At 47.8% G+C, this 71,474-nt stretch overlaps 1 protein-coding gene across 4 annotated transcripts; it reads right to left on the bottom strand.

The window, feature by feature from the left end:
- Window positions 1-20,454: 20,454 nt before the first annotated feature.
- Window positions 20,455-57,082, bottom strand: Rgs10 (regulator of G protein signaling 10). Of its 4 annotated transcripts, none has more exons than XM_027929943.2 (5): window positions 56,959-57,079; window positions 44,304-44,422; window positions 43,133-43,219; window positions 33,142-33,285; window positions 20,455-21,000 (listed from the first exon to the last, which is right to left on the bottom strand). In XM_027929943.2, exons 1-5 carry the CDS (start codon window positions 57,005-57,007, stop codon window positions 20,854-20,856), a joined length of 546 nt encoding a protein of 181 aa, XP_027785744.1. In that variant the 5' UTR covers window positions 57,008-57,079; the 3' UTR covers window positions 20,455-20,853. The 4 variants fall into 4 exon arrangements, with proteins under 4 accessions (XP_027785744.1, XP_027785745.1, XP_027785743.2 ...); XM_027929944.2 differs by lacking the exon at window positions 56,959-57,079 and adding an exon at window positions 51,261-51,284; XM_027929942.2 differs by lacking the exon at window positions 20,455-21,000 and adding an exon at window positions 23,878-24,073 and having other exon boundaries at window positions 56,959-57,082.
- Window positions 57,083-71,474: the final 14,392 nt, after the last annotated feature.

The raw sequence follows: 71,474 nt of genomic DNA, 5'->3' as shown, positions 1-71,474 counted from the left end.
AACCTTGAGGGACACCCTTGGTGTGACCCCAGATTTGGAGAGGTTCAGAGAGCCAGGCAGGCAAAACAGGGCCTGGAAGGCAGAGGCCCCACGTCCTGGAGAGAAGACAGGGCCACTGAAGAAAAACGTCATCTGTGGCCAGATCTGCTTCCCTCTGGGAAGCTCCAGGGGGTGTTTTGTGGTGAGAAAGTATCTCGACTGGAGGCGCCCTGAGCTCCGCTCTGCCCCCTCCCTGGGGAGGGTGAGGGGTGGGCAGGGGGGTCTCTTCGACTCTCCTGGTGTTGGCAGTGTTCACCCTCCAAACTGCCCCTGCCCTCAGGGACGTTCTGGCTCAACTGCCTCCTGAGACTCCCTCGCACCTCCTTAGACCATCTTGGAGGAATGTGGTCCAGAGGGGCTCCTGGGACCAACGGAGCCCAGCATCTCTCTCCCCTGTCCCTTTCCGGGCTCCCTTGCCTTCCTCCCTCCCTGTTGTGCTGACTGGCTCTCTGTCTGCGGCTCTGGCTCTCCTCCACTTCTGGTGCTTGGGGGGTCTCTGTGGGCACAGCTCCCTCTCCTGCCTGCCCTGCAGCCGTCTCTCTTGCCTCAGGGTTCCTCTCTCTGAAAAGACATCCATCCATCTTGTGCCAAACCCAACCCTCAGGGTCCCCAGGAAGGTAGAGTTTTGGGACCCAGAGGCCAGGCCACCAAAAGCCACCCAGGGAGGCAGTCATGGGCTCCCATGGAGTCCACGAATCTCTTGTCTCAAGAAGACAGAGCTGGCTCAACAGGAACCCAGCCAGCAGGATCACGGTCCTCCAGCCCACCTTGGTTTGGAGTCAACTACACTTGGCATGTGTGGGGCTCGAGTGGCATGATGTGGCTGAAATGCCTGGGGCCATGAGGACAGGTTTCTTCCACGTCCCCGGAGACCGTCCTCCTCTGCAAAAACACATCCGCACCTGGGACGTCCACTGAGCCTCGGAGCAAAGGGTGGTCCTAAACAGGACATGATGCCCCACCCAGGCTGGGGACACCGCTTGGCTGATTCAGCTGGCAGGGTTGAGATGTGTCGTTGGTCTCTGTACCACCCTCGGCATCCAGATGCCTGGTGGTCTCCAGGTTCCCAGCTGCCGGGCCCCTGGTTAGTGGAAGCAGGTTGCCATCAGGAGCTCCCAGCCAACTTTCTCCCTGCTCAGCCCCTTGTTCTAGAGCTGTCTCCATGCCAGTCCCACACAGGAGCCCAAACCAGCAACCAGAAAAATACCAAGGGAGAAAGTAGAGGGCTCAGTGGATTTTTATGCAAGGTTCTTGGGGGTTCTGAGAGGTCTTTTTGTGTGGCCTGGTCTTGGCCTATGACAAGGACCAAGTATCTTTAACTTCCCTGAGTTACTGGTCCAGCTGCAAAGCCCTTGGCAGTGGCCCAGGGCTCACTGAAACTTCCCAAAACAACAAGAGAGCCTGAGGTTGGGAAGAATAGTTCAGAGACTTTGTTCATTGAAAATGATTCTGTTATTGCAAAAGTTGCACAAGTATTCACTGGGGCAGATGGGAAATCTAAACACAGTGCCCCAAGCAAGGGCAAGGCTCTGTTGGCAATCCCTGGCTCTGGCTGTGGGCAGTGTTTTTAGCTGGTCTTGGAGTTGGGCACTGGAGCCATTTCCAGAGGACTTGGGGGCAGGGGGCAGTGGTATCACATCTCTTTTGCAGCATAACTGGAGGAAATTCTAAAAGGCTTAGAAGGGATGGATTTTTTAAAAAAAGAATAATCTTTACATTCTTTGAAAAAATAACTTACTTGGGCCTTATCTCTCTCCTTCTAAATCTGTTGTAAATAAGCCTTCCTCTGCTCCCCCACCACCACTCTTCACATATCCAATTCCCAGGCCTGAGTTCACAAATCCTGGATTTTTCCCACTGCCCAGCAAGGGATCTGTTTCTGGTTTCTTTGGATGGACCCTCCTGGTCTTATAAATCAATCTCTCTCTCTCTCTCTCTCTCTCTCTCTCTCTCTCTCTCTCACACACACACACACACACACACACACACAGTAAACCATCAGAGTCCAGGGACTGAGGCCAGGAATTCAGGGATTGCCACTCACTTGTCCAGACTGTGATGGTCTCCAGACACTTTGGAGATCCCCTCTGCTGAATGCTCAGTGGTCTACTGATAACTGTTGAACAACAGGCTCTCGGGGGAGGAGGCTGAAAAGCCCTGATCTGTACCATGGGCCCATTTCTGTGGTGTAACTATTCCTATCATGGCTGATCTCACACTACTGTGGAGCCAGGAAGAGATGCACACAATTGGCTCCGACAAGACTGTCATGCTGGATCCCACAAACCCCATGAGAGCATTATGGGATGGATGCGAATGACCTCTTGGACCACAAGTGCCCTCCCCCAGTCCCCTTTTCCCTCAATTCCTGTTCCACCTTCTGCCCTCCCCTTCCTCTGAGCAGTTCAGAAAAAACAGGGTCAACAATCCCCATCAATCCACTAACAATGCGGCCAGCCAGAATAACAGAACTAGAAACCAAACCAAATGAACTTATTGTTTTTTTCCAGATATGTAAAAAGCAAATATATACTTGTTATTGAAAGTGAGGGAGGAATGGGCGGTGACCTTGGAAGGAACAGACCCCATTAAAGTGGCCAGGGTGGGGTTGGCTTGAGGGGCCCTGCTGTGGAAGGTCATGTCCTGTGATTGTGGAACCTGTGGTTGATGGGGTTGGGATGGACTTGGGAAAAGAGGGACGCAGATTTGGGTTGGTGGGGCAGCGTAAAGCCCTGGGAAATCTCAGAGGGAAAATGTGGCCATTGTATTGGGGGGGTGCTTGAGGAAGGGACCCCATCCATGTACTCCCTGGGGGTCTCTGAGTACAGAGGTGATGCCAGAAGCATGTTTATTGCAGAGAGTCAACTCTATCCACTTGGCAGAGAGAGAAACATGACCATTTAGTGGACGGCGATCCATACACCACCCCCCACAGGGAGCCTGTTTCCCCTGAGTGGGTGTAAGCTGGAGATGACAGTCCCGTTGGCTGGTCTCACTGCCCATTTGGTGAAAACAGCTCACCACTGCTTGTAATTCTGTGTTTACGCATACATAGTTTCCCCCAGCCAGCCCCTCACAGAGGCCAGCTGTTGGGCTAGGCATTGATAGTAAGACCCAGAAATCTGTCGCCACAGTGGAGGGAAACTGGCCATGTTTTTCTTCAACATAGTTATTTCCTAGGGTGTTTCCAAGGGAAATTTTGATGAAGCAAGACATTTGCCTGATGCGAGGCTTTGGCCTGTCAGCCCCTTGTGGAGAGAACGCCTCTGGGCCTCTTGACCAGGAGCGGTCGGAGCAGGGAAGGGGAGGGGGAGCTATGAAACTGGGGGTCTCAAGACCTCCAGGTCTTGAGAGCAAAGGCCAGTCCTCACTGACCCCAAGTCACCACCAGGCTGACCTCACCTTGTCCATTAGGAGGATGGACGACTCCCGGCAGCACAGCTTCCTGATGCTGCGTGGCTGCATCTTGGGCATTTCCAGAGGTGGGCACCCCAATTCTGCCCCGTCCCCTGGAGGCTTTAGCCTTCTCCCTGCTTTATGGCCTTAAGCCTCTAATGAAATACAAAGTAGAAGATTCCCCTGAGGAAAGCCAGGCCTGGAACTAGACGTCCACTGTTTCCCCAACACGGGAGTGGGAAGAAATAACAGAGGCCCAGGCTCCCTTTCCCCAGTTTCTCCCTATTTTAATGTCTCACAGAACTCTAGACAACATCACCTCGGGGGCACTGACACTGAGGCTGCGACACGGAGCACATCCATCCACATCACCCGACAGGATCCCTCCTGTTGCTGCTCTAGGGCCACTCCCAGGGCTCTCCTGCCCCCTGCAACCCCCAGCAGCCACCAGTTTGTTCTATATCTCCAAACTTTTGTCATTTCAAGACAACATGGAAAGGATGTGGAGGAAAAGGAACACTTTTACACTGTCGGTGGGATTGTAAATTGGTACAACCACTATGGAAATCAGTATGGAGGCTCCTCAAAAGACCAGGCATGGAACCACCATGGGCCCAGCTGTCCCACTCCTGGGTGTTTACTCTGAAGAATTAAAGCCATCTTACTGCAGCGACACCAGCTCTCTCCGTGTCTGTAGCCAGCACAATTCACAAAAGCCAAACAATGGCACTAGCCCAGGCGTCCAGTGGATGAATGGATGAAGCAAATGTATAGATAGACAATGGAGTTTTATCCAGCCTCGAAGAAAAATGAAATTATATCATTTGCAGGAAAATGGATGAAACCAGCGATCATTATGTAAAGCAAAAGAAGTCGAACTCAGAAGGTCAGGGTTGTTACGTTTTCTTTTTTATGTAGAAACTAGAGAAGAAAAGCGAAAAGGGATGGGTCTCATGAAAATCAAACAGTAGTCAGTAGAAGAAAGGCGCCATGGGCTGGGAGTCCTGGGGAGTGATAGTGACCAAATTATATTGTTATTGCTACATTGTGTGCATTTACAGATAGGTAACAACGAATCCCATCATTATGTGCCACTATAATGCACCAATAAAAAATGTGGGAAAAAAGAATGTTCTATAGATGGACTATAAATGTCCTATAAATAGACTGATTCAGCCCATGTTCTTTTTTTTTCACTCAGTATAATTCCCTGGGGATTTTATCAGGTTATGATGTGTATCAATAATCCACCCCTTTTCATTGTCGAGTATGGTATGGAAGGACCAAAGGTTGTTCCACCGTTCACCCAGGGAGGGACATCTGGGAGGCGCCAGGTTTTTTGGCTACAACTGTTAAAGCTTCTGTGAACATTTGTGTGTCAAGTTTAATGTGAACATAATTCTTCATCTTTGGGGGAATAAATATCGGAAGGACAATTACCAATTTGTAGAGCAGTTATATGTTTTTTAAAGAATTTGAGAAAGTGTTTTCCAGAGTGGCTCAGCCATTTTGCTTGAGTGACCTGATTTTCCCAGACCCTCACCAGCATTTGACATTGGTGCCATTTTCCATTGTAGACATTCTGGTAGGTGCGTATCGCTATGGTTTTAACTTGCATTTGCCTAACATTAATGAGGTGGAACATCTTTTCATGGGCTTGTTTTTCATCTGTGTATTCTCTTTGATGAAATATTTGTGCATGACTTTTGCCTTTTTTCTAAGTGGGTCGTTTGGGGATTTTTGGTTTTGGTCGCTGTGGTGCTGAGGTCTTGCAAATGCGCAACAGTGCCCTACCACTGAGCAACATCCCCAGCCCCAGGATTAGTTGGGTTTTTTTGGTCTCTTTTGTTAATTTTTTTGTAGTTATAGATGGACAGAATGCCTTCATTTTATTAGTTTATTTTTATGTGGTGCTAAGGATCGAACCCAGCGCCTCACACATGCTAGGCAAGCGCTCTGCCACTGAGCTACAGCCCCAGCCCAGGATTCATTGTTTTTTCACTGTTAAATTTTAAGAGTGCTTTATACATTTCAGATATCACTCCTTAATACTGTATTTTTTTTTTGTGGTGATTAGTTGGAACCTTAGTTCTTCAGCTTTCCTTACAAATTTAGTACACACTGGTCCTGCTTAGCAGAGGACAGGGTACATCTCTGGAGCACAGTGAATTTGCCGGATTACTCCAGCTCGGAGCCTTGGCAAGGCCGTTTGTTGATTGCCCCTAGTTCTCTTCAGATCTCCTGAGTGTCCTGCCACGGAAGCTACAAATCTTCTAGTCCATCCCACACACTGGAGATGGCCGGGAGCTTTGGTAGTGACCCGGCTTCCACGCCTCCCTCCAGGGCAGCAGGTCCAGTCTACTCCTGAGCCATTTCAAGGTGCCCTAAGCCAAATTTGCCCTTGAGTCTTTGTGTTCCTTGTCACACAGGTTCTGCCCTTAGATCTTTGCCATCCATTATGGATCCAAAGTGTCCTACAGGACACAAAATAAACAGCAGAAAGGACAGCCACTGGGAGCGCACAGCTTAACATATATCCACAGCTCATCAGGGACAAGTGAGCATGCAGGCTGCAGACTCCACGGCATCAGCCCAGGATGCTCAATGCTCCTGGAAAAAACTTCAGAAAAAAACTCTGTTCAACCAATCAGTGCAGCAGAGGAAGCCTTGGATGGGTGAGCACAGAGCTGCAATCTACATAGCCCTGAGGTTCAGTGGGAGGGTTGCAGGACTGGACCTCAGAGCCCCAAGCAGGATATAGGTCTTTATTGGGGTGAAAGGACAGCAGGTCCTCTGACATCTGCCCTCAACTTCTGAACTGGAGGAATAAAGAGCTCAGCCCATCCAGAGTTCTGTCATGCTTAAAGTAAGCTTTGCAGAGCTAGTAGCACCTTGGAATCTATTTTTTTTTTCTTTTCCTACATTATAGGGGGAGAAATTGGTCTAGCAAAATGGACCACACCATAACAGTGAAAGGGTTCACGACTTCTTAAGAAACCCTCTGACTTCTATAGCCTGAACTTGAGCAAAACTGGAAAATCAGAAAATCCTTTCCTATTGCAGCTCTTAAAATCTTGCAAAGGATGCCTGATCTATCCCCTATCCTGATTCCATGCAGAAAGCTGGGGCATGAAGTGGCTCTTTACTGAGTTTTCTATGAGTGTGTCTCATAAAATACATTTAAACTCCCCCTTCCTGCCACCCTCACTGGCTCTGGCCCACAGATGGGCTTCTTGTTAGCAGGCGTGATGTACAAGCCAGGCCCTCTTTTAGATGAGCTGCCAGCTCAGTTTGCTTGCTTTTCTTTTTCATCTAAACCCCAAATACCTCAGAACCAGCACCTGCAATTTTTCCTAACATATCCTTTGAACTTGCGGCAACTTAAACCAGAGAAGGATTCATTTCTTAGTTGCAATTTAGGCCGCCCTCTGCCACGCTGTTTCCAAGAAACAACCCTGGGCTTCTCTTCCTACCCACCTCCTAACAACCAGAAGGAAAAAAAAAGAAAAGAAAAGGAAGAACGTCAAAAGCAGCGCCCTTCCTTGGCTTGGAGCAAGCACTGGAGAGAATAAAGCCCCTGGCTCCAGGGCTCCCGGGCCCTCCTCCCTCGCCTCTGAGCTCAGAACACCATGCACAGCGGCCGTGCCGAGGCAGGCAGACGGGTACATCCAGACGGGACAGATGTAATTATCAGCATCATCCCTTTGTGTGTGCAGAATAGACAGCAGGATGCCACCACCCACATGATGCTTTGGCAAATGTGCCGTCACTCATTTCCACAAACAATTCAATGGGTCTTTGAAAAGTGCCTACGATGAGCAAAGAAAAGCATGGAAAAACACAGAGGGACGATTCAGCCTGAGCTCCAGAGTTACTGAGAGTTGCTCTGAGGACAGTGAAGCTGGACCCAGCTGATCACTTTTCAAGCCCCAGTTCAGGGGGAGAGCCTGGTGCTCCGGGGCAGGCAGCAGGCACTGTGGGAAGTGTTCCAGGTGAGATCGAAAAAAGCAAGGGCAAACTCTTCCTCATGTAGCAGGCCTGCTGCCTCTGGGCCTCACCTTCCTGTCTGCTGAGTGGGCACTGGATACCTGTGTGCCTGTCTCTGGACTTGTCTGTGTGTAGGAGATACCTTGGAAGATTACCTAGAGGGTGGGGCTCTTGCTGAGGAGCCTCAGGAGCTGCAGCCACAGGGCAGCACCATTTCTGGGACAAATGAGGTGAACACGAAGCCTCTAGCTGCTTCCCACAACGTGAGCATCGACCCCTCCACTGGCCTGTCCTCAGGAAGTCCTCGAGTTAATAAGTGAACCTGGTAAAACCCAGACTCCGCGTGGTCCAGTCTCAGCAGGTAGCAGGTGAAGCAGCACCATTCAGTGCTGTTCTTCTGTTTCCCCTGAAACCGTGCAGGAGAGCCAAATGCCAAGATCGGGGAACTTGTTTTGCCTCCCCATTTCTCTGTACCCCATCCTGAATCTCTCACCCAGCACCTCCCTCTATTTCTCTCCACCTTCTTCTCCCACTTCCTGGATTGTGGGTCTTAACCCAATCTCTCTGGGCGACACACAATCCCCATAGTGTGTGGGTGGTGGCCCAGCTGTCAATAGAGGGGTCCTTCAAAGGCAGCTGGTAACAGGAAGCTCCTGTGTGAATATTTACGTCCCTTGAGATTGTTTTGTGTCGTGGTGTCCTCAAAGCTGTCTGGAGTTCCCACTCAAAACCTTGCACTAGCACTGAAATGAATCATGACTTTGGGGATATTTTTCTTTCCCAAATCTCTATCTAAGCTCATTTCCAGCCCCTCTGCCCCCTGGTGAAAATGAAAATTTGAGTTTCTTTCTTTTCTCTTTGGAGGCCTTTCTTGAGAGGCCTCTCCCACAACGTAAGCCGCCTATCAGAGTTGGACAGGCTTCTGGGTTTTCTGGGTTTTGCTCATCCCATCCCATGGGAGGCCAGAGTCCCCATGACACATTCCAGCTCCTGGCCCAGTCCTGCCCCAATGCCTCCAGGGAGCAGGGACCGCCCTCCTGCCACGCCAGGTTGGCTTCTTCCTGAGCATCACCTCCCTGAAGGGTACTTGCCACCTCCATCCTTGCTCCCATCCTCCCCAGCCACACCAACCAAGGAGATGACGCAACAGTGTCTACACAGTGCCTGGTAAGTGCCCAAAACGTTTGGGTGGGTAGGAGATTTAAGGAAAACTCTTTTAAACTCGATTTGCCAGAATTCCCAGCGCTTCTCTGTAGATCTGAGGTGAAGTTATTTTCGAGAAGGGCATTGGAAAGGGACTGCCATCTAACAAAAGCAACAGGCAGGCCACCCTGGGGCTGCGGTCAGGGGCCGGGCTCAGGGCCCAGCTCTGCCACCCATGTCCCCCTGGTGGTGCTGAACACCTCCTGGGCCTGAGACTCTACTCCTCCATCTAAGATGGGCTGCCCTGCAGGCCTCACAGGCTGTTTTTGGGTTCAGTGGAAATATGTATGTGTGATCTGGAAAAATCTTTATAGTCGTACAGGCCATACTTACCAGGCAATAAAGAAGCCATAGAGAGGCCCCAACATTTCAACTTAGAATTTTAAAATTCATCAAGGAAATATTGGTGAATTATTTTTGAAGAAAGGGCCCCAAATTCCTCTTACCTACTGAGATTTGGAGAAAATGGCCTCAGTGGGTATGGGGTAAGGGTGGGGAACACCAGGTGGGGTCTGTCCCTGTATCTGGAAAACTGTAACAACGCTGTTAGATCCACCCTGACTCCATGTCAAGCCTGATACACATTATTAATGTCCCTCTGCTCAGCTGGGCACAGTCCCATGGGAAGCCTAAGGCAGGAGGATGGCAAGTTCAAGTTCAGCTCAGCAACTTAGAGAGACCCTGTCTCAAACTAAAAAATAAAAGGGGCTGGAGATGTAGCTCAGTGGTAGAGCCCCTCTGGGTTCCATCCCCAGTACCACAAAAAAAAAAAAAAAAAAAATCCCTGTCTGCTCAGCTGCTAGAAGGCAGGGGTGGGTTGTTCAACTCTGGGTCCAGCCCACCTCGGAGTTGAGTGACTGTCATGTCTGAAATCCCTGTTGACTGGGTCAACACCAGGTTTTCTTCACTGAGGCTGTCCTTTGCTGTCTTTGCCATTTTGTCCCCTGAGAACAAACTCTCTGTCCAAGGTGACCTAAGAGAATTTGTCCTAATGCATATGGGGACACGGAGAGTGAGATTTATTTAAAGTTCATTGATGTTTCCCTGAAATTCCCATGACCCCTTATTTTCCTGCAAGATTTCTATGGGGTATGTTTGACAGAAAGGAACCAGGGGCCGAGCAAGGGGGCTTCTGACCAAGAAAGGGGCACCGAGCACTGGATTGGGAGTCCAAAGTCCTGGTGCCCATCTGTCAGCTGCAGCAGCAGCCTGTGGGTGTCTCCACCTGCTTCCCCTGGACAAGGAGGGCTGGCTAAGGCTCGCTGCCCTTAAAGTCCACAGTCACCTGCACAGTTGTTAAGTGGTCTGGAAAGTCCCAGAGGTGACCTGGAGGCTGCCAACCTATGAAATCCGACGTCTGTGGACAAAACAGAGCAAAGATGGCAACAGGAATCGGGGGGACAGAGAACTTCAGGCGCCTGAGTCAAGCCAGGAACCAGGTCTTCCCAGCTGGCAATACTGTGTGTTGTCACATATTGTCACCAGGAGAAGCAGGCACTGTCCCCTTGACTCCGCTGGAAGGGAGTAAGGAATTTTGGTTATTTGAAATTGAAATAGAAATGCTCTTCTTTTTATTTTTTTTTTTAATTTGTGCATGTTATTCTTTTCAAATGGTTCCTAATGCTTTTTAAGTTAGAAACACACACTTATTAAATTTTATTGGACCTGACTTTTTTTTAAATGAAACGGTTCATGTTTGTTTATTTAATCTAAGAACACTGTGAAAAAACGACTGAGATACTAAGGGCAGAGTGAATGAAGAAAATTGCTTTTGGACTAAGGGAGAGGTCAGTGTAAGAAATATTATTTCCTTCTCAGAAGTGAGGGGACATACAAGTTAAAGGACAACAAGAAAAAGTAATAAAACAAATGCAGAGCACAGGGCAGTTTATAGTCTACTTGGGCCTGGTCTCTTTGAAAAATCAGGGTCATTAAATATTTTTTTTAAATTGGAGAACCCGGGCTAGGGTTGTGCCTCGGTGGCAGCGGGCCTGCCTAGCATGTATGAGGCGCTGGATTCGATTCTCAGCACCACATATCAATAAATAAAATAAACGTCCATTGACAACTAAAAAAATATATAAAAAAGAAAATTGGAGAACTGGGATGAGGTTGTGGCTCAGCTAGCACATGCGAGGCCCTGGGTTCGATCCTCAGCACCACATAAAAATAAGTAAAATAAAGGTCTTGTGTCCAACTAAACTAAAAATATAAATATTTTTTTAAAAAATTGGAGAACTGATCTAAATCGAGACATTACAATGCCAGCTCCTTGATTAAATCCTGGTTTGGAAAAAAAAAAAAAAAAAGGACATTTAAAAAATTCTACTTTCTGGGTGCTATGGCACACACCTATAATCCCAGGAGCTCAGGAGGCTGAGGCAGGAAGATGGCAAGTTCAAAGCCAGCCTCAGAAATTCAGTGAGGCCCTAAGTAACTCAGTGAGACCCTGCCTCTTAAAAATATATATATATTTGGGGGAAGTTTGAATGTGGAACAGGTATCAGAAGGTACTGGGAACTTTTGTTCATTTCATTAGGTGTGATCAATATTCTTGTTTTAGGTAAAGCAGCATGCCTGATTTTCTTTAAAATAGTTTGGCAAAAAAAAAAATAGGAACAGCTGGAGGAAACATGGCAGAGTATTCATGATTATGAAGAATAGGCGATGACTTTATTGTAATCATATTTTCACTTTTCTGAAAGTTTTGTCCTAATGAAGTTTTTTAAAAGTAATGTGTTTCTGGAAATTTGTCAGCAGTAAGAGGTAGGAATGTGAAGATGGGGACAAATCCACTGGACGTCCTCCCAGCTTTGCCTCAGAATCATACCAGGGGAACTGATGGAACTGGGCGGCTGAAGGCTTCGTGAAGTAACCTATTTCCCTACTGGAAAAAAAAAATCAAGAGAACCCCCAAGAGCTCCATGAATGAAGGAGAGGCCACTTTGTTCTCACTCCACATGGCTGGCAGGACTTGGGACAGGGCGTTGACATTCTCTACCCGCTGAGAACAGACACTAGAGATGGATGGCAGGATGGCCGTGAGGGTCCTGGGAGCCCTGACACCCCAGCCCCAGCATGCCACCGACCCCTGGCCCCAGGACTCACACCAAGTGTTCTCCTGGGCTGACTTCTCAAGAAGGTGCCTACAATTATCTGAATGTTTGTGTCCCCCAAGCCCCCAAATCATTGGTTGAAACTAGACACCAATGCAAACGAAGTAAGAGGTGGGACCTTGAGGAGGGAATTAGGTCATGAGGCTGATGTCCTCATACAGAGGTTAGTGCCCTTATGAAAGAGACCCCAGGGAGCTGCCTGGACCCTTCCACCATGTGATGCAGACACAGCTAGAAGATGTCTGTCTATGAAGAAGTAGACCTCACGGGACATGGAGTCTGCCAGGGCCTTCATTATGAACTTCCCAGCCTCCAGAACTCTGAGAAATGCATTTCCAATGTTTATAAACCCCCTGGTCTAAGGTATTTTGTTATAGCTGCCCAAACGCACTAAGACAACACCCCTTAAAAATTGTACCCAAGATGCTGGAAGTATTCCAAGTTGATCTGGTTGGAGTTATGTGTGGATAGTCATTGAATGGCCCACTTGAGATTCATCTACTGAAATGAGCGTTAGTTATGCCTGTTGTTTTAAAAATGTTTTCTACACACGCGCGCGCGCGCACACACATGCATTCCAGCAAATTAGGGAAGAAAGAGTGAAATTTTAGCTTTTTATCTTGGAAATTTCTAAAATAATTACTATATTTCAGAACAAACACTCAACTAAAAGATCAAGATTTGAACATGTGCTTTTAAAATCAAGCAATGGGCAAGAGAGATGTTTAACGTCTCAACCATTTTAAACTTTTAAGCTTCTGTGTATCCGACCAATCATTTCTTGATCTCTTTGTTAGTCTAACATTAGTACTGGGCAGTTTATTGTACAAAGTCTTGCAGTTCTTTAAGTAATAAATACATCAGAACATTTCTTCCAAATTATTAAAAAAATACACTGGTGTTGATTTTTCTTTTCAGTACATGGGAATGAACACAGGGGTGCTCTACCACAGAGCTACATCCCCAGCACTTTTTTCATTTTATGTTAAGACAGGGTCTCACTAGGTGTGGAGGTTGGCCTTGAACTTGTGATCCTCCTGCTTCAGCCTCCCAAGTACCTGGGATTACAGGCATGTGCCACCATACCCTCCTATGGCATTGATTTTTAAATGGATAAAATGAACAGAATTCTCCAAGTGATGGCCATCTGGATATTTGGGGCTGGCAGAGGTCAAAGTGAGGAGTGAGTATACCAAAAACCAGTGAAAGGAGGTGGGAAAAAACCTCATTGCAGTTTAGGTCAGCCTCAAAACCCCTACCTCTGACCAACAGCCCTGGGACTGGGCTAGAGAGAGAAGCACTGTCCAGTGCAGTACCAGCCTCTGTGCCACTTGTACCTGGAAGCCAGGCCATTGGCCTTGGTCACCTGGCATCAACCTGGCAGCTCTACGGCTACCTATCCTGGACCTGGGCTCTTGGAAGCAGTTTATTACAAGACCCCTTACAACTGGACCTGGGGAGGGGGCTCCTCAGGGTACCTCCCTGGGGAAAAGAGGGTCCATGCAGGATGGCCAGGGCCTCCAAATGTCCTCCCTCCAGCAGGAGCCTTCCTCTGAAGGCAGCCCAGGGATGCCCTCCCTCTGCAGCTCACCAGCTCCCCCCTGAGGTAGAGCTGGGAACTTCAGGAAGGCTGTGAGCCCTGCACATCCTGGAAAGCATTCTTCTTGCCACGGGAAAGCCACCGAGATCCAAGTGGCCTCCAAAGAAAGACTTCCAGTCCCTTTCCCCTTCCTTCAGATGCAAAATGTCTGGAGAAGAGACACCCCAGCTCCAGCTTTCTCACCATTCCCCTGGAGTGCCGGGCCAACTCCCTGAGAGTGTTCTCAGACGTCCCTGCCTCTGCTGGGCCACCAGTCTTGATGAGGAACCTGGCTCCAGGTTGGAGACCTGGCTGCAGGGGCATCTGTCACCAGGTCTCACTCTCATGTCCGTGGCTGCCCCTTGGCCCGGCCTCCTCTGGGACCCGGAGACACCCAGGTGTCCTCTGGACCCTGCTCTGAGAAGGCCCTCGTTTTGGAGACTGCAATCATTCAGATCCAGCTCACTGACCTGGAGGCCCTTCCTGAGGCTGCTCAAATGACAAGGGCAGCAGAGTGTGGAGGGGAGGAGGGGGAAAGTGACCGTGGGAAGACCCCCAACCTGAGAGTCAGTGATCAGACCAAACCATGGATCTGCTGCCCTTCCCTTTGTGACCATGGACAGACCACACCGCCTCTCCGTAGCTTGCCTACGGGCACCCGGCAATGCCCGTATGTGTATTGCCCCATTGAGTCTCATGTAGTGCTAGGTTCTGAATGTGTGTGTCCCTCCAAAACGCATATGCTAAAACCTGACCCCATGAGACTACAGCAAGAGTAGGGCCTCTGGGCAGATGATTAGATCACCAGGGCTCCAATTTCAGAATGGAATTGAGCCCTCATAGAAGAGACCTGAGGGTGCCTGTTTGCCCTTTTCAGCATGTGAGGATGCAGTGAGGAGCACCATTAGGAGGAAGCTGGCCCTCCCCACCCGACACCAAATCTCCCAGCACCTTGATCTTGGACTTCCCAGTCTCTGGAACTGTGAGCAATAAATTTCTATTGTTTATAAGTTATCCAGTCTAAGACATTTTGTTATAGCAGCTTGAACAGACAAAGGCATAAACACTGATATTATCCCCTCTAACAGGTGAGGAAACTTAGGCTTCAGAAAGCTGTGACTTCCCCAAGATGGAACAGTTAGGATTAGATGGAACAGCTAGGGTTAGAATTTAGGCAGCAGAACTTCATGGCATGATCATAACCAAAATCCTTGAGCTAGCCAACAGCAAAGTGACGTTGGTGATGATGGTGGTGATTGACAGAGGTTCTTCAACTGCAAGATTCTGGGAAATCTACAGTTATGGTTTAAAAGCGAGGTGGCCCCCAAAAGCTCGTGTGTGAGACAATGTAAGAACGTTCAGAGGTGAAATAATTAGATTTTGAGAGTTGTAACCTAACTGGTGGATTAATCCACTTATAGGGATTAACTGAGCAGTAGTGTAGGCAGGTGGGGAGTGGCTAGAGGAGGTGGGTCACTGGGGTGTGCTTCCAGGGTTTGTATTTTGTCTCCTTTTTTGTTGCCTGAGCTGCTTCCCTCTGCCACACCCTTCTGCCATGCTGTGGCCTCACCTCAGGCCGAGAGCTATGGAGTTGACCATCTATGGACTGAGACCTCTGAAACTGTGAGCCAAATGAACTTTCCCTCCTCGAATTGTTCTTATCAGATCTTCTGGTCACAGTGGACCAACACTGACGAAAACACCTGCAAATTTAGTAAAAGTGCAAACATTTTCATGTCTCTGGGTCATAACCAGTGACCTTACCCGGCCTAGAAAAGTGCGGAGAAATCTGCCCCTGGAGGGACAGAGTAGCCTCCTGGGAGACCAGGGCCTCGCCTCTGTCATCAGCCGAGGACTGTAAATACAGATCGCTACAAAGCAGACTGCAGCCCTGTGTCATTTCCCCGACCATGAGAGGGCGAGCGGGGTGACAAGTGGACCAAAAGCCACATACTTGCTAAGTCATCCTTCCTCTGGAGACCAAAACCCAGCAGATTCTTTTCCTGGGAAACAACTCTATCAAGCAGACATCTGTTACTGCGAGTCGATCTGTATGCCATAACAGTTTAAAAAACAGAGTTTAAATGCTTAAATAAGAAGAAAACAGTTTGCCTACGTTGCAAAACAGCATATAAACTGTGCTGGAATTAGCACAAGGGAAATATTTATCTTCTAGATAATCTCAAAACAGGACTGTTTTTTGGATGCTGTATAATTATGTTTATTGGCGTGGAAAGACGTTCACGATATATCACTAAAGGAAAAAAAAAACTAGTTGCAAACATGAAAATGGACTTTTAAAAGAGCATGGGCCTTGCCTCCCTGGCTGGGGCCAGGCCCTCTCTGTGTGTCCTGCAGAAAAAAGGGAAGACTGGACCAAGACTGGTGGGTGACAGCCTTCTCCCAGGATCGTGTTTTCTAGATGGAATGGCCAATGATTTGCTTGAGCTGGAACCTGGCCTGGGCAGGTATGGTGAAAAGGGGTGGACTGTGGGGTCCAGAGACCTGGGTTCCAGTCCTGGTAACACCAACTGCAGCCACGGTAACTGTGACAGGTGCAGTGTTCTGAGATTAGCTCCCCCCACCCATCTGTAGGAGTCACATCTGCTGCACAAGAGTGACACTCTGATGTACACCCCCCACCCGTGGGAGGCACTCAGGAAGTGGTGGGATCCTCTGAGCCTCCAATCTGTTTTGTTATGACAACGACGTGGGTTGACCTTTTCCCAAGGGGCAACATCGAGGTGCCAGGCTGTGAATGAGATCAACTGAAATTTTAGATCCTGGCCCTTTTGGTATTCACTCAAGGAATATTTCTGAGCATCTGCTGTGTGGCTACTCCGGGCCAAGCCCTGGACTGGTGGCTGGGAACACAGTGAAGCAGCCCCTGTCGTTAGGAGACAGGTCGCAAACCAGCAACAGATAACCAGCCATGCCTGGGGCTCTGGAGGGGCTGGGAGAAGCCCTAGGGTCAAGGGGCTGCTCCCAGAGTTCCTCAGGAATGGACTCTCCCAGAAGCTAGCATCAGGCCTTGATTGGCCAGGAGGAGAGCCGCCAAGGTCAGGAGCAAGCTGTTCTGAGCAGAGGAGGCAACAACGCACTGCTTGCAGATCCCAAATGAGGCCCAGAAGGCGAGGCAGAGCCTCAGCCGGGCAGCAGGATGTGGGGCTGGGCTCGGATCTCCCTGGCCTTGCAGCCATGAGGCCATAGTTATGACCCAAATTTTTATTCTTAGAACAAGGAGAAGGTAAAGAAGAGCTTACTCAGAGTGAGCAGCTGGCCCCAGTTTGTGTGCATATTTATACACTGGGGGTATGCAGTGGGCAGCACAGACGATATAAACCATATTTATGGTTTATAATGGGCATTATCCCAGGGAAATTGTTAAGCTCACCTCCCCTCTCTCTCCGAAGGGTCTTTGATAAATTACATAGTCACTGCAATATCAGGGAATTTTGCAAATGGAAATGCCTAGAAGAGCTGGGAGGCTGTAGCAGCCACTGCAGGTGCCACCTGTAACCCTGGCTCAAAGGCCCTAACAAGAGGGACCTCAGCTTTCTGCATGGGCCACTTTGGACTTGCAATGCCCAGGGAGAGCCCTGCTCTGCTCAAGGTCTAAGGACGATGTCCACATGGAAGTTTCCTCTCTCCTGCCTCCGGTCCCCATCCCTTTACAGCCTGCTAACCTCGTGAAGAAAAGCCATTGAAAAACCCCTGGAAGCTGTGGGTACAAGACCATTTAGCACTTAAATAAACGCAAGTTCTAGAACATCCACAGCCAAAATGAAAGTAAACAGAGATGGAATGTGAGCCGTGACTTTGCTTGCCTAGTAGTTTGCAAAGCTTGTAAACAAAGTGTCCTCTCAGATTCAGAGCTGGGGCCCGGGAGGTGGGTACCAATGAATCAGCCCCCAACTCCGTGACACGTGGAGGGGTGTAGACCTGGTTGGCAGAGCCCTGGGGGAGACTCCGCTGACTGACCATCCAGTCCGTATCTGGAGTTCACCTGCGGCTGAAATGAAAAGCTGATCCCTGGGATGGAGGACTTGGGACTTCACATCACTGTCAACATGAAGCTTGACATCCTGGTATTTAGGGGGAAGTCACAACCCAGCTTGTGTGCTAAGAGCTGAGCACAACCAGCTGGTCCCGTCCTTCCAGCCCCCTCCCAGAGGAGGGTCACTTTCCTTCCTATGGCGGTTTTTAGGGAAGAACTTATATCATCACATTTGCTCCCTGAGGGGCAGGGTTCATGCCTCTTTCATCCTCGAATCTACTTTTTGACGTGGTAGGTGCTTGTTAAATATCTGTCACATGAGTGAATACGCACACACAGGCCAGTGTTCACCACAGCAGTGGCTTCCAGGGGTCTTTCCAGGCCTTCGACAGACCAAAAAGGGAGCGGGGTCAGGAGGCAGGTGGGGCTTCGGCTTCAGCCTCAGCCACTCACAGGCATGTGGCTGTGTGGGTCATGTCCTTTATTTTTGTGTTCTCATCTCAAATCTCCTCTAAGGCAAAGGGAAAGAGGCACCTGGAAGTTTCGCTGCCAGCCTGCAGCGATTCCCACCAGGCCTGCGGGGGGAGCTCCACAGGACGGGGCAGGACCACAGGGAGGAAACGGACCTGAACTTCCACTCAGAAAGCTGGGCAGGCCAGCAGAGTGGATCAGGAGGGATGGTGAGCAAGTGCGGAGTCAGAGGAAAAGGTCAGCAGGCTGTGTCCCCACATAAGGAAGGTGAGTGTGCGAACTCGGAGCTAGAGGTTAACATAAATATGTGAGTAGCCCGCTATAGTGCACTAGGGAACAGAGGGGCCTGTGGCCAAGTGGAGAGGACACTCAGGCTCTGCTTGAATCTGGACTGCAAGATTTAAAACATTTGCCCCACCAAACACAACAGAACACCCACGGCCTGCAGGCTGAGCCCGTGTTATAAGCGGGTCTTTTTATCTGATACTTGGGCATCTGGGGCCTTGCTGACCCCAGAGGGGCTGTCCCTCCTGGGGCTGGCTGCTTCCTCCGCAGGCACAGCCAACCCAGAGCATATAACCTTTATGTGACACCTCCCTACCAGGCTCTCCTGCTCTGGGCCCCTATTCACCTGCCCTAATCACCCCAGAGCCAGGTACCAGACAAATGGGGACAATCCAAACATCCCAGAGTCCAGTGAAATGATGCAAACTAGCCAGTCAGCCTGCTGACCATCTTGCCTCTGCCAACAAAACCACAATGAAGGCTCCCGCTCACGATTTGCCCTTCTGCCTTCTCACAGACCCTGGTGCACTCCCGTGTGACCCTGCCCAACCTAGTTAGTGTGCCTTCTCCTCTTCAGAACTGTAGCAGACTCTTTTCAGTGGAAAACGTCTCCTGAGCTGTTGGCTTTACTAGACCTGATCAATAATAAAAACCACTATCCCTCACCCAGTGCAGACCCAATGTAAAGACGGATGGATGGATGAGAGAACAGATGGACAGACAGAAAGATGGAAGTGAAGGGCTGGAGAGAGGCGTTCATCTGGCCGCAGGGATTCCCTGTGCTTTTTCCGTTTTCCTTTTGCGACTGTGTCAGGACTCTGAACTCTGAACGTGCCTCAGTTCCGTGAGTGGCACAGACGCAGGAGCTCGGGCAGGAGCAAGTCAGGGAGGGGTGGCATATCTTTGGTAGACAACCTGCTGGCTGTTTCCTTTACCTAGGGCCTTATAAAAAGATCATCATCTAAAAGGGCCCCTGAACCCAGTGGTGAAAGGGGGAAACTCGGAGCGAGGCCTCCAGCCCACCTCCCTTCCCAGCCCAAAGGGGGCCACCCGCAGCCGCACGTCACTCTGCACCTGTGGGATGCCCCTCGCACATCCGCATCCCGTACACTCTGCCCGATCCAGAGGAAGCCGAGCTGCAGAAGCCGTGTTGTTTCGCATCTTCACTCTGAGCATGCACCCATCTATTCTGCTTGGCTGTGACCATATTTCTCTGGTCCAGGAGCCTTGGGTGTCCTTCTCAGCATCCCTGTCTCATGCCCAGGTCCTCAGACAGGCAGAGAAGGCAGAGGCAGGAGTCCTGTCTGGGAAGCTCTGAGGCAGCGGAGACAATGTTTGCTACTTCTGACGGACAGTCGGGGGGGTTACTTGGTCCTCAGTGGTGAATGTTTCCCAGAGGCCATCCTCCCCCCCAGGCCCAAGATGGAAGGACTGCACCTAACCATAGTGGACGGATGACCCGGCTAGGGAATGTGGGGGACTGTCTGTTGGAAGGTCATCAGTAGGGAGGCTACAAACTGGCTTATCCAGAACAGAACCAGTTCATGGTTTATAATGGGCATTATCCCAGGGAGATTATAGAACTCACCTCCACTCTCTCTCCAAAAGGTCCTGTTTGATAAATTATACAGTCACCGCAATATCAGGGAATTTTGCAAATGGAAATGCCTAGAAGGCTTACAAGCAACCGAGGCTGGTTACTTTGTACAAATCAGAGTTTGAGGCTTGGCAAACACATTGGGGAAATAGCAGCAGGCCCTGCAGATGGCAGGGACCTTAAGTAAAGGGAACCGAGCCTGGCTTGGACCTGGTGGGCTCCACTGTAGAGGAGGAATTCTCTGGGGTGGCAGGGAACACTGGGCCCACCATGCTCCATTCACAGCCTCTCCAACAAGAAAAGCAGGCTCGGAGCAGCACCTCTACTCCCTGCCTGAGGTCTCAAGCCAGAGGAAAAAAGTCCAGCAAAGGCAGAGGAGAAAGATTGTGATTTGTCCCCACACGGGCTCTGGGAGAAGGGGTATATTCCTACCAACTCCATGATCAGGACCCGTCTATGCCATAGTCCTGTTCACCACCACCTGGGGTTGGTAAGGGCACCCTGAACAATTTCCCATTTGTCTTTTTTTCCTTCCTGGTTAAGTGAGATCTTATTTCTGTTGAGCTGAACTATTTATCTGTGTGGCATGAAATGTCACGGATTGCGAGCAAAACCAGGACCAACCCACGCACAAGAAATAATAACCCTTTGCTGCTGCTCACACGCAACTCCCCAAATCTTTAGGCTGTCAGCAACTCATTTTCTTTGTCCAGCACTGAACTTGCTCTCAAGAAGAACTGAACTCAAAAGACAACTGATAGACAACAGCCTTGGGAGCCTGATGTCACATGAATTCATGCTCGAGTTAATTTGCAAGTGAATCTGGTGACACACACAATCCCTTGCCACAGAGGCCGGGCAAAGACTTACAAGGTAAAAGTGGCTGTAGGTTTCACCTTGTGGCCTCACGTGAAGTTTAATCAAGCTATTAAATGTCCCAAGCGTCCAGTGTGGAAGGAACCTCTGTTTGCTTGTTTTGTGAACTGAAACTTCAAAGCTATTTTTATGTAAGATTAGCCATCATGCAAAACTTACTGGTCAAGCAGTTAATAAAATACACACACCCCATTGAAGGGTTTTGTACATCTCGGTCCTTGCACATAACAAAGCAATGATAACCCCACACAGTCCTGAGAGCAAGCCCCTTTGCTTGGTGAGGGCGGTAGTCCTGGCTTTTCGGGGCTCATGTGTTATAAATTCTGGAAGCTCGTTTAGCTGCAGTTTGAGCATCGGGTTCATCTTCCTCCTCTTCCTCGGTTCGTTTGTATTTCAAAAACAAGTCAGACTTTAAGAAGCGACTGTAGCTGTCGTACTTCATGAGGTTGAAGATCTGAGGAGGAAAGAGAAAGAGTCTGAAGGCTGCAGCTAATCCAGGCCATGAATCATCCTATCAAATATTTATTAAATACCTACCGTGTGCCAAAGAATACACAAAGAAAGCTAAAGTAAGGCATGCGCTAGATGAGGCAAATTTCCTGGTCATTATGCAATCATTTCAATGGAACATATAGCTTAGAGAGTCACATGAACAAATATGTCTTTATTTTGCACGGCAGAACAGATTCACGCTGCACTGATTCATACCTTCGTATGAAAGGGCCCTTTAAGAATTGCCACTATATCTGGAGAGATAATACAGGGATGCATTTCTCTAAGAGCTGGAGGTAGCAGAACAGAACTCCCAGCAACCAATCCCAGGCTGCCTGTCCTCCTCCTCACCTGCAGCGTGGGTAGGGAAGGAAAGCAAATCCTTTTCTTCTGTATGGACAATCTCTTTTTAAGAAAGCCCTCGCCCTTTATTTCCCTCCCTCACCTGTCAATTTTCAGGACATCTGAGGTCTAAACATCCACAGTGCACCCAAGGTGCGTTCTCTTTCAGCACAAACACAGGCTCCAACAAGCAGAAAGTTTCAGAAGAGCCTAGAAGGTTGCTCACCGTCAGGCGGGGTTGTCAAGTGAGTGGTAAAATCCTGACATCTTTTAAACCCACCCTCGGTCAACACAGAGTTTTGTAAACTAAATATCAGATGGATTCTAAGACCTCAGAACATCGACTTGGGGGATGGGCAATGCCTTTGGAAACAACTGGAACCTTCAGCCTTCATACCTTCATTTTCCAAAGTTGGCTGCAACTGCAGGAGAACCCAACCACCCAGGTCATGCTGCAGTAAGTCCAGCCCACGGCCAGGAAGGATTCAAGGAAGCTGGGTGCTCTTTAAACTGCCCTTCCAGCCTTGCCCAAGCTCTTTAGAGCACTGATCTACTTTGAAGCAATCTTGTAATCCTATGTGTGATTATGATTTGCTGAGGTTTGGAGAAACTATTTTTTAAAATCCCAGAAGATGCAAAAATCCTAGCCAGGGATGAGGCTTGAGATGAGGAAGGCCATTACCCTTTCATGGCCTCCCACAAACGTGCAAAGCAGGTGTCACTGTCCCTCACCACCTGCCCTGTTCAGCCTTGCTGGGCACAGGGTCCCCAGAGGGACCTTCTAGATACCTATAAGTTGAAAGTCCAGAACAGATGTTCAAAGTGTGACTAAAGGAACTGGCTTTGTGAGGCCCCCGGGGCATGCAGCCTGTATCCCCTCACGCCCCCAGATCCACAGCGAATGGGACCCACCACTCAGGGCAGGATGCGGTGTGACCTCCTCTCCCACACACGAAGTCTCCGTGTGTGGGAGAGGAACATCCTGTTTGTCTGTAGTGGCTCTGAGGCTCAGACTTCAAAGGAGAACAGAAAAAGGGCTGCTCTGGAGGCACCCAGGGCTGGAGGGCAGGGAGGCAGGAGGCTGCCTGGCTGAGAGGGTGCTCAGATGCTGCAACGGCCACCAGGAGATCCCAAGAGGCCGCAGGCCCCTCTCGCCAGCCCTCCAGGATGCCAGCTCAGCAGGAAGGGGCAGGAACTATGTCAAAAGGGCCTGAGGGCCACTCCCTGCTGCGGCAGGTGTGAAATGCCCCAGCAAGCCCAGAAGTCCTTCAGGCTGAGGCTACCTGCCCCGGGGCCTCCCCACCTCCCAGTGCCACAGACTCACCAGGAAGCAGCTGTGGCCATGAGGCCTAGACAGATTTTAAAAAGGAAAGGATGTGGCTTCCACTGGCCTCATCCTTCTGGCTGTGAGCAGCCTGATGGCACTACATGGGGTCCAGAGCCAGCTTCCCACTCCCACCAGCAATGGGCCTCCCAGGCATGGGCTTAGGAGCTTCCCACTCCCACCGCAGAGCTCCTTGTGGACTCAGCAAGACAGCCAAGAGGACACAGAGGCGCCTAAAAATCAATCCCAAGAAAAGGCAGTGTACCCAGCCACAGACCACGTTGTTATTTATCTTAGGACAAATGGCCATGAAGGGATCCAATAAATGTTTTTCCACGAGTGACCAGAAACCACCCAGTGTGCACAGCAGAGGCTGATGAAGTGAACCAGGCCAGGACCAACACTACCAAGACGTGACCACCGCCAGGCAATGGACCGTGCGTTCTCTCAGACATTCTCAAGGACCTTGATTTTACGGAGAAGGAAATGGGGGCTTGGGGCTCAGTACTTTGCCTGATGGTGAGTGTATGGGTCAGCTCTGGCTGCTATAACAAGTACTACACACAGTCTCTCACAGTTCTGAAGGCCAGAAGTCCAAATGCCAACAGGGATGGTTTCTTCTGAAGCTTCTCTCCCGGGTTGTAGATGGTCATCTTTTCTCCGTCCTCACATGGTCATCCCCCTGTATGTGTCTGGGTCTGAATCTCCTCTTCTTATAAACACTCAAGTCAGGTTGGATTAGGGTCCACTTCAATGACCTCATTTAACTTAATTACACCCACTTATGGGCCATCTCCAAATACAGTCACATTCTAAAGTAATGGGGGATAGGACTTCAACATATGAACTGGTGGTGGTGGGGTCACATTTCAACAGTAAGCAAGGGATGTGAGGGGTGCCAACTCTAGCTGGGTAGCTACCCAGCCCACACCACCAGGCACTGGCCACTCCCATGGCAGAATACACAGTCATCAAAAATAAGGTCTGAAAAGAATTGAGCTTGCAAAACCACCCATGAGTGTTAATTGACTGAATATTAAATACCAATGACATTAAATCTAAAAACAATGACCCCAGGTATGTTCAACTGTGTGTTCATGTGCATAAGAGGAAAATAAATATCTCTAAAGGTCAGTAGCTGGTTGAAGAATGTCCCTCCAATGTATGTCCACCTGGAATCTCAAAATGTGACTTTATTTGGAAATAGGGCTGGTAAAGGATGCCATGATAAAGCCGCGTTGCATTTAGGGTGGGTCCCCATCCAAGGACTGGTGTCCTCTTCAGAAGAGGACACACTGAGACACACGGGGAGGTGGCCATGTGAAGACAGGTGGAGATCTGTGTGCTGGCAGCCACGGCGATCTGCAAGCTGGAAGACACAAGGAAGGCCCCTCAGAAGGAGCACAGCCCTGACGACACCTTGACTTCAGATTTCCAGCCTCCTGACCTGGAAGAAGTTGCTGCTGTTTTAAGCCACTCAGGTTGTGGTCACATGTTACCACACCCTAGGACACTAGTAACATCAGACCCATCTCATCCCAGTCCTGCTCAGACACAGAAAAAAGCTGCCCTCAGGGTCTCAGATGGTTCTACCAAACCAGGACTCTGGTGGGGAGCTGGCTTCCCTGGGTGAACTGTGACCAGCACCTAAACACGATAAGAATCCTTCAACTGTCTGCAGGGAAGAAAATGGAGACCAGTCTGGCCTGAGACTCAAGGTGGGCAGAAGGCATCGGAGTGGAGTCAGAGCAGATGATGGGTCCCAGGGACAGGCAGCCAGTGAAGCAGAAAACTCAAGTTGGCAGCTGAGTTGCTCTCTGCATCTCCCCCGCCCCTGCCTACCCCATGCCCTGGCCAACACAGCTGTGGCTTAAAGGTTCCAAATTCTGGCAGCTCCACATCTGTGAGCCGCATGCCTACAGTGTAATCTTGAGCAGCACGGCCTTGGGATCCAGTCCTGCAGGCGGCTGGAGGTGGGCCTGGGAGGGGAGAGAGAGTTGCCCAAGGGCAACTCTTCCAGCACAGGGTCCTTATCCCACCAGGTGCCACACCCACCCCAATCTCAGCATGCATCTTGGACTATTCCAAATGGACTGCGCCAGGAAAGGACTTGACCACAGAAGCACCCCACCCTCCCCCACCCCTGTCAACAGAGAACGGGGCTCAGCGTTCGTTCCATCACTGCTCTGATTCACTGTATGTCAAGCCTAATAAATATTTTAAGACCTCTCAGAAGACAAGCACATTAGAGGACCTAAATGAAAAATGCATCTCCCTTCTCTTCAAAACCCTCTGCCAGGTTACTTCAACCCACACAAGGAAAAAAAAAATAATCCTTCAATGCACAAAGTTTTTTTTTTTTAAGAAGGATTTCATATTTGCTTCAAAAATTTGGTCTAGTTTTTGTATGCAAATTAAGCAGTTAAAGTTCTAGAATGTGTCCTCTCTCCCCCATACCAAGACTACAGACTTACTTTCCCAGCCAAGTGAACAGACAGGAAGTAGAAAGGAGGAAGCCCCTCTACCTGTGCGCCTGGCATGATTGACAGAATCAACTGGGGACCCGAAGATTGCACAGGAGAGGCACAAACAGGGACTGCCCACCCCAAGATGAAGACCGCTCTCCCTCCCTGAGGCAGGAGCAGGTGCTGCAGGAGGTCGAGAGCAGACACAGACTGCAAACGAGTCAGACAGCTCAGGCCGGCCCTTGTCCCCAAGCACCAGGGCAGGCACGTGTGCACGGTTCTGTAGTGCTGGACAGCATTCCTCGCTGTAGACATGCCCGCCAGAGACGGACAACAGGCCAGGGTGGAATCAGAACTCGAGAGGGGGCTGGGCATGCACAGAGTCTGAGAGCCCCTGCGAGAGATGGAAATGCCCCAGGCCTGTAGGAGCAGAGCCCTGCACGTGGGGCAGGCTGTTCACCTTTTCCTGGAGTCAAGATACTCAAATTCAAAGCCCAGTGACAGGTTGGGCATTTACTTAGAGAAAAGGCATTTTATCTTTGCCTTTGGTCCCTGGAAGGAGAGTTAAGTGCTCTTCCAGCACCTGTTCTCCCTCGTTCTCCCCTGCACGCCATTTTCAAGTTCTAAGAAAAATCTAAAAGCATTTCAAATTCTCTCCTGCACGCCCCAGCTCTCAGGAGGCACAGGACCACGTAGATGCAGGAGCCACCTTTTCTTCCATTTGAAGGGAAAACCACAAGCTGTTTTCCAGCTGAGCACACTGGAAAAACACCCATTTCTGGGCTTGGTCTGATCTTTGGTAACAAATGTCTTCCTGCACCACCAGGCAGGGATGATCTGAATCCCAGCTCTGGCCACCACCTCAGCCTGGGAGCAGGGGCCACAGTCAAGCAGGGGAGCTCAGGCTGAGGTCCTGCTCAGGGCTTGGGGAAGTGGCCCCCAGATGACCCTGCAGGCCAGGCAGCCCCTCTTCTACCCCACTTGCCAGCTGCTCCACCCCTCCTTATCGATGCCAAAAAAGGAAGCATTTATTTCTCACTTTGTGGTTCTAGGGAAATTCAGAGAGATGACACTGCCCCAAAGGGGGGCACGTTCCTTTGTCTGTCAAGGATGTGGCCAGGAGCGCTGCATCTCACCGAAGCCTTTTAAATGTTTTTCTTCAGCCTCTGAGGGTGAGGACTTCCTCTTGAGACAGCCGTCCGCACCCAACCCTCCGGGTCCAGAGCAGCAGCAGCCCTGAAGCCCAGGGAGGGCAGCCCAGCAGCATGCAGGCCAGGGGTCCCTGAAGTTCACAGGACAAGAAACAGCACCCCTCTCCCTCCAGACCTGCGCCATCCTTCTACATGGCCCAAGAAAGTGAGGATTACAAGCCGCCATTGGCAATGAACCAGACCTGTCTGCCTCTATAAATCACAATGGGTTCCAGAGGAACAGACCCAGGTGTGTGGTGAAATTCAAACCTGGGGCTTTGGAGGAGAGAGCTGCATAAGTCGGAGCTGAGAAACTGGCTGGAGCAGAATTCTGTTCTACATCTTTGTTGTGGCACGACCCTGAGGACAGACAACCTAAAGGACTTCCCGCTAGTGGGGAGAGTGGCAAGAGGCAGGGCCTGGAAGATTTCACTTTGCATTGGACCCTCCTGGGTTGCAGGAACTTTCTTTTCTTTCTTAACAGCGATGCTGTGCCGATGTAAAAATTCAAACTCATTTTAAAAATTAATTTGTTTGAAATTCCCAGAGACACAGTAACAGGATGATTCACGCTCGGCGGGTTCCTGCTCGCTGGCTCCTGGGCAGCCTCTTCCATCCTCTGAGGAGCTGCCAGCCATGCTGGTTAGCAGGACACACTGCTGCCCTCAGTGCAGTCCACGGTGCCTGTCTGTCCCCTGCGCTGTGGCCGACTCCCAGAGTCTCAGCAAGTGAAGGAAATGCTTATGAACCAGCCACGGCTGGAGCGAAGGAGGACTGGACGGCAAGGGAGAGGATGTGGGCAGGATGGCAGGAGGGAAGGGTGGTCACGAAATGCCAAAGACAGTGCTCTACAGCAGCCATGATGGGGAGGCAGTGCCTCGGACAGGAGGGAAAAGATAAGAACTCAAGGGGAAGCCACGTCTCCAAAGGTTCCTGCTTTACATGGGGAATGGCTGTCACGGCAGCAGTGTGACAGGAAGAGCTGAGCCAGAGGCCCTGAGTTCGAGGTCCCATTCTCATGACAATGAGCTGGGCACAGCAGCCCCAACTTGTGAACTACCTCCTCTGCAGGCCAAGGTGCCAGGTCCCTCCTTCCACAAAACCACCTGACGGCCAAACAGATGCACTTGCAAAAGCACCGTGGAAACTGAAGGGGTTTAGTCTTGTCATCTCCCTGGAACTTGTCAAGGTGTCAAAAACTAATGTGGAGCTGGGGGCATGGTGGCGCACGCCTCTAACCCCAGCCACTCGGGAGGCTGAGGCAGGAAGATCGCAAGTTCAAAGCCAGCCTCAGCGATTTAGCAAGGCCCTAAGCAACTTAGTGAGACCCTGTCTCTAAATAAAAAAGATCTGGGGATGTGGCTCAGTGGTTAAACCCCTGTTTAATCCCCAGTACTTAAGAAAAAAACAACCATGTGAACATAGTTGCTGCTTTTCAGGTGGGACCTGAGGCTGAGGGAGAGTACGGCACCCTGCCACGTGTGGAGAAGTCACGTGGAGCCGGGATTGCCCTGTCCACATTATGGAGCACAGAATTCTGTCTTGGGGGCCCATCCTGTGCGCTGCAGGGTATTAAGCAGCAGTCCAGGCCTCTGTCCCTAGATGCCAGTAGCACCTGTGTCCCAGTCGTGACAACCAAAATGTCTCCAGACACTGGCCCACATCAGCAAAATCGCCCCCAGTTAAGAACCACACACTCACCTTAAGTTCAGCTTCCCAGTACAGTGCAGGGGACACACAGTGACCGTCACAGAGGGCTGGACGCAGCCAGGCACTGAAGGAAGCGCCCCACAGACAGGCCACACTGCACCTCAAACCACCTTATTGGATCCCCGGTTCCATCAATGAGGAAATCAAGGCACAGAGAGGAGAAGCATCTTGTCCAAGTTCAAACAGCTGCTAAATCCTGAAGTCAAAGAAGCTGGGGGAGGGGAGCTCAGACCAAGGAAACGAGGCTGTGACTACCAGGGGCGACGACAGGACTGAGGTGTGGCATGGTCGACTGCTTTACTGGACAGCTCAGGGAGGCAGCAGGGCTGCCGAAGCCCCATATCACAGGCAGGGACACGAAAGCGTCACAAAGAAACAGAACCCGGGGCCCGGGGCAGGACTGGCTATGAGCCACCTCTTCCCTCTCTGGTGTTGAGGGCCAACCTAAGACACATGATGGTGAATCTGAACTCAGCGTCTGGCAAGTGACAAGCCCTTGTGGGGGAGGTGGCCTGAGCCCCAGGCCACCCAATTCAAACAGTGAGTCTTGGTCAGGAGGTCAAAGTTCAGAGTTGGCTTTCTAGAAAAAGAAACAGCTCTACACTGAGTCATCTGCTCTCTCTTGTGCAGCCTAGGGGCACAGCTTTCAAGAGAATCAAACCCTATTAGTCCAACTGGCCCATCCTATAAATAACCACCATTCAAAATCCCCACAAGTAAATGGCAGCCTGATGGGTCCAAGCCCTCCCAACTCAGCTTCCATCCCCATCTCTTGCTGTACCCAGCACACGGATGTCCCCACCATACCCAGCAGCCTGCCTCAGGGTCTTGCCTCATCCTGGGAATCCTGCCTCCCTGTCTTTCAGGTCTTAGTGGTCTCTCCAGGGACCAGCAGGCTCAGAGCAGCCCCTCCTTGCCATTCCTGGCCATCTCTTGGCGACTGCATTTCCTTCTTCACATTTGTCCCTTTCTGTAGTCGTGGATGGATAGGAGCTGAGTTCCTGACTGCTCATGCAGCCCTTAGCTCAGTCCCTGCTACGTAGTAGGACCTCAGTCAATACTGGCAGCATAAAGGAAGGAATGGAAGAACAAATCCACAAACTAGAAAGAGCCAGAATCGAAGCAGAACCACCTCGCAGCAGTGGATCTTTAAAAGAAAGAAAGGTGGGGGGTGGGGGGAAGACCCATAAAGAACTGAAATTCACTGATGAAACCAACCCTTGGTAGGTGTCCAGAGCAGCCTTCGCCTCTGGGCTGAAGTACCAAAGAGAGGGCTGCAGCCCACCTCCCGTCTCTCCCAGCTTAGCCAGCAGGGTGGGGCGTATGACCAGCCAAGTTTGCGAGTTAAATCAGAGCACTCTCTCTCTGCTCACATGAATTTTCCACGTAACCAAGTTTTAAACCCCAAACATCCTCTAAGATGTTGCTTTTGATGAAATGCTTATTAAACTGTACACCACATTCCTCACACAGTACACTGACCATCATTTGACTCTTCTTGATGGTTTGGGGTCAGGAGGCTCCCTGATCACATCACCCTCCTACAAGCCCAGGGAGGCCACAGTGTGGTGTGTGGCATCGTGGGCTCCCACACGCTCTGGCCCCCGACCGCCGTGCTGTGTGTGGTTTTGTGTGTAGTATCGCTTTCCGTCTCCCTGCTGGCTGGTAATCACCGTTCCCACTGCCCACTGTTCCACAGCCTCTGCGGACCCTTGACAGCTTCTCCCAAGAACAAACCTGGGAGGACTGTGAACCACGAGTCAGCGGGACCTGAACATAAGCCAGAGGCCTTGAGCAGGACGCAGAGGCCCGGGGCCTCAGGGAGGCTTTTCCCACCCACTACTCCCACTACTCTACAGCAGCCCCGCAGCAGCCGGGGGCACCTGGGGCTCCCCTGGCCAGGGGGCTAGGAGCCCTGTGAAGCCGAGCAGTGCTCTGTGAACTCCTGGGTCCCAGCCACGTTTCCCACACCTTTCGTCTCCTTCACTTGGGAAAACAGGGCCCTCGAGGGAGCCTCTGGGAAGAAAGTCGCAGACGGTGCTGAGGCGCATTCTCCCAGGGGGCAGCCAGGCCCCTGACAGGCAGTTTCCCAAAGTGAAACAGAACCCAGAGGCCCTTCCCAGGGACTTGCTGGGAATTCCCAATCAGCCCCCCCCCCCCCCCCCCCCGCATCCGCAGATTCCGCATCCGCGGATTCAACCAACCGCAGAACAAAAATATTCAGAAAAATAAAAACGCATTTGTGCCAGACGCGTGCAGGCTCCTCCTCCTTGTCCTTCCTCCCTAAGAGACACAGCGTGACAGTGATTCACACATTCGCTGTTATAAGTGACCTAGAGATGACTCAAAGCATACAGGAAGATGTGTGCAGTTAACGCAAATACACACCATGGCCATCAGGGACCTGAGCACATGGGTTCTGGTACCCCAGGGGTCCTGGAGTAGCACCAACTGTGCCTTAGGAGGACGGTTAGTGCCTCTTTCTCCCTCCCAGGTAGATCTTTTTTGTTGTTGTTGTTGTTGCTGGGGATTGAACCCAGGGCCTGGGCATGCAAGGCAAGCACTCTACCAACTGAGCTCTACCCCCAGCCCCCAGGTAAATCATTTTGAACCAGAGGATGTGAATGAACTTTCTTTACATTCAACAGTTGAACCGCATGACGCCACATTTGTGGCAAGATGGACCATCTAGAGGGCAAATGTTATCTAGTCATTATCTCCAGGTATGCAGCCACGACAGGGTTAGTGTCCAGTTTCTTTGGTTGAGCATGCATGAGTTACGAAATTAGGTGGATAAAAGTTATTTTTTTCAAGCTTTTCTTTGGCCTGCAATTCCAGCAACTCAAGCAGGAGGATCACAAGTCTAAGGCAAGCCTCAGCTACTTAGCAACACTATCTTGAACCCCCCAAAAAGAACATTTTAAAGAGGGGATGGGGGTATGGCTTGTGGCTTGGTGGTAGAGGACCTCTGGGTTCAATCCCCAGTACCACAAAATGAAAAGTTAAAAAAAAAAAAGCCTCTCTCCCCCATGTTCCTCTTTTCTGTGGCAGTTGAGCCCCCAGTGGCTGCCTCTGCTGGGGTGTGTGGGGGGTCACAGGGCTCCACTGGACATCTCCCAGGAGAGCTGGATATCTGGGAGCCCGGGTGCCACCACAGAGTCCCATCAGCCCCTCTCCTCTTGCTCCTGCCTTGCTCAGCCCGTGCCCCCACAGTCTTTCCACCTGCTCTGCTCCAGGGCCTCAGGGGCCTCTGAGCAGCAATGAGAGGCTGCCCAGGAGCTGGGAGACCAACACAGGCCTTGGAAGGCAGGTGGGTGAGAGTGAATCCAGCCTCCGGCACCTTCTACTGCTCAAGTGACGTTCAACTAACTGACTATTGGTTCTCCCGGAGCCTTGTTCTTCTCATCAGCAAAATGGAAACAATACTTCTCACTGGAGCTTAGACGAGCTGATACTTGCCAAGGGAGGCACCAGGCTCAAGGGACAGCTCCTAAATCACAGGTACTGCTATTATTAAGAATATCTAGAACACAGGGGCCAGCCCAGGTGCTCAACCCTGGCTGCTCTTTAAAGCACTTTAGGAATAGCATTTGCCTGTAATCCCAGTGACTCAGGAGGCTGAGACAGGAGGATCCAAGTTTGAGGCTAACCTCAACAATGTAACAAGACCCGCCGTCTCAAAATAAAAAAATAACAAAGGGCTGGAGATGTAGGTCAATGGTACAGCCTTTGGGTTCAATCCCTAGTACCACAAACACACACACAAATTAATTATAATAAAATAAAAAATAAAGTACTGTACGAAGCTCATAAAAGATGCTGAGGTCCAGAGTGGGGCGGATATTTCCACGTGGCCACCGTACATTGCACTTCCTTTCCCTCCACAAATTCATGTCCGCAGCATCCTTCCCAAAGGCCTCAAACCACCATCTCCAGGAGGCCATCAATAAGACTCCCAGGAGGACTGGAATTTTTTCAACACTCCAATCTGATTCAAAATCTGTATGGAATTCACACTTAGCATTGTGTCAACTGGAAAACATTTTCAAATTACTTCTTACATTTTTATTTTCTTCCTGTGAGGGCTCTGGGCACACAGCACATGATCAAAAAAAGGCCAAGCAACACACAGGGTCCATGGTTCTCAAAGTGTAGCCCCAGGCTTGCAGCATGAACTCACCCTGGGAACTCATGGGGAGCTAGTCCCTGCCTCTGGAACCCTCATAGCTGCATGCTAACCGGGGGCAGGGGGTGGGGGGTGCGTCTGTTTTAACACATCCTTCAGGTGATTCTGGGCTTGCTGAGCTAAGCTGGAAGCTGGTCCCCACCCGTTGCTGCCAGGTAAGTAAGACCTTTTCTTCCTCAGTAAGGATGGGCCAGCAGGAGTGTGAAACTGGTCTGTCCGTGGTGTGGTTAGAACACTTCAGAGCAAGGAAGCATGATATGAACAGTCTCACCTGTAGATTCCTATCTACGATCCCATCCCCTTATCTGTTACCACTTAGATTTCTTGCAAAAAAAATCTGCCAGAACACTTAAAGTTTACCCATTTACAGGTCCGTTTTTAAGCCTAATTTTTCCTGTTTTAAGTGGAATATGCTGCCAAATGTCCACTTTGTCATTATGACCCAGGAGCTACATTCTAAACCAGCTTACAGCACGGGGCCATCAGCAGTTTGGATGTTTGCACACAACGTCAGCAGGTGCCCTGCCACTTGGAGGCTTTGCACTTGCCTTCCAGATGTCCCAGTTTGTCCTGTCGCAGTTACCACATGCTGCTTGTTCAGTGTGGGTTCCTCAAACAGCCCCAGCCTCCCTTCTCATCTGGGTTGAGGAGGCACAGAAAACCCTGCTGGTTCAAACAGTGTGCAGACTAAGAGGAAACGGAGCTCGAGGGAGCGTCCCACAGGTCAGTCCTGACCCTTCACCAGCCAGGGCCGCTCGGGGCGCTTCAGCCTGCCCAAGGGGATGAGAGTTTCCTGGGAGCCTGACGTTTGGTGCTGCGCTGAATCCTCCAGCCTGGATTGAATGTGGGTTTTTAAACCAAGGTGCCGTCAGGGAAGTCGGATTACCTGGTCCTGGAGTTTCTGGAACATCAGAGGATGTGGTTCTTCCAGGATCTTTTCGTTGAGCCGAGACTGCCCCTCCACGTTGACTTGGGATGAGGCCTTGTTGGACAGAAAGGTCACGTAGATCTCCTTGGCCTTTTCCTGCATCTGGAGGAGACAGAGGGGGCTGTCCGTTACCTGCAGACACAGCCCTTCCCTGCCTGAGCCCCTACTCTGCCCTATGGCCAGGCTCAGAGCAGTTGCAGCCTTGGGAGCTCTAGCTGCCACTCAGGACTCCCAAGTGGGCTCATGGCGTCCAGCCCCACCCTCCACCCTACTTGTGTGTCTGTGGCCGCATCTCCACTAACCACTCAGAAATGATGAGAAAGTACCCTGGCCCAGAGTGAGCCCTCACTACCATTCAGGACCTGGGATACATCCTCCAAATTAAGGGCTCCTGGGGATCTTATTAAGTCACAAGAAGGAATGAAGCACTGATATATACTCCAATGAACGAATAAACCTTGAAAACATTATGCTAAGTGAAAGAAACCAGATACAGGAAGATATGCACCATATGATTCCATTCACATGAACTGTGCAGAATAGGTGAATCCAGAGACAGAAAGATTAGTGGTCACCACGTGTTGGGAGAAGGAAGAAAGAGAGAGGACCGCTTGATGAGAATGGTGTTTCTGTCTGGTGATAAAAAAGAGTTCTGGAACTACACAGTGGTGACACTAGTACAACACTACGAATGTACTCAGTTCCACTGAGGTGCACCCTTTAAATGTTTTGAAAGGTATAGTGAGACACTGAAAATGGTCAAAATGGTGAGCTTCCTACTAGGTATATTTTACCACAATGAAAGAAGTCAAGGGCCGAGGGTGTAGCTCAGTGGTAGAGCACGTGCTTAATATGCGTGAGCCCTGGGTTTAATCCCCAGCACTGAAATAAGGAGGTCAAGGTAAACCTAGTTCACATGCCCACCAGGGATCCAGCCAGCACCTGCTCTATAGGGTACAGACACCTTCTAGGTGACTCCCATTTCCTCAGTTCCCTGAACACCCAGCAAAGTGCCATTTCCCGTAAGCCCCTCTCCTGATGAGGACAGGGCCAGGACAGGTGACGCGTGCAGCAGGCTCAGGACACGGCTCCAAAGCCTTCAGTTCCACCCAGTTCCCTGCCTGAGAAGCACAGCGACCTCTGCAGGTGCAGCCTGACAGCCTCCGGGGCAGGCTGTGCTCGCTCACGGCCCCCCTGAAGTCCCAGTGCAGTCCTGCCAGGAAGCCGAGCCCTGAGGAGGTCAGGCAGCAGAGACGACAAGATGCCCACCCATCAGCACTGTGGCTGCACCCAAACCCAGCTGGGGTGGGAGTGGAACGTACCCCCATGGGAAGGAGCCCGGCTTCACGGTGAGCACTTTGTCTTCAAAACAATGTGCCTCGTGTTGGGGCTGCAGACCTGTGGACTTCCCCTGAGAGGTCTATTTTCTTTGAGAGAAAGGAGACTTCCTGTGCCCCTGCCTCACCTGCAGCTAAGACAGGCATTTCTCCAAACATCACAAGTAAGTCATCACCATACCCTGCGGAGAAGGCCTCCAGAAAGGGCTCTGAACTGCAGCCTCTCAGCTCCGATTTGCCGAGGGAGGCGAGGGGGCTGGGGGGGCGGCCTGGAAATCTGCCTTTCTCTCCAGAGAGCCTTCTGGGGCTCTGAGTACGCTATGGAGCTTGGCTTAGAAAATTCTAGGCTCTGAAAACCTTCTGGTCTTATGGAAACCGCCCAAAGTGTTCTAAAACTGATGCTTAAAAACAGGGGGGGAAGAACTTTTGTGGTTCCAGAGACTAGAAGACCCCACTAGGCTGCGGCTTGACCAGGGTCCCCTGGGAAAGCGAGCCTCGCCAGTGCTTACAGGAAGACGGCCTGGGTGGGGGTCGACCCCCACCCCAAGTCCTGGAGTCTGTTCTTTCTTGACTATCAACATAAACAACCAGTTGATGTCAAACTCAGGGACAAGGAGCCTCTTAAGGTAAATATGGATGTTCCAAGGACAGGTCTGGGGATCATCAGCGAGGCCCAGGGGAGCAGCACTTTGTACTCTGCACCTCTCAAAGACCCATCCTCTCTATGGAGCCAAGAGTCTTCCTCCCACCACCCCCTGCCCTGTCAGGAAGGAACATTTTTGGAAAACCACTTCCTGTTTTACAGCTACTTCACAAAAGTAGAATTTCAGCCTGTCAGATTAGCTAACTCCATGCAGAGCCCTGTGGGCAGAAGGCCTTCCCTTCCCTAGGACACTCACACACACACCATAGCACACACATGCACACATGCGCACACACTGCCCATGGGAATCCAGGCTCTCTTAAGTAGTTCAAGAAAGAGCCGGGTAATGAGTGGCCTGAGATTGAGGTGGGGGCAGCAGGCCACAGGGCAGGAAACAGGTGGCAGGTCTACAGGTATACAAGCCCCAGGACCCAGACTCACCTCTCCCACCAGCCGCCCCTCCTAGGTCTCAGGGGGTCCCGGACCTGCCTCAGGCCTGCCCCCATCACATGCCCTGAGGAATGGCCGAGCAGCAGAGCTTATCTGAGCCAGGATAGGAAGCATGACCGAAAAGGGAAGCCCCGAGACCGCCGACCACAAGCCGGTCACGGGAAGGCCTGCTGTCCAGACCGAGAACACTGAACAAAAAAGAAGAACCAGTCACTTGAGCTATCTTGGTACATTTTTCCAGAGCTTTGTTAACCCTATTCTGGCTGCTGTTAGGATAGGAAGAGGACAGCCATCCCTGGTGGGGTCGATTTGGGGTCTGTGATCTGAAAAAGAGGCCAGCTTCTCTTCCATGGCCCTGAGACACGCCAGATCACAGCCTAGACAGGGCCTCTCGCTCCCTGAGGAGACCTAATGAGCCCAGCTTCCAACACACCCCCGAAGGTGCTACAAAAGGACCCTGCCTGGGCCTTCCAGGTCGGGGACTGTGGATGGCAATGTCTGCACCCCGGCGAGCTCCTTTCAGGCTCCCCCAGTCTGGGCCTTTCCTGGCAATGCCTCTGCTTGCCCACAATGCATCAAGTGAACTCATTCTGAGACCCAGAGACACCCTCCACTCAACAGCAAAGCCCTGCTCACCCAGCACAGGGAAGGACGTGGCTAGGCCTGTGGGTTCCTCTCCCTTACTCGGGAAACATGCAGCTGTTTCCCACTAGGAACCTGAAAATCTGCTTTGACTTCACATCCCCATGACTAATGGCCTCCACGTCCCCAACTTCTATGGAAACATCCCACAAGAAAAGTATGCGCTGGAGTCTTCCTTCTTCCCTCCCAGCAGCTCCTCTGCCACCAGCCAGCTCAGCCCAAGAGCCCAGACACTCTCTGGGCCTCACACTGGCCCCCCGCCCTGCACACCTGTCCTACCTTCTTCCCTAGCTCCCACCCTCCAATGGCCTCAGGAGTTTCCAACACCTCTTTCTTCCTATCTTCTTTGGGCTCTTGTCCCTCTGTCCCCTCCCTAAATCCTGGGGTTCCCCAACTACATGCTCTGCCAAGGTTTCGGCCCAACATTCTCCCCCAGGCCCATATGCCAACTGATCCCTAGCAGTGTGGACAGGGATGTCCCATTAACACAGCAACCTTTTTACCAAGAGCAGGGGTGTCCCTGCTGGTCAGAGGTCCTACGGCCTCTCCTCCAGGAAACGGACACCAGACGCCCTCTGACACCCACACGGCCCCCACGCTCTCTCTGGCTCTGCTCGCATCACTCTGAACGCACTTCCCATCATCTCATCCCTCTCCATCCCGAGACCCTGCCAGAGGCACCATGGGAGATGACGCACAAGAGCACTGGGGGACCAAGCCACCAACTGTGTTCACGTCGACTTCAGAAAGAGAACGAGGCAAAGAAAGTACTGAGTAAATGATAGGAGAGAATTCCCGAGAACTGGCCAAGAAATGGGAGGAGGCTGAAGGAGGAACAGATGGTGGGACAGACAGCAAGAAGAACAAACCCAGACACCTGCAGGGCTCAGAGGAGGTGACAAGAGGCACGGCCAAGGGCAGGGACCAGGTCACCAGGTAGAAGGGAGAAGGAGGGCAGCAGAAGGAAGATGTTAGTCGCCCAGGTCCTTGATCCCTGCCTCCAACCCCAGGCAGGGACCACCTCCTTGCTCCCTTCCTCCAGAAGATGGGAATTTCCTTAAGAAGTTGACTGAGGGGGGCTCCAGACAGAGGCAGGAAGGAGGGCAAAGATGAGCTGCCAAACGGGATTCACGAGGCTCAGTGACGCATCAAACATAGACCCCAGCAACCTCTCCCACCCAACAGAGGAACACATGGCCCTGTGGCCCACCAGGAAGAGACCGGGGGGACCTCATCTGGAGAAAACAAAAACATAAAAACAGAAAATGAAGGTAAAGTTGAAATCTTCAGTAGGGACCAAATGCCAAATAGATAAAGAAGGAGGAAAGAATAAATAAAATTATGGGCTCAGTCCAGGGATTAGGGTCACCACTGGAAAAGAGACCAGAACCAGATTAGGTGGTGCCCCCTGGGTCCCAGCCACTGGGCAGCTGAAGAGGGAAGATCCCTGGAGCACAGAAGATCTAGACCAGCCTGGACACCATAATGAGACCTGGTCTCAGGGAAGAAAAGAGAGGACAGAGGAGAGACAAGCCACCCAAACGGAAGGAGCTAAAAAAAGAAAAAGAAAAAAAGTAGAAGCCATCATCTTAGCAAGGTAGGAGGCTGAGGCAGGAGGATTGTCAGTTCAAAGCCAGCCTCAGCAACGTGGCGAGGTCCTAAACAACTTAGTGAGACCCTGTCTCAAAATTAATATAAAAAGTGCTGCAGATGCGGTTCAGTGATAATGCACCCCTGGGTTCAATCCTTGGTATTGAAAAAAAAACAGAAATAATAGCAATAACATGAGAACATTTCCAAGAACTATAAATTTCCATATTAGGAGGCTTTACAAAGTGCCCACAAAATTAATGGACCATGTCTCTTCAAAGCCCCTGATCATACAATTTTAGAATTTTGTAACATAAAGCAGATCCTATACCATTCCAGAGGGGAAAAAAGCAAAACAAAATAACTTATACATAAAACACTGATGCTTAGAAGCAGGAGACAATGGAACAGGCTGAGGTGTGCTCCGCGGCAGAGCACTTGCCGAGCATGAGCAAGGCCCCGGGTTTAATCTCGGGTACCACCATCACTCTACCAAAAGAAGAGGATGACAGTGGGACAATGTCCTCAAAACTCTAAACCAGAGCTTGGCCGGAAGGCCAAGAAGTGACTGTGCCTGCAAGATTCTCAGTGAGTTGCAACCTAGAATTCCTACACATCAGTGAACTGGGAGAGATGGAAAAAACTAACACTGTCACTCCACTGTCCTCACACCTCCAGCTGCCCAGGTCCCTTTCTCAGCTGTTGCTGTGTGCCACCAAAACAAGGGAATGATGTGGCAGAGGAGGAACCAGGTCCCGGAAACTGAAGCCTTTACCTTGTGGCACAAAGAGGGCAGAAGTGTGGAGCAGTGGTCAGAGAGCTGTCCCCAGGAAAGCCAGGCTACAGGGACAATCTAACAGCATCAAGCTGAACAATGCTGTGGGCCAGTGGGGAATGTGAATATTGGAAGAACAAAAAATGGTCCAAGAAGGAAAAGGTAAGCCAGGCGCCTGTAATCCCAGTCACTGGGGAGGATGAGGCAGGAGGATTGTAAAATTGAGACTAGCCTAAGCAAACAAGGGAGGTCCTCAGCAACTTAGTGAGACCCTATCTCAAAATAAAAAGGGTTGTCGATGTGGCTCAGTGGAAAAGCATCCCAGGTTCAATCTCCAGTACCAAAAAAAAAAAAAAAAAGGAAACTATAATAGTAAGCAAGCACCTCTTTGCAAACAATAAGCAATAAATTCTTCATCATAAAAATGTCACAAAGATCTAAGTAAGCAATCCCTGAGCTACCGCAGGAAGAAGTTGTATATAATAAAATAAAAAATAAAAAGAACTGGAGATGTGGCTCTATGTAGAACTCCCCATGTGGGGTGGGAGCGGGGGACAAAAGTCACATCGCACAGGCTGAGGCCAGAAAGAATGCCCAAACCAGAGGCCAAGGGAGTTCCGGAAAGTGCTGAGGGAAGAGAGAATGACTCCTTATTATACCCACTTGTGAACTGAATGAATGTATTTGTTCCAAGGAGCATATGTCACCTTTGAAATTTTCAAAAACACTTAAAAAAAGAAAAAAAAAAAGAAAAAACCCACAGGGCTGGGGACTTACAGAGAGTGCTTGCCTAGCCTGAGGCCCTGGGTTCATCCCAGCACCACAGAAAGTAAATAAATAAATCCCTAAAAACATACTCAGTAATGAGATCAAATGACAGCATTAAACAAAAGAGATAAAAACAACCAATACCACAGGACCCCCCATAACTCTGTAGATTCTACCATACTATTAAAATGCAAAGTGCTGTTAGGTTGAAAGGCCAGGGCAAGTCACCCTCAGAGCTGTGATCATTAGAAACCTTGCCCCACCCCCACTCTCGGTGTGGTTTTCACAAATCTGTACCAGCTGCCAGCCGTTGCAATCCCGGCCACATAGAGACCCGGCCGCTGTGCTGTGCGGGTGCTGACTGACGGATGAATGAATGAAGACAGGGGCAGCCAAAGAACAAACACTTTGTTGGAGTTTTTTCTGAGGTCTCATACGACACAGATGCTGGTCTGTTTTCAAAGCTAGCGATAGCTCCCGTGCTAATTCAAGGAGGAAAGGCACTTGAGAGAAAAAAATGTCAACCATAAAGACATTGAATGGGAGGGAGGGGCTTTGGGACCCAAGTGCTGATGTGACACCTGGAAGGTACAGCAACCACGGAGGCCCCACGGAGGCCCCATGGAGAGGGTGGGACATGTCACCCTCACAATTTTCTAAGTCCCCCACAATAAATGCAGAGTGTCAGGACCCTACTAAACGAGGGGGCTGCTTTGCCTGCCGGCCAAGTGACAAAGCAGGGACGGGGGGGAAGGCAGTGGGGAGCCAGTGCTGCTCCACTATTCGGTGCTCTGGAGAATAAAAGCCCCAGCAGGATGGGATGTGAGTCCAGCCTTCAAAGTCCATTGCCACGGCTGAGACTGCAGGGCCAGGGGACAGTCCTGCTGCCTGCGGAGCCCCCAGGGGTTGACCGCCTGAACGCAGGAAGTGAGAGCACACTGTGGTCCAGGCCTGATTCTAGGCGCTCGGATACCACAGGGAAGATGAAGCCACACGACAGAGGGAAAGACAGAGCCAGGAAACCAACAAGCGACTGTACAAGCTATCTGAAGTCAGGGAGTGCTGCATGAGTCAAGTCAAAGGATGAAAAACAGACCCAACAAGGTTCTCTTTAAAATAACCAAGGCAAAAATCGAGATTTGCATCAACCCCAAAACTGCCTTAGTTGACTACAGAGATAAACCCTCCCACGCCTCCCTGCTGGGCCAGATGTGATAAGTGTGATTGCGAAATTCAGTTAGGCCCAGTCCAGTGCCTGCGTCCTCCTCCTCCTCCGCTTCTGAAAATAAGAGACTGTCTTACGCTGACTCCCTAGTTTTACTTCCTGTGCTGCAGGACACAGGAGAGAGACCTCACAGGCTGGAGTCAAGGACCCGGGTCTGCTTCCTGGTGCAACAAACTGGGTGGCCTTAGGTGAGCTGCTGCTTGACCTCTCAGACCACATCCCTGCACCTGTGAATGGGAGCAGTCGAGAGGCTTCAGGCAATGACCCACACCGAGCCCGGACACCCCAGGGTCATTGATGCCTCTGTCCTTCCCAACACCAGCTGCTTTCTTAGGCAGCTGGCAGGTGAAGGTGACATTCATGGTACTGAAGTAATCGCCAGGCACATTCCAGGCTTAAGCCTTCCAGAGTCTTAAGATGGGCATCAGGGATGGGGGCATGGGGAGGGGCTGCCCTATTCTATATGCCTCTCTCTGGGGTGTGGACAGGCAGTGCCACCTAATACCATACCTGCCCCATGGACACTGAAGTCCTACAGAGGCTTTCCAGGGCCTTGGCCTGAGGTGACCTCCTTGCTGTGGCACCCAGATTCCCAGGTGTGGCCACACCTGTCCCCAGCCTCCTCTGCAAACAGAACCCTTCCACCTCCTTGTCATCTTACAGGGTTGGTCTTCCCATATGCTGTCCCAGCTCCTTGGGGACACTATCCCCCACCCCCAGCCCCCAATTCAGGACTCAGCTTTGAGTCACTTCCCCCTGAGGGGCCCCAGTGACCACCCACTGCCTGGGCTCCCACAGGCCCCCCACTTCCCATTTCTATTCTCACCATACTTGCAAGGTCTACTCCCCAAAGCAGCTCATCCAGCTCACCCCTGAGGTATCTCCAGGGCTTCTCAGGATGCCTGATGCTGAGCGGGTGCTCCCCACAGTCGCGGTGACTTCAACTGAACAGACGAACACGGAGCAGACGTGCAGGCCATTTGCCTGGGTGACCTGAGCACTGGTTTGAGTCCAGCTTTGCCATAGCACGGGGGGACCTCAGCTTCCTTGTCTACACTGCAGGTGAGCTGGCCCTAACACTCTAAGAACAATGGGCATCTACTCAGCCCTGACACCGAGCTATGAGATTGGTTACATCCATTGCACAGGCCAGCAGGTACTGCTGGCCCTGGGCCCTGTCCTGGGTGTGGGGGACAAAGGGGAACCAGGAGCACTCCTGCCCTGAAGAACTCCAGCCCCGAATCTTACCTGTCCCCTCATCTCTCACGTCCCCCTGCGGCCTTCACCACCTACGATGCTCTAGTCAGAGTCGTCCAGAGGAAGAAGATGCCAGGAGAAACAAGAGCCCTGGCCAGTGGGCAATTTGTCTTAGAATCTGTCCTCGTCGCTCCAGAGAAGGAGGTGGGGAGGGAAGGCCACGATGCTCCCTCTTGGGGAAAACGTATCTGAGCCTGGAAGAGCCTCAGAACAAACCAGCGTTGGGCATTTTCCAAGCAGTGGACCGTGGACAATGGCAGCTGGCCCCCTGAATTCAGGCTTTTGGAGATGGAGACTCCATCCCTGGCAGCCCACAAGCCACATCTGCCTGTGGAGATGTTTTGTTGGGCAGGCAAGGTTTTAAATTTTTTAAAAATGAGCTCAAATATGGTTTCACATAAGACCCCGAATGTCCAGCTTCTCTGGAAAACCAGCTGCAGGGGTGGACAAAAGGGAGAAGGAGCTTGGGACAAAAGGCCCCACAGGACCCTGGGACAAAGAGTAAGCAAGCCAACACCTGAGCATCCCATCAGTGAGCTCGTGGGGACAGAACAGAGGAAACCCTGCCAGCCACAAGCCCCACACAGGCAGCCCGGGCCCCACATCTGCAAGCCAGCAGCCTCACGGAGCTGGTAGCCCTGTAAACCAGGTCTCATACCCACCAATCTAAAGCCTCCTTCTTAACCTCACTCACCTCCTTTACACCCAGCCTTCAATGGCAGAAAATGCAGCCAACATGGGAAGTTAAAGGCTACCTCCAATAAAAAACACACATCTACTAGGAGAACCATCAGACACTCTCGTGTGGGGTGTCTACCAACTACAAAGCACTTATAAAGATATACTAAATAATTGACAATCCATCTGATGAACGCTGTGCTTTTATCACTACTCATCTGCTGATCATTTTACTATGTCCAAAAATGCCAACGTGGCAAACTCTGGGGAAGCATCCTCATGACTTATTCATGAAGAGAAAGATCACACACAATGGCAAACGCTAAAGGACATAAATCATTATTTTTACTCTAAATATTGGCCCATTTGGACAGCTCCATTGAAACGCGGATTGACCCTCTTTTTCAAATTATTAATATTTGATCAACATAAGATACCTAATCAGAAGCTTAAATTTTCCCCCAAGTCTAATATAAATCAGGCTTCTTTAGGCAAATTCAAAATCTATGAGGCAAGCAGCTGTAACTGGATAAGAAAAAGGAAAAACATGATCAAGAAAATGATCACAAGGTAGAAAGAAATACCTGCTTTTTATCTTGCAATTTCTTAAAATCTTCACATGCTAGCCAGAACAAAACATTTTCTTCGCTGAATTCCTTTTTCAAAAATTCCTATGAATCAAAAGGAAAAAAATATCATACAGTATTCTACTTAAAAAGAAAAAAAAAAAGATGCATTTTCCTTCAAGAAATGATTTGGCAAAAATTCAACAGATGAGGCTGGTTCAATTATCCTTTGAGAACTCCACCCTGAAAATAAAGAGCATGTTTAATGTTAAAGCTAGAATTTCATATGCATTTGACCTTAATGGCTTTGACACTGTAGAGAAGAATAAAAATGAAGCAGGACTCTACTTGCATTTCTTAGCTGACAATAAATTACCAAAAAGTAAATTAAAGTGGGAAATGTATTAGTTCCTTCCAGCCACTGTTTAAACAAAGTACATTCCTACAAAACCAGGCCCATTTTTTTTTTTAAACAAAAGAAAAGAAAACATATTAAGCATGTCTAAAAAACACTACAATGACGGCTATTTTAAGTTGGAAGTGCGTTTTCTTTCGGCAGCGGTTGGGAAGTTGGTGCATGGACAGCATTTCGGCCGTGTGGAGGCTTCCCTCACATCTAGATGATGCTCCAGTGGCTTGGTATCTGGGGCCCAGAAGCCCTGGCACAACCTGCCACTCTCTCCCTGACAGGGACCCACAGCATCCTGGCCCCACACCTCAAAGACAGACGTTGCTGAGGTTCATTCTCAAAATTCCCATGTGGTCCTCCAACGGGCACTTAGAGGTCTGCTGGCTGAAAAAGTCGGTTCTAGGTGGCACCGACAATACCCATCCATCTGCCTCCTCTTGGAGGTTCTCTTCTCCAAAGACACTACTGTCTCTATCGACATTTCAGAGAGACCTAGGCCACACCTCCCAGGCAGCCCAGGGATGGAAATTCTCCATACAGACTCCACTGGGTTCCGTACCTTCTCTCCATCGCCTCCCACCCCACGAAAACCAGGGACCGACCACCTGCCCCTCGGTGTCACGCCCTGGCTATCTGTGAGAGCGCTGTCAACATGACCACGACAGATGAGAAGTTCTGACTCTCCAGTTGGGACAGTGTTCAGGATCGGCCTGTTTCCCCCCAAACCCCTCTAAACCTCATGCATCACATCGATCCCAATTAACAATGAGAAAGGCGAACCCGGAATCTCTTCACGCCTTCAGGGTCTTCCAGCAGACTCTCCAGGGAGGTCGCCCACTTGGCCGTGGTCTTGAGGCTCTGGTGGCTGCTGCTGGAACTGCCATCACTGTCATGGATGTCTGCAAAGCAAAGTTCAGACCACGGTCAGGGGCCCAAGGACACTGCTGTTCATCTGCACACGGTGGTCACCCTCACCGCCCCAGCCCACAGATGTTAAGCTGCATGCCAGGCTCTGTTAGGCACCTGACGTAATGACTTGCTCCAGTGAGACAGGCGCTAGTACTTCCGGTATTGTGTACATAGGAAAATCGAGGCACAGCAGATGAGAGGCTTGCCACTTTCTGACACATCCACCGGCCAGCTCACAGGCATTCCTAAAGTCTCACTCCAGCTGCCTCCCCTACCAGAACCCGGACTCCCCAGCACTCCTCCCCGACCTGCAGCAGGCAGCATCGTGACTGTGTGGAGTGGTGACTATTCGCAGGACTGACTCCCACTAATCTGAAAATTCCTGTCCATCATCATCTTATCTATTTGCCGGCTCCTACCTTGTTGCCTGGCATAGAAAACCATGGAGCAGAAAGGACCAGGACCAGTGTAAGGATGCAAAATCAAAGGGGTTGCCAAAGTACTCAGAAATCAAGGTAAAGAAACTGAGGATTAAACCCAGGGGCACTTTAAGACTAAGCCACATCCCCAGCCCTTTTAAGGTTTTATTTTGAGAAAGGGTCTCACTAAGTTGGCAAGTCTGTCCTCGAACTTGTGATCCTCCTGCCTTGGCCTCTCTAGTTGCTGGGGTTATCAGGTATGTGCTACCGAACCCAGCTTCATGTGATTTACTTAAAATTAATCAAAAAAAACATATGATGAACAGAATACCAAAGTTTAAACCAAGACAGGATCATTCTTCTGATTTTCCATTTAGACTCAACCTCCAGGACGGCTCAGCATCCCACTGTTACATACTGGTCTTTGTTTAAACTTTTGATATTTGGTTCATCATGAATATTTTTATGTAATTTTGATCTTTTAAAACACTATATTAACTATCAATTCCCTGAGGCCTGAGTTTTCAGTGAATAGCATGAATGGGTGACGACTCTGCATCCCAACATCTCTCACCGACCGACCTAAGACATTGAAATCTTATCTTTTTTTAGGGTTGGGGCTGGAACTCAGGGCCCGGCAAATGCTAAGCAAGTGTTCTAACACTGAGCTACGATCCCAGCTTTTATATCCCCTTGACAAAAGGAAAGAGGACATGGGATCTCCACTAAGGCACTGAGGCCACTCGAGTGCAGGAGGAAGCGACAGCACAGACGCGTCTCCTTCTACAGAATCCAGACTCAAGGAAAAGCCACTGGGAAGTCACTCTGGTTGGTCTCAGGTTCAAAACCCAGCTTGGCAATCCAAACTATAAGACCTTGGGCAAAATTCTGATAGAGTATACCCCTGACCTCTAGGGTTACCCTAAGGATTCAAAAAGGAAGCGCTAACAGCATGTTTCACAATGGCTAGTGGAGAGGATCTTGAATGCTCCCCAAAGAAATGATAAATGTTTGAGGTGGCAGATATACCAACGACCTGATCTCATCATTACACACTGTACTGAAATGCTACATGGCACCCTGTACAATTATGTGCCAATTGGGGAAGTGCATCAGGGACCTGGGAACATACTTGGGCCACAACAAGCTCTGAACAAGTGTTAGTTCCTTTCTCCCCTTCCCTGAGATAATGACCGGTAATACTTTTTCCCTAATGACTTTTTTTTTTAAACTAGAAGCATGTTTTTATAAGCAAAGTTTAAATCTAGTAGAAAATAAACTTTTAATTAAGAAATCAATGAAGCAAATTTTTAAACAATAAGTACTCATCCAAAAAAGGAACAAATAAAGAAAACCACTTTAAAGGATTAATGAAGTCTTATAAATATGAATTGCTACAAATAGCTACGAGACCATTCTACTAAAAATCTTCTCGAATCAGGGCGCGGTGGTACATGCCTGTTATCCCAAGGACTCGGGAGGCTGAAGCAAGAGGATCTCAAGTTCGAAACCAGCCTTGGCAATTTAGCAAGGCCCTAAGCAACTTAGTGAGACCCTGTCTCAAAATAAAAAGTAAAAAAGGCTAAGGATGTGGCTCAATGGTTAAGTGCTTCTGGGTTCAATCCCCAATACAAAAAAAAAAAAAAATTTTGTAGAAAATTCATATCAAAACACACTGGGCTTAATAGAAGTAGCTTCAAGGATACCTGATGTTCTGTTAGAGTGGAAAACATACACATTAACTGCTTAATCCACTAAGACTCCACCTCCTAGCCCCTTAAGCTAAATAAAATAAAACAGAACTACAAATCCAGCCGGGACTGTGTTTCAATATGCAGAGGTGATGGAGTACCTAAGAGAGGAATCCATTATTTGGGACAAATCCATTCCTCTAATGAGAAGAGAAGTCACTGGGCCACATCACCAAACAGACCTGATGGTTTTCTAAAGTGCCCCATCCAGTATGAGGATATGAAATGAGCTCCTTGCTCTCTTTGTCCCTGCTGGGATGGCAAGCTCCTGAACAGAGCGTCTTCCCAAAGTTCAAATTCAAAGATCATCATTAAGAGAAATTTCTGCATCAGTTCATTCTGCCAAGCATCCGACTAACTCACTCTTCTGCTCTTTGCCCGGAGAACACAGTCTGACGGTTCACTCCACTTCCCCAGCAGATCCTCTCTTAAGTAAATAAACCCAGACACACAGGATGCCGTTCCAGGAACAACCTCAGGCTGCCCCTGCCATTGCAGAACTACTACTGGGGCTGGGAGTTTTCAACTTTGGTCTGAAAGGATTCCAAAACCTTGACATTCTTTTCTATAAGAATCCAAACCACAGGGGTTTTCACTGCAACACTATCTTGAATATCAATATACACATGGATTCCCATTTGCCAACAGGGAGCCAAGAGAGCTAAGACAGCTAGCCCCAGTGCCACAGTGGCTGACACCACTTTCATTCAGAGGTGATCAAACCTAATATGCTAATCATTTTTGCATATTAGGATTCTACATCAGCTTTCATTTGAACAAAAAATCTTATGAACTCAAAACCCACTAATTTGGTCTCACCCTTTATAGACTGGGAATCAAAAGTCCAGAGGGAAAATGACCTGTCCCAGGGGACCTGGCTAAGGAACTGAAGGACAGAATCAGCACTGGGAGCTCCACCTAAGGGAAACTGTCCCTAGCAAGATCACCTCCATGGGGCTGCAGGGTCCCTTAGAACATAGACAACAGATGGGCCCTCTATTTGATTCTCTCTTGAACTCCTATTCCTGCATCAAGAATAAGGAAATAACATCCACAATTGATACCATTACAGAAGAGCATGGAATTTTTAGGAATGGAGTAGAAAGCACACCAATGGGAAGCTTCTCTCAGTAGCCATGTTACTGGTTTCCTGGCTTTGGCATCCTGGATAAAGAGAAAGTCCTTCTTGCCTTCTGCCCACTTTCTGCCCCAGAGCTGCCCAATAGGTGTCTCCTACTCCCTAACTATCTATCATGTTTTCACTTTGCCCAGAAATATTGGTGTGAATTTTTCCTAGACTTCCAGATTGGCTTTCAAGGTTTTGGGGGGTTTTTTTAATTTTTTTTTTTTTTAGTTGTTGATGGTCACAATACCATTATTTTATTTATTCATTTTTTTATTTGGTGCTGAGTATCAAACCCAGTGCCTCACACATGCTAAGCAAACGCTCTACCACTGAGCCACAACCCAGCCCTCCCCCGCCCCACTCTTAAGTTTTATTAATGCTTTTGGCTGTGTTCCCCTCCTCTTTAAATCCTTCTTGATTGGTATCAGTATAGACAGATCTTGATAGAGCAGCATTTGCAAAGGCCATCCACTTTTTGGCGTCTGTTAGTCTATTTTTCATAACTGTAGTGAAATATCTGTGGCAGGTTAATTTATAAAGAAAAACAGTCTACTTGGGCTCATGGTTCTGGAAGTACAAGGTTGAGAGTCATGGCCATTTTGCCAGCAGAATCCTGAGATATCAAGGCATCACAGACGAGAGATAGGGAGCACAGGTGTGTGTTCTGCTAGTTTTTCCTCTCTCTTTTCTTAGAAAGCCAAAAGGATTCAATCCTGGGGGCTCCACCCTGATGACCTTATTTAATCATAACACCTCCCAACAGCCCCACCTCTAAACACCATAGTCCAGTACATTTCCACCTTCTTTTTTTTAAATTTTGTGGTACTGGGGATTGAACCCAGGAGTGCTTTACCACTGAGTCACAGCCCCAGCCCTTTTTATATTATTTTTTTATTTTGAGACAGGGTCTCACTAAGTTGCTTGGGGCCTCACTAAATTGCTGAGGCTGGCCGTGAATTTGCAATCCTCCTGTCTCAGCATCCCGAATTGCTGGGATTACGGGTGTTTGCCACTGTGCCCAGCCAGCTCAGTTTCCACCTCCTTAATACATCCCAACGGGGATTAAATTTCAACAAATGAACTCTAAAGGACACATTCATACCATCCAAATCAAATGTCTCTCTTTTCCAAGTCACTATCCCCAGCCTCAATCCAGTCCATCTGACACTGCCCTAGAGATTGCCCCGAACCCAGGACATCTGTCACTCGGGGTCTACTCCTCAGACTTCCTCTATCTTCGGAAGTGCACCAAGTCAGGGATTCCTGAGCCTCCCGGGTTCACTTTAAAGGTTATTTTCAGTCCAGCAATGTACAGGAGAAATAAATAACCTTGCTCAACAGCAAGCAGGTTACTTCTGAGCTGAGCAATAAAACAATACCAAGATTTCACTGCTGCCCAATTTCTGGCCTTCAGATCCAGAAATTTCCAATACTCTTTTATCCTTTATCATTGGTAAAAACTTCCTTTCGTGGATTGTACAAGAAAGCAGGTTTGCAATGCATACATAGTAAAAACGTTAGCCATGTTCTCCTAACAGCTTTATGATCTCTCATGCTAATGATGAGCCATTTGTCATAGCATTTGTTTCAATTTCGTCATATTCCGTTTATTTTGTTTTGTTTTTAGTCCAGTTGTAAAACATTTGCAATGAACAAAAGTTTTGGAGTTCTATGGGTTTTTTATTTTACCTCCTTTTAAAGCACTTCAGATCTTCTAATTTTTGCATGTAAAATACTAATTTTTCAGTAAATTTATCTTCAGATTAATCTATCATTAGTGGATAACATTTAAAGCTTGGAAGTTATTTACAACATGTCAGGTTCTGTGCTGAGCTTTTTACCATGGGTCAAATCATTCAGTTCTCCCCAAAACATTCATGAGGTTAACAGCATTGACACTTTGTAAATGAAGAAACAGAGGCACAGGAATTTTCAAGTCTCACCCAGCTAGGAAATGGGAAACCATACTCCAAAGCCAGGCAGCCTGGCTCTAGGGTACCTGCTCTTTCCCATAAGGCTCCATAACTTTATTTGTAATTTTTTTTTTGAGGTACTAGGAATTAAACTCAGAACTTGCACATACTAGATAAGTGCTCTACCACTGACCTACACCTCCAGCCCTTTTTAATTTTTTTTAAACTTTATTTTGAAACAGGGTCTTGCTAAATTGCCCAGGCTGCCCTGGAACTTAGGATCTTTCTATGCTCCTGCCTCAGTCTCCCTGGTAGCAAATTATAGATGTATACCAGTGTGCCTGGCTATTTTTGGTTTTGATTTCTGCTGATCTTCACACTAAGAAAGGCCAGAATGCAATAGTCTTCAAAAGGCTTAAAACAATTACACTGGGGAAAAAGACTGAGAAAGCTAGGTCCAATTCCATGGAGGGGAAAAAAAAAAAGTCTTATAAGACTAGAGTGGAATCCTCTATCACATAAACACAATGTACATACGTTTGCCTTTTACATTTATGCTGTTCTCTGTGGTTTATGACTTCAGTAAAAGCCACTTTTTTTCAGAGACTGGTGTAGCACCTGCAGGTGCCTGGGGCAGGTTGCTTGCAGCCTATTTCATAATGCATTATTTATAGATGCTATGATGTCACATCTGAGATTTTCTCCAGATATTAATTCCCTAGAAATCCATACTCAAAAGGCATCTGCAGCACTCAGCAGAGCTGCATGCTTCCAGCTTGGATTTCTGCTATTAACCTGCATGATTTCCACAAATATTTTAGTGTGATCTCAATATTCAACTTCCTCAACAGCAGAGGCAACTTGCATTCTCAAAGGATCTGTCCTAAATATCCCCTAAATTCACAGCATATTAAAGAAAACAAAGTAAACATTCAAGTCAAGCAGAAGGCAGAGATGTTAACCCTCAATTCCAAAGTGGTTTGGTACAACACACACCGTCCATGCTCCTTTCCAACACTCTCTACTGTGAAATGAAGTTTCAAGGCAAGTACACGCTCCACAAAACTAATTTTAAAACCTCACATCACCTATACCACATCAAACACAGTACATTAAAAAAAAATCATCCCAATTTAGAATCAGAGAGTCGTTTGTTATAGCTGGTGATCTCCTAAGCCTCCCTTGAAACTGGGTCATGGAAAGACTGTATCTAAATATGACTTAAGTGTTTATCACACCAGTATCTAGCTTCTGAGAACTACCTTAGAGATATACAATGCCCCGGGGGGGGGGGGGGGGGGGGCGGGGATTGAAGTGAACTACAGTTAGCAGAAAATTATAATCAAAGTGAAAAAGTTTTAAAATAATCATAACAGCCAGCACCTGCGACAGGAACCCCAGAACAGGCTGCAGAGGGTTGGCTGGTACTTAGACAGGTGCTTTGGGCCTCAAAGAAAAGTGCTCACACTGCCCTTCAGAGATCACCTGTGCACCTGTGACTGCAAGCACACACACACACCCCCAACCTCTGCCCCGCCCAGGGCCAGGGACAAGGCCACGGTATTAAAAAAAAAAAAAGGCTGAGAACATCTCCTGAAGGGGTGGGGGCCATTCCTTACGTTCCATGCTCTGGGGTCCACCGAGAAGTTCCACGCAGACCAGAATCCCTCTGCCTTCTCAGAGCTGTTTTGAGAGAGAAAGACAGGGCCGCAGGGCTCTGGAGCACCCAGGGTCCAAATAAAAAACCAGCCTCAACATCCTCTTTTGAGCGGACCAAACAACAGATGGCCACTGGTTTCCAGTATCCACCAGAGGGAAGGAAACAAGGACGTCGAACTGTTATTTGCAGCCACCCAAGAATCCCCACTTTTCCGGCAGAGGCCCAGAACAAGAAAATGATCATCTCCATATTCATTCTCTAATGACCCAGAGGCCCTGTCCTGGGGCTGAAAATGAAGACCTTGGCATTGATTTTCTTCTCTTCCCAGAAGCCCCCATGCTTCCTCTGGGGCCTGACATGAATGTATAAATGTACCCTCCCCCTCCCCACTCCTCTTCCTTCTCCTTGCTCTGGCCTCAAGTCAAGGTGAGTAACACTGGGGCTGGGGGTGTGGCCCAGTGATACAGTGCTGGCCTAGCACACATGAGGTCCTAGCTTCAACCACCAGCACCAAAAAGGAAAAAAAAAAAAAAAAAAGGTAATTTAATTTTAAAAAACAAGGTGAGTGACTTTTTCCCTCTCTAGAACCAGAAAGAAAGACCACACCCTTTCTTAAGAGCAAGAGCTATGTCTTCCTCAGGGTCAGGCCCTCATGTATATAAATTATAAACGATCAATATTTCCTGAGGATTGAGCAAAGCTAGGTACGGAGCAGAAGATGGCAGCTAACAAAAACTAAGCATTTCCTGTATGTAACCCTCCAAACTGCATACTACCTGGAGGTTGGCCCCATCATTGGCCCCATTTTACAGAAAAAGAAACTGAGGCACCAGGAGGTGAAATAACTTGATACAAAGAAGCAAGCAAGGAAGTGGAGGAGCTGGGTTTCCGCCCAGGTTGGCTGGCTGGAGAGCCAGGAGAGCCCAGGAAGTGCCAGAAAGGAAAGGCAGCATCCTCTCACTCATGGATCTTACTGTGAATTCAGAAGATGTGGCCAGGAGTTCCAAGATGGAAGGGGAGGGAGGGAGAAGATGATCATCCCCATATTCATTCTCTAAGTATATTTTAACATGGTGACTGAACGACTGAATGTGCCCAGACTTGAGTCGAGTGTCCTGGTCTGCCCTTCTGAAAGGGGTGGCTCTGGAAACTCCCGGCCCCGTAGTGACCTCTGCAGCTCTGCAGGAGTTCCTGCACCGTCAGGTACAGAGGACAGGGAAGTGACAGGTTCTAGAGCAGGGAGACCCAGGTTTGGGGACAGGACAGGGGACATCTTTGGGTGACAAAGGCACAGAAGTAGAACTGTCCAGTTCCCCCAGGGACAGAGTGGGGACTGGGGAAAACAGGGCTGGGAGGGAAGGCTAGCCAGAATGAGGGTCCCCAGGCACCAGGCCTAGGGTCAACAAGGTTTCCTAAGCACTTAGCAGGCCCTCCAGAGATGGAAACTGGCCTGAGAGGGAAATTTGTCCCTGAAAGTCTACAGGGGACTGTTCCGCTCTAGCAGACACCTCCTGACAGCTCTTATCAAGGGGCTGCTGCTGCTGCCTGCCTGGGCCCCTGCTCCCACTGCCACCCCAGAGCTGCTGCAGTGGACAGCTATCTGGGGGAAGCACAAGACACTCATGAGAGTATATTTAGCACAGTTCAAACAGCAAGTCCCCAAAGCCCAGTGTCGGGGGGCCAAAGGGATTACTCAGCCTGGAGAGAGGAGGGTTTGTTCACCTAGGAAGCACTAGAGAATGGCCAAGCCAGGCACCTGCCTAGGTGTCCAAGTTTTCTACCAGTGAGAGAAGGACACATAAGATCAAACACAGATCAAAGTAGCCAATAAAGCACCATTAGCGCCTCAGGCTCATGGGTCTGCAGGCTGCTCTCAGTGGGGGGGTCAGAGCGGGTTCCACAGAGTCAGCTGGCTCCTGCACTGACCTCACCTGGACAAAATATCACCCTCATCCTGACCTTGCTGTACCAGCAGGCCAGATCTCCTTGAACCCCCAGGCCCAGCCAGTATGGTTCTCCAGGGAAAGTTCCCCAGCTGCCAAGATGCTTCACTGCTGAGTTGCTAAAACAAAGACATTAAATTGTTACAAATACTGTCATCTTTAAATAAAAACATAAGCCCAGCAATAAATCTCAAACTGTTCCCAAGGGTTTAATGGGATAATGTATAACAGGCCTGGGTGGCCTGCCTGGCAGGGTGGGAATTACTCTGACACAAATCAGGGTAACCTCAGCTTTGCTTCTCAGGTGGGCACACCCCAGTAATCAAAAATACAAATTCTTGTGAGGGGCAGGACAAGAGGACAGAATCCTTTGAGGGGTCCTCACATTTCAGTGGCTTAAAAAGTCAACTGGGATGCTTGCTAAAAATGTAGTCTACTTTCCCTGCCTCACCCCAGTCCCCAAGATTGGACTGGTAAGTCTGCAAAGCTGACTTTTACCAAGATCCCTTCATTCCCACCCAGTTGGTAGAACATACTTTGAGAAACTTCTGAAAAGAGACTAAGGGAATCCCACTTTGGGTCTTAGAATTAGGGGCTAGGACCTCAAAACCCTCAGCTTAAAGACATCATGTCTAATAAGACTTTGCTGAGCCCGGCATATTGGCACATGCCTGTAATCCCAGCAACTAAGGAGGCTGAGGAAGGAAGATGGCAAGTTCAAAGCCAGCCTCAGAAACTTAGCAAGGTCCTAAGCAACTTAGCGAAACTCTGTCTCAAAATACAAAATACAAAGGGCTGAGGATGTGGCTCAGTGGTAAAGCAAAAAAAAAAAAGACTTTGCTGAAAAGCAAGAAAGGTCTAACTAAAGATGCTTGGGAGGCAGGACTGTAGCCAGGTCCAAATCAGGAGTTCTGCAGGGGTGGATCCAACTTTTGTGGGGCCTGATCTTATACAATCAGAGAGCCTCTTTAAGAAAAATAATTCAAAATTACCCCCCAAAATCAGTTCAGGGTCCAGGTGGGCATGGTGGGGCATACCTGTAATCCCAGCATCTTGGGAGGCTGAGACAGGAGGATGGTGAGTTCAAAGCCAGCCTCAGCAAAAAGCAAGGTGCTAAGCAATTCAGTGAGACCCTGTCTCTAAATAAAATACAAAATTGGGCAGCAGATGTGGTTCAGTGGTCAAGTGCTCCTGAGTTCAATCCCGGGTATAAAAAAAAAGTCAGTTCAGGGTCCAGCAGATCACTTGGCTGGCTTCCCAGTACCTCCTGCGGGTCCTCATTCCTGCTTTCTCACTAGGCTCCTTCTTTTCCTGATGTTGGGGGGTGGCCAAACTGGAGGGGCTCATGTCCTTCCCCATGAGGGGCGAAGACTTCAAACCTAAACTTCTAAGGACATCAGGCAGTTGGAGGCCAGGTATCCATGTCAACCCATGATGGTTAGCTGCTGACCTTTCTATCATCAACCACACTTTGATGGGCTTCAGTTGGGCTTCATTGTTCCTGCTCCAGGTTGCTAAATCTGCCTTCAGTCTTTTTGGAGTCAACCTGGCCACATGCAAAACACAATGAATTCACATATCTCCCATGATTCAACGGTTCTATCTGCGAGTCTTCAACCCAAATGCAACCCAAATCAATGAACAACCCACTCGGGGATATTCACAGCAGCTCATTTATAGCAGGAAAAGAGAAAAGACAGAAACTCATAACTATTACACATTTATCATGTTCTCAGCATTGTCCCAGGGGCTTCACATGTTTTAGAATATATAAGCCCACAGTTTTATGAAATCCACTTTCCAGATGGGGAAAATGACCCAGAAGTATGCTGGTATATCAACTCTCCAAGGAGGAAAAAAAAAAAAAAAAAAAAAGCCTTGATTTTTAGCATTTGCTTATTTTCATAATGTAAATATCCCGCCGCAGCTAATTTCAAGTTACCTATGGTGTAGCAATCAGTTCCTATATTTTCTGAATATTTAGTAATTGGCTCTTGCAAGCCAGTTTCAGCTGGCTACAGCACATCCTTGAAATTGCAACACGGGAGGTCCAGCGACTTAGCTCAAAGTTGATGAATGATAGTCTGGGTTAGAAATAGAGTTTAACTTTGGAATTCAGGCTCTGATCACTACTCCATGGGCCTATGCTGGCAATAGGGAATGACTACCATCAACACCCACAAGGGAATCCTTAGGCTCACATGCAACACTGAAAGACTTTACATTACCACTAACACTAATGGAGCACTTAGAATGTGCTGGGCAACAATGTAAGATCTTTACAATAACCCTCTGAAGTCCAATTTTTTTTTTTTTTTTAATACTGAGGATTTAACCCAGGGATGCTTTACCACTGAGCTACATCCCCAGTCCTTTTTAATTGTGAGACAGGGTCTTACTGGCCTAGGACTTGTAATCCTCCTGTCTCAGCCTCCCCAGTCACAGGGATTACAAGTGTGCACCACCACCCCGCCTATGAAGTCTGATTTTATTACAGTCACCCTAGATACTAAATGCAGTAATCTGCATAATTTGATCGGGGGCACATGCTTAAGGAGAGGGGCAGCTCCCATTATTTCTATTTTGCAGTTTCTTATTCTGCACAAAGTGGTTGCACAGCTATGAATTGGTAGGGGTGGGGGTGGGATACCAACCCTGCCGTTCTGGTTCCAATGTCTTATCTTGTAACTACATACAATGTCAGGTAAAAAAGAGGAAACGGACCAACACGCACAGACTCCCAGAAGTATGCAGAAGTGAACCTGGAAATGAGCAACGCAGGAAAACCTGTGAACTCCTGAGCATGGGAGTCAGACAAGCCTGGGTTTGGAAGATTCTCCATCACCTAAGTGTGAAGTGAGGCACGTTACCTAACACTCCTGGCTTCAGTTCCCCCTCTCATGGGGCTTCTCTAAGGGTAAAAGGAGAAGCCACAGAAGGTAGTGGACATAGCCTCTGGCCCACAGTAAGCGCTCAGAGGGTCCTAGCTATTGATATGAATCAAAAGAATAAAAGGATTGAATGAGGGGTATGGTTTCATCTCCACCGTGTGTTCTTTATCTCATCAAGTTGCCACAAATTGTGGCTTAGACTAATCCAGAGTGATGGCCAAGGTGAGTACTTTGTCATGTCAGGACTTCCTGGCGTGAACCACGCAGGTGTACCTGCTCCATCCTGTTATTCAAACACCTTCGTGGCCCCACTTTTTGGTTCCGCGCTGTTGCAGAACCGCCAGCCCCGGCCCGGCTGCCGAGTGGGCTGCGTGAGGTCCAGCCCTGCCGCCTCGGGGCGTGCGCGGGCACCCTTCCCACCAACGCCCACGGCGGAGGCGACGGACTCCACAAAGGGAAGCCCGCCCGCGTTCTGCTTTCGGTATCTGGGTCCCACACTACCTTCGAAGTTTGGGGGCGTTTTGGATCTCCTTTTTCTCCCAGACCATCACTAAAAAGAAAACTGAAGTTGTTCCCCTTTCGGCCAAACTTCCTCCCCGGGGCGTCTCTCGAGGCTCAGCGCTCCCGCAGCAGCGGGGACCTCGGGGGCACGAATCGCAGCAGGGAGAAGTGGCAAGTCGGCCGGGGCTCCCGTCGGGGCGGCACCGCCGAGCCTCGCCCCAGCCCAGGACGCAGGGAAGGATGCCCAGCGGGCAGCGCCGTCCCGGCCCGCCGCTCGAGGTCCCTTCCCGCGCCGCGACAGCCGGCCCCGGGAGCCACTTACCTGACGGCGGCCTCTTCCTGCTCAGCCGGCTCACAGCGCGGTTGAACATCGCCGCGGGGACCCGGGGGAGGAAGGAGGAGCAGCCCGGCCGCGCGGCGGCTGAGCCCCGGCGAGGCTAGAAGGAGGAGGGCGAGGAGGAGGAGCCCGCTCAGCGCCGCCCCGGCGCGCCCGGCCCCCGCCCGCCGCCCTCCTCTCTGCTAGGCGCCGCGTGGCGCGCTCCGTGCGCCTTTCCCGCCCGCGCCGGCCCCGACCCTGGGTCCCGCCCCCAGGTGCCAGGACCCGGCAGGACCACCCAGGTGACCACAGCCCCGCGCCTGGGACTGTGTGCGCACTCCCGAAGGGAGCTTGCGCCGCCCGGGACTCAGGAACCCTGCCAAGGCGGTTAGCGCATCCAGGGCCCCTGGCCGCGCGGCGGAGCTCGCCGGAGATGCCAGCCCTCCGTGTTCCCAGCTCCCTCATCCATCCCGGGCACCCGCCCTCTCCGAGAACTGGCTCGGCGCCGCGGGCGGACCGAGCTTTATGACTGACAAATGGGGTTCACGTCCCAGATCACCGGGAAGCCGAGACCTCGCAGTTCAGCGAAGTACGTGGCCGGGGGGCCTTGGGCTCCATCCGGGGATGCAGGGTCTCTGCGTGCCCCGGCCTAACTGCCGCCCACTCCGTGGGTGTTGTGCCTCCCCACGCCCCAAATGAGGGCGAGACGTCACCGGGCCTTGCCCGCTGTGCCCACGCGAAGCCAGCCGAGCTACCGCGGGTGGGCGCCCTCTCCGGGGCCGCGCTGCGCGGGCGCCCAAACTTGAGCACTTTTTACCCTTGGTTTTGAGACTCCAGGGGCAGATCTTAGGGAATTCTGCAGGAACCCCCTGGGGTTCGAACACATCTCTAACTTTGAGGACACTTGGGTGCAGCTTCAGGCAGCGCTTTTGCGCTCAACAATGGAATCACTCAGGTCCCCTAGTCTCCTCTCCCCATTGCTATCACCTGCTCAGCGCTGCCTTCACGCTCATTTATTTTCTCATTTCTTCTACAAAACTGCCCAAGAGGAGGTGTCATTAGCCCCATTTTCTTGAACATTTGGCTTGCAAGGAATTGTCTTTCTGGCGAGTTTTATTTTTCTCCTTGTGTATCTGGCTTTGTCTCTAAATTGGTCTTTATTTTTAGCTCTACTAATTGCTATTTTTCTAAACCGTTCCCCGTCGTCCCCCCACCCCCATTCTTTTGCAGTATTTTCACTAGCTGGCACTTTCTTTTATATCTTCTATTCTGAGCTTCTCATTCTGCTAGTTTTTCCTTCCCCCACCCTCACCCCACAATCCAATTCTACACCAGCTTGGCCCTCTGTGGTTTCTTCTCATTTGTCCCTTCTCCTCTCAAAGTCGTTTCCCTGAGTATTAGGCAGCACTCTTCACCTCCTCGGCTGGTGGTACAGGATTTCCAGTCTTGTAGGGTTTCCAGCTTCAACTCAAAGACCACAATGATGGTGGACAGAGTTAGAATCTAACTGAGAAGCTGGCCTTTAAAAACACTTTATTCTACCCCAGCTCGGTGGTACACCCCTGCAATCTCAGTGACTTGGTAGGCTGAGGCAGGAGGATAGCAAGTTCAAAGCCAGCCTCAGAAACTTAGCCAGGCCCTAAGCAATTTAATGAGATGGTCTCAAAGTTAAAAATAATAATAATAATAATAATAGCAAAAATTCTTTAAAAAGGGCTGGGCATGTGGATCAGTGGTTAAGTGCCCCTACAGAAATTGTAGTACCCAAACGAAAAATGCTCCCTTCTCCAGAAACAAGTTTCACTGCATTGACATAATACTTAACTATAGGCCTGCCTTTGGTAAGAGTAGGATCTTAAGTGCTGGCAGGGTTTCATATCCAAATGAGATCACTGTATTCTAACAGCAGTAACAGAATTTGTGTGGCACACCTCTGGAGAAAACTTCCTCAAAGACCAAATCTCAAGTATCCCCTAACACAGGAAATAAGGGGACTGGCACTGGGGAAGAAGTTCAGCACAATCAGCCACATGTTAAGCTAATTACCAGGTACACCCCACGGAATCCTCAACAACCTAGGCCTAGGACATGTTTAGGAGTCCCTCCTGAGTTAAGAACCCCAGACCCCTTCCTAAATAAAGGGAAAATATAACAGCCCCAGGTCGCTTTTACTGTCCTGTTAGCATATCAGATAGTACAAAAATAAGGAACCATGGTTAAGGTTTAATGTACATAGTTTATATTGTTTTGGGGTACTGAAAGACTGCCCTCATGAAATTGCTATAAAAACCCTTAAAGGGTCTAAAGATTCAAAAGCCAGTTTTCAACGTTTAGTATGCAGAAGACCAAGTATAAGGTATTGATTTAACATTCGAGCAGCCATCTTAAATGTTAACTGCCATCTTATAATTTTTGCTTTCCTGTACTTCCTCTTACCCAAACAACCCCCACCCCAATTAGGGACCTACCCCGTGGTACTATAACCCTAAACCAATCCCAGAATAACACAACCTCTTTGCTCTGGAAAGCCCCGGGGTACCATTGACCTAAGCCAATCCCATGCTATTCCCCACTGCCTAGCTCTGAGGCAAGCACCTCCAGCCTATCTCAGCGCCACAACTACAACTCCAAACCCCTACCCCATAAAAGCTGAACACCCAAAATCGGGTGCCTCTCTCCACTTCACAGAGGGATGGCCTTTATTTGTCAACTTTGACAAATAAACCTTTGTGAAGATCTCTGCCTGGTCTCCATCCTTCATTTCTCGATTTCTCACTTTCCCTTCACCAAGTATAAAGGATAAGGCCTCGTGGCTCCCAAAGCTCACCAAGTACATGCACATGAAGGGTCTGGGGTTTGCATTTGGATAGAAGGTGCTCACCATCCAAGCAGCAATACTCCTTCAAATCCAGCTCAGTCTAGCTTTCACTAGCAAACAAGGGCAGACAGTTTGGACCTGAGGTCAAGCAGTTCAGTCCCCTTTCTCATCCTACTAGTCTCACCTTTGGTTCAATGACCTTCAGATCAGGCAAGAAGCAGGAGCCCTGGATGTCTTCAGATAAAGCAGAATTTCAGAGGGATCATCCAACTTAGAGGCCAGTATGTTTCATTCTACTCACAAACTTCAAAAACTTGGTAAGCTTTGGATATGTTTTGCGTTTCTCTCTTATGATCTGAATATATGTAACAAGATTACTCTAGGTCATTTGAGGCTGATGAGGCAAGTAAGAATGCAGTGCACATCCAGAGTCAAGAGCCCTGGGTACTAGTCCTGATGGTTCAGAGACCAGCTGTGCGTCCTCAGGCACATCTCAGCCTCATGGGACAGAACAAGGAAAGGATGACACCTACATTCCAAGGGTGTGGTGTTCAACAGCAACAAACAAAAAAGCATCTGGCACAGTGCCCATTCATGTAGGCCCACAAAAAAAATTACTGGAATCTGAGTTCTGAATTATTCTTCCTCCCTTTACAAGGCTGTTTTATTAAGTAATAAATTTTAACCTACACATAGTCAAAAGTGATTTTTTTTTTTTTTAATGATAGTAAGTTAGTAGGATGGGGACAGTGTGATACTCACATGGTAAAAAGGGGAAAATTGTTACAACCTCCTGGAAAGTTAGGAAAGGAAGATGTGTTAAGATGCATATTTGGTAACATGTGTGAGTCTTTTAAATGCTTACACCCTTTGGACCAGTAAATAACTATACAACCAGTAATTTGTGCCAAAGGAAGACAAATCACTGTGAAGATTTATGTGTATCACGACGCTTTTTAAGTCAGTGTTATTTATTGTAGCTAAAAATGCAAATTAAAAGAATGACTAGCCAGATGTGGTGGCACAGGCCTGTAACCCCTGTAACTCAGAGGCAGAGGCAGGAAGCACACCGTTCAAAGCCAGCCTAGACAACTTAAAAAGTTGAAAGAAAGAAAGGGGCGGGGGGGTGGGGGAGAAGTGTGAGAGGGGGAGAAAGAAAAGGAAAGAGGGGAGCTGGGGATGTAGCTCAGTGGTAAAGGGCCCTGGATTCAATCCCCAATACCACAGGAAATGTTGGGGGAAGGGTGTTATGGAGCACTGAACAGTTGTAAAAGACCATGTAAAGACTATTTAGTGGTACTTGTGTTTGCATATGAAGACATTTTCATTGAAAAATGAAGATACAAATATAGAGAAAATTTTCTGGGACTGGGGAAGGAAATACCATATATTTACATATACAAAGCTAGCAGTTAACTAAAACCAAAATATTACTAGACTTTATCTCTGGATGACAGGATAATGGGTGGTTTAAATTTTCATTATTATAATTCCCTGTTTTGCAAAATGTCTGTAGTGTACATATGCTTTTAAATTGGGGATCAGTAATTAGAAACTAGTTGATACCTCCGCTAGGTTTAAACACTGCAATATTAGCTTTGCATTCTTAAAACCCCCAATTTCCCATGGAAGGAGCCAGCAGAGGACTGCCTTTCCCATCTTTGATCTCTCTTGTATCTCCAGTCACACATTGCTGGCATATCACAGCTGGAGGGATCCTTGGAGGTCAGCATCTTGAGCTACAGACCAGGAAACTGAGGCTCAGACAGCAGCTGAACCTGTCTGGGCTTCCTCCCAGAGCAACATGGAGAGCTGCTACAGTGTCAAGAGAAGGGCGGTCAAGGTAAGCTTTCCCTGGCTGGAAAGGATCACCCTTCAGCAAGCCTGGAAGGAGGCCACTGCATGACCCTGACCCAGGTCCAGACAGTGGCTCTGAGGAGGGTGGCTGCAGATGTCAGACACTGGGCTACAATGAAATGGAGCAATAAAGGTTTGTTTTTTAATTTATTATTTATTTCATTTACAAATATTTAATTGACAAATAAGAACTATATTTAAGGCATACAACAAGATGATTTGTCCTAGGTATATGTGTAATGATTGTCAATGACAATCACAATCTAATTATTGAACACATCCATTACCGTCCACACTGTATACTAGGTACCCAGAACTTATTCACCTTCTAACTTAAGTTTGTACCCTTTGAACACATATCCCCATTTCTCCATCTCCCAGTCCCTAGCCACCACTGTTCAACTTTGTTTCTATGAATTTGACTATTTTAAATATCTCATGGAAGTAGAATCATATGGTATATGTCTTTCTGTATCTGGCTTATTTCATTTAGCATAATGTCCTCCGATTTTATCTGTGTTGTCAGAAATAGGAGGATTCCCCCCCACCCCTTTTCTTTATGGTACTGAGAATTGAACCTAGGGGCACTCACTACTGAGCTACATTCCCAGCTCATTTTATTTTTTAAGATAGGGTTTCACTAAGTTGCTTAAGGCCTCACTAAGTTGCTGAGGCTGAACTTGAACTTGTGAACCTCTTGTCTCAGCCTCCAAAGTCACTGGGATTACAGGAATGTGCCACTGCACCTGGTGCCAATGAGGATTATAAAATAAGGTATAAGCACCTGGATAAAGTGTGTCAGAAAGAAGGCAATAATGTAAGATAGATAGATCTCCACCAATCTGAATGTGTGTGGATAAGCAGAGGCCAAATTACCTACAAAAGGAGCCACAACCCAAATGCAGGTGGAGGGTGCAGTGAGAGCAAGCCAGTTGGCCACACAGAGCCTCAGAAGAGCTCTGCCTAGAAGACACAGATCACAGAAAGCAGAACAGACAAGGGCTGAAATCAGGGAACTGGAGAGAAGTCTGTATCAGAGGGTCCCAGGTCCCTTCCCATCCCTCCCTGGCAACAAAATTATTTGGGGAAAATATTGAGGCCCATAGGCTCTGGACTCAGGGGCCACTGGCAGAGCTTAGGATGCAGATGAGCTCAGGGCTTCATTCAGGTAAAGAATCAAGGGGAAGGTCTGCACACAGAATTATGAGGCCCTCTACTTCCACATGCCTTTCCTGTAGCCAGAGAAAATTAAATGAAACAAAAAACACAATAGATATTAACATTTAGGGGTTCCTAGAGTTAGCACCATCCAATCACAGAGAAATACAGTCCACTGACCTCTTTCACGCACACAAAACTTCCAAAGAGCTTTGGACACTTCCCTTTCAAAAATGAAGGCCATGCGTGGATCCCCAACACGGAAGAAATGCTTCTAACATGAGGGAGAGGGAGAGAGAAGGTTTACATTTATAAAAAAAAAGAGAGAGGATGGAATAGAAAAATAAAGTGGAAACACAACAAAAGGAGTTGGAAGATAAAGTGAAGGAAATCTAAAAATTAGAACAGATAAAGACATGTATAATAGAAGAGAAAGAGAAAAGACTAGAGAATAAATCTAGAAAATTGAGAATCATCATCCCCAACTTTCTTTTGGGGATGATGAAAAGTTCTTGAATTAGATTAAGATGAAATTGCCCAATTCGGTAAAAAAAAAAAAAAAAATCTGTTTGTATGCATCATATGGGTAAACAGGGGATCCAATAGAAGTTCCAAAAAAGACATTACAGAGAAAATATTGAAGAGGAAATTAAAGATACATTTCAAGAAAATATCTCAGACAGGGCTGGGATTGTAATTCAGTGGTAAAGCGCTTGCCTAGTACTTGTGAGGCACTGGGTTCAACCCTCAGCACCACATAAAAATAAATAAAATAAAGCTATTATGTCCACCTACAACTAAAAATATTTTTTAATATTTATTTTTTAGGTGTAGATGGACACAACACAATGCCTTTATTTTTATGTGGTGCTGAGGATCGAACCCGGGTTCCCACCCGTGCTAGGCAAGTGTTCTACCGCTGAGCCACAATCCCAGCCCCTAAAAATATTTTTTAAAAGATGTTGGTAATCTTAGAGACCTTAATTGTCAGAAGCAACTGGGCACTTTTTTTTTATTATTTTAAAGTTTTAGGTGGACACAATATCTTTATTTTACATTTATGTGGTGCTAAGAATCGAACCCAGTGCCTCATGCATGCTAAGTGAGCACTCAACCACTGAGCCACAACCCCAGCCCCACTAAAACTATTTTTTTAGAAAAGAAAGAAAATATCTTAGATAGTAGAAAACTCATCCCAAATTGAAAGAGCTCACAACACAAAATGATAATCCTACCATAAAGTATACCAACATGAAATTCCAAAACATAATTTCCAAAAAACTTGCCAAGAGCATTCTGCTGGTGGGAATATAAAATGGTACAACCATTTTGGAATGTGGTTTGTAAGGTTCATTAAAAAAAATTAAACAGAGCAGGGCATGATGGCACATGACTATAATCCCAGCAGCTTAGGAGTCTGAAGCAAGACTAATTCAGCAACAAATGTTCAAAGCCAGCCTCAGCAACTTAGAGGACCTAAGCAACTCAGTGAGACCCCATCTCTAAATAAAATATAAAAAAGGAGCTGGGAATGTGACTCAGTGGTTAAGCACCCGTAGGGTTAATCCCTAGTGCATAAATAAATAAATAGATAGATAAATAAATAAACAAACAAACACATATATCTATCTGTAATTCCACTCCTAGGTATTTACTCAGAAAAAATGGAAGCATATATCTATACAAAAAATTGTACAGGAATGTTCACAGCAGGTTTATTTGCAATAGCATTGGAAAAATTCAATGTCCATCAGCAGATGAATAGGAAGACAAATCGTGGTATACACAGAGGACACTACTCATCAATAAAAAGGAATTATTGATACATTCAACAACATTGCAAAATCTTAACTATTCTAAAAAAACAGAAGTGCATACTATATGCTTCAACCTACAGAAAACTCTAGACAGTGCAAGCCAAATCCTGGTGACAGAAACTGATCAATGGATGCTTAGGCATAACAGGGAGTGGGGTGTGAAGAGTAGTTTTTTTGTTTTACCACTGAGCCACATCCCCAGCCCTTTGTATTTTATTTTTTATTTTGAGACAGGGTCTCAATAAGTTGTTCAGGCCTCCCTAAGTTGCTAAGGTTGGCTCTGATCTTGGGATCCTCCTGCCTCAGCCTCCTAAGTCGCTTGCATTACAGGCATGTACCACCAAACCCGGCTGAAAGATGCATTTTGAAGGGGCCAAAGAATGTTTGGAGGTGATGTCCATTACCTTGATGTGGTGATGGTTTGAATATATATATACATACATGTGTCAAAACTTAAATCACATAATTTTTATATGTATATTTCACTATCAATTATACCTCAATAAACGTGTTTGCAAAATTATGTTTATATTGAGAATGTAAATGGTGTACCCTTTTGGGAAACCATTGGGCAGTTTCTCAGAAAGTTAAACATCAAGTTACCATATAACTCAGCAATTCTTCTGTGTATCTACCCAAGAGCAATAAAAACATAGATCCCTGCTAAAACTTGCACATAAATATCTAAAGCAAAAAGTGGGAACCTAAGTGTCCATCAACTTATGAACTTATGAATGATAAAAGGGTGGTTTGTCCATACAAAGGAATATTTGACCATAAAATGAAATGAAGTATACATACATGCTAAACATGGGTAAACCTCAAAAATGCACAGAGGACATCCATCACATACTGTAAAATTCCCTTTATATAAAGTCCCAAGTTGGAAAATCTGTAGAGGCAAACATTAGATCAGTGTTTGCCTAAACCTGGGAGCAAAAGGAGAATGGGGAATGGCTGTGCTAACAGGTACAAACTTTCTTTTGGGGGATGATGAAAAGTTCTTGAATTAGATTAAGGTGAAATTGCACAATTCTGTAAAAAAAAAAATCTATTTGTATGCATCAAATGGGTAAACTTTGTGGTATTTAAATTTTTTTCTCAGCAAAACTGTTAAATTTTAAAAATTCACACAAAGTAAAAACAAGTCACATACAAAAGATCAGAAGTCAAAACATCCTTGGGGGGCTGGAGATGTGGATCAGTGGAACAGCAATTGCCTCACATACGCAAGGCTCTAGTTCTAGTTTTGACCCCCAGCCCAGCAACACACACACACATCATTGAACTTCTTGAAAAGCTACCAGAGAATCTCCTGCCCTCCCCAACCCAGAAAAAAAATAATGCAAAAAGAAAGGAAAGAAGCTGGGCATTGTGGCATATACACTGGTAATCCCAGCAGCTCGGCAGTCTGAGAAAGGAGGATTGCGAGTTCAAAGCCAGCCTCAGCCTCCATGATGAGCTAAGCAACTCAGTGAGATCCTGTCTCTAAATAAAAGACAAAATAGGGCTGGGGATGTGGCTCAGTGGCCCTGAGTCCCCCAAATTCAATCCCTGGTACAGAGAGAGAGAGAGAGAAAGAGGGAGGGAGGGAGGGAGGGAGGGAGGGAGGGAGGGAGGGAGGGAACAGGCTCCAGAGAACAGGGGATCCAATGTGAAAGAGGGGTGAAAATCTCTGCTATTGTGACAGTGTGTAGTGGGTCTAGGAAGCATGGAGTGAAGGCTCCAGCCACATCTGATGACTTTGGATGTCTAGAAATTGTTTTGAAAAGCATTTGATAAATCCATTTCTGTCTTTGGTACAAATTCGTGACAAACATAGAAAATGAAGCAAAGAAAAGTAAGACAATTATTAACTCTAGGAAAAAATGTGTACAAGAAGGAAAATAACCCAAATATACTACTTGTGATCATTATTTCCATAGTTACAACTATGTGAACATCATTAACTGACAAGATAGATATATTTAAGGGACAGGACTGAAGAGGAAGGAAGATACTAAATCTTCATCTACCATAGTGGGAAGTCAACAGAAAATTCTAAAGTTGTTACATTAAGAATCAGCAGTAAATAAATATTTTTCAGATATGTGGAGATATACCTCAGAAGAAATGGCTATAAAAGAAAGATGGTAGCCTCTTAGGAGGAAGCTGGGGAGAAGGGAAGGAGTGTTACTTTTCAAAGACTTACTACTGTTTGACTTTTGAAACACACACACACACACACACACACACACACTTAAACATATATGTCATTTTACTAAAAATAAATTTTTAAACATTCTAGTAATCACCACTTGCAGTCTATAACAAGAGAGAGAAGACTCGATATAACCAATAATAATGTTATGGTTTAGATCTTTAATGTCCCCCAAAAGTTCACAGGCTTGGACCACAATGCTGAGGTGGGGTTTTCGGGAAGTGATTGGATCATGAGGGCTCTGATTTCAGGAATGTATTAATTCATTTTTGGGTTCAAGCTTAGGGGGGAGGGGCTTTGTTACAAAAAGCAAGCTCGCTTTCTACTTCCTTACTGCTAGGAGGTGAGCGGCTTTTTTCACTATGTGATCCCACCATGATGTTCTGCTTCTCCACAAGACCTTAAAGTAATGGAACCAGCCAACTTTGGCTGAAATCATGAGCCAAAATAAATGTTTTCTTTTTTGTAAGTTGAGTATCTCAGGTATTTTGTCACAGTAAAGGAAAACTGACTAAAACTGTCTAAGAGCTAAATTTCACTGAGTATATAGTAAGTGCTTGGCTGTTCTATTTTAAATATTTTTCTTATTAAACAACCTCTTCCAGGGGTCTTCTTAACATTTAGGGGTTCCTAGAGTTAGCACCATCCAATCACAGAGAAATACAGTCCACTGACCTCTTTCACACACACAAAACTTCCAAAGAGCTTTGGACACTTTGGTCACACAAAACTGCCTCTAATGGTGGTAAATAAACCTCCAACAAGCTGGGCATGGTGACACATGCCTGCAATCCCAGAGGCCCAGGAGGCTGAGGCAGGAAGATTGTGAGTTCAAAGCCAGCCTCAGCAACTTAGAGAGACCCTAAGCAACTCCGTGAGACCCTGTCCTTAAATAAAACAAAAAAGAGCTGGGAATGTGGCTCAGTGGTTAAGAAATCCTGGGTTTAATCCCCAGTACCAAAAAAAGAATACCTCCAACAAGTAAATTGCGGTTCTTCATGGGGTAAAAAGCATAATTCACACTTTTTTTTGATCTTCACTAAAACTAATGATATAGGAAATCAGAGACGGAGAAACATCTGAGAGATTTCGAGATCTACTCGGTGTTCAAGTACAAGTGAAAGACCAAGGCCGAATTCAGGCTCTTGGCTACTGGTGACAACTCCACGCTCACAATGGTCCCACACTCATGAGAATGCTTGTCATAAAAACCTCGCTGTTTCAGGTGTCTCTTCTGTGACACTGTTCCCTCATGCCATTTTTTAAATGTTAAATGAAAAAAGGGGTCTGGGATTTCCAAAAATCTTCATGTAGTATTTTCTTCAAATCTAGATACAAAAATGTCCTCAGAAAAGCAAATCAGAGAAAGTAATGGTGCAGTTGTGAATGAACACTCATAAACCCCTGAGTTCAATCCCCAGTATCAAATAAAAAAAGAAAATGACCACGAGAATCAGCATTTGGGAAGAGGATTGCAGATAACTAATTTTAAAGACACACATTTTCTATTTGGAATATGTATCTCGCTTGATTAAGAATCCCACCCTATAAAGTATTTTCATTACAAAAGTCTATGGCCATCATATAATAACTTACAAATTTTACTTACTATTAAGAACAAGGGGCATTTTGTGAATAAGCCTCAAAGACAGAATTCAATTGAAAAAAAAAAATTTAAACTGTTTTTTGGGGGTGGGGATACTGGAGATTGAACGCAGGAAGCTCTACCACTGAGCCACACTCCCAGCCCTTTTTATTTTTTAAGACAGGGTCTTGCTAAGTTGCTTAGGACCTTGCTAAGTTGCTGAGGCTAGCTTTGAGCTTGTGATCCTTCTACCCCAGTCTTCTGAGCTGCTGGGATGATAGGTGTGCATCACCACACCTGGAATAAACTGTTTTTTTGTAGTGCTGGGGATTGAACCCAGGACCTTGTGCATGCAAGCAAGGACTTTACCGACTCAACTATATCCCCAGCCAGCATAAACTGTTTTGTGCTTTTTTGATACTGAAAAATATCAAAGTGTTTGGCGAAATTTTTATTAAGTCTTCTGACTGCCATCTATGTTTATAAACTAATCTCTAAAACTGTTTCTAAAAACCTTTTTTATAATCATAAAACTCAACTGAGAAGTAGTTACAAGGCAGTCTTTAAAAGATTATTAAAATGTTCTCATTTATGATTTCCAAGTACTTTCTGATCAGTTATCATATTTCCACTAAAAGCTGTTTTCTACCTACTTTATACATGGTCAGTGAAAATTTGTCAAAAAAATGACTACAGGGGTACACATCTATAATCCCAGCTACTCGGGAGGTTGAGGCAAGAGATCAAAAGTTTAAGGCCAGGGCTGGGGTTGTGGCTCAGTGATAGAGCACTTGCCTTACACACATGAGGCACTGGGTTCCGATCCCAGCAGCACATAAAAATAAACAAAATAAAGGTATGTGCCCTTCTACAACTAAAAAAAAAAAAAAATATATATATATATATATATATATATATATAAAGTTGTTCAAGGCCAGGCTTGGCAATTTGTGGGACCATGTCTCAAAATAAATACAAAACATGGATACCCAGTACAAAAAAAAAAAAAAGCAGGGACTGTAAATCATAGTTCTCATTAAATTTTAGCCACCTGGAGGGTTGGGGTTGTGGCTCAGCAGTAGAGTACTTGCCTAGCACATGCAAGGCCCTGGGTTCAATCCTCAGCACCACATAAAAATATAAAATAAAGATACTGTGTCCATCTAAAACTAAAATATAAATAAATAAAAATTTTAGCCACCTGGAAACTTTCCTGAATCACTGATTTCTTGATATACATTGGCCAAGTTCTCAGGAAATGTACTTTGGCTCAGGAGTTTGATATTTTATTAGGTATCAAAGGAATAGGAAATAATTCTTATTAGTGACTCATATAATTTTTCAAAGTAAAGAAAAATAATAGTTGCAATAATATACAAAACAATAATCCAGATTTTGAAGACACCCCAGAGTGGAAATTATGGTGTACATGTATCTAATGTCTATGTGCACACATTACATAAAGTGTATACATACCTACAGGTGAAACTGTAAGCAAGTTGCAAAGCTGAGGGCTGTGGCACTTTGGTCAGTCTGCTCAGCTTAGAACTTAATGCTGAGTTACTGGAATTACAAGGGTACACCACCGTACCCAGTTATTTTTAATTTTTTGAGAGACCTTTATAACTGTTTCCCATAGTGGTTGTAGCATTTACATTTCACCAACAATTCAAGAGAAGGCATTAATTCCACAAAGAGATTTGGCGATTGTCAGATCCAGAGTTTTAAGCCCAAACACCTTTCCATAAGGAAGTTACCTTTTTGAGGACAAAAACACTACAAATTTCTGGTTATGAGGATCAGGACAGGAAATCCATTAATGGTACTCAGTTTTATATGCTTTCAGTCATAAATAGCAAAATTAATAACTATAATTATAACTATAATTAATAACATTTACATAACAGACTATCAAGTGTCATAGACTATCAAAAGTCATTTGGATCCAGCCCATGTTTTGAAGGAATTTACAGATACAGGTAAAGGTTGTTGCCAGGCACCAGCCTTTACCTGTATCTGTAAATTTCTAGCTGAGGCTGTCTGTTCTTAGCCACTTACCCTCAACTTTGATTAGTCAGGGTCACCAAAAAATTTTTTCTCTCTTCACATAAACAGCAAATTCTCTAACAGCTCACAGACCATCTTGACTTTGTGGGATAATTGAATATATGGTGTCTGAAGAATATAGATTGGCATCTGCTGATTTTGCAGGTATTTAGAACTTAATGATAATGTTGAGGTTGCTGAAGTGCTTTATGTCTTCAAGTCTAATATTTTTATGATATTATAAATGCCAATGAAGTAATTTTAAAGCATTTGATGGAAAAGGAAACCACTAACAAGCTGAAGATTAGCGTAACTTCCGCCTCTTGGCTACGGTGGGTGGCACTGCTATAAACACAGATAGGCAAATACCTCTTCAAGAACCTGCTTTCAGTTCTTTTGGATATATACACAGAAGTGGGTTGCTGAATCATATGGTAATTCTATTTTTAATTTTTTTTTTCAGTATTGGAGATTGAACTCAGGAGCACTTAACCACTGAGTCACATCCCTAGCCCTTTTCATTTTTTATTTCAAGACAGAGCGTAAGTTGCTAAGGTTGGCCTAGAACTCACCATCCTCCTGCCTCAGCCTCCTGAGTTACTGGAATTACAAAGGTACATCACCGTACCCAGTTATTTTTAATTTTTTGAGAGACCTTTATACTGTTTCCCATAGTGGGTTGTACCATTTACATTTCACCAACAATTCACAAGGATTCTGATTTTTCCACATCCCTGCCAATATTTATTTTGATTAAAATAATTATATACTTTTTACAATCACAGTGAAAAGTTTCCAGTGTAAATTATTTGAAACTGAAAAAAGAAAAAAAAATACCTAAGATTTTTCCAGTATTTTTAAAAAGTATGTTATTGACTAAATCACTATTCCTAGAACTGAAGAAAAAAATCTGGTGATTTCAAAATCTTTATTTAAATTTTAGTCTTCCACTTTTTTTTTTAAATTTATTTTTGTTCTTCTTATTTTGCAATACAAGAGATTGAACCCAGGGGCACAACTTCTCCAAGCCCTTTTATATTT

The sequence above is a fragment of the Marmota flaviventris genome, chromosome 4 (assembly GCF_047511675.1).
Source record: "Marmota flaviventris isolate mMarFla1 chromosome 4, mMarFla1.hap1, whole genome shotgun sequence".
In the NCBI taxonomy this organism is placed as follows: domain Eukaryota; kingdom Metazoa; phylum Chordata; class Mammalia; order Rodentia; family Sciuridae; genus Marmota; species Marmota flaviventris.
Note: the sequence above shows the minus strand (reverse complement) of the source record. Positions and strands in the feature narration are given on the sequence as shown.

What these genes read in the sequence shown, in the direction of transcription:
- Rgs10 (XM_027929942.2), bottom strand. Translation starts at nt 57,007, where the DNA reads ATGTTCAACCGCGCTGTGAGCCGGCTGAGCAGGAAGAGGCCGCCGTCA. An exon ending in CAGGAAGAGGCCGCCGTCAG is followed by an intron (nt 44,423 to 56,958) that starts GTAAGTGGCTCC and finishes TTTGCTTTGCAG; the next exon opens with ACATCCATGACAGTGATGGC. An exon ending in AATTGCAAGATAAAAAGCAG is followed by an intron (nt 33,286 to 43,132) that starts GTATTTCTTTCT and finishes TGTCTCCTCCAG; the next exon opens with ATGCAGGAAAAGGCCAAGGA.